This window comes from Oncorhynchus keta, unplaced genomic scaffold (genome assembly GCF_023373465.1).
Source record: "Oncorhynchus keta strain PuntledgeMale-10-30-2019 unplaced genomic scaffold, Oket_V2 Un_contig_3602_pilon_pilon, whole genome shotgun sequence".
NCBI classification, from domain to species: Eukaryota; Metazoa; Chordata; class Actinopteri; order Salmoniformes; family Salmonidae; genus Oncorhynchus; species Oncorhynchus keta.
The window spans coordinates 1-67,500 of NW_026287331.1; the positions used below are offsets into that span (position 1 = coordinate 1).

Genomic DNA, 67,500 nt, shown 5'->3' on the forward strand with positions numbered 1-67,500 from the left:
TTCTCTCTCTTAGTAGAGACTGAACATTTAACCCTAGTTACTGTCTGGGTAGTAGAGACTGAGCTAACCCAGTCCAGTCCTTGGGCTGTCCCTGCTCTGAGCTAACCCAGTCCAGTCCTTGGACTGTCCCTGAGCTAACCCAGTCCAGTCCTTGGACTGTCCCTGCTCTGAGCTAACCCAGTCCAGTCCTTGGACTGTCCCTGCTCTGAGCTAACCCAGTCCAGTCCTTGGGCTGTCCCTGCTCTGAGCTAACCCAGTCCAGTCCTTGGACTGTCCCTGCTCTGAGCTAACCCAGTCCAGTCCTTGGACTGTCCCTGAGCTAACCCAGTCCAGTCCTTGGACTGTCCCTGAGCTAACCCAGTCCAGTCCTTGGACTGTCCCTGCTCTGAGCTAACCCAGTCCAGTCCTTGGACTGTCCCTGCTCTGAGCTAACCCAGTCCAGTCCTTGGACTGTCCCTGCTCTGAGCTAACCCAGTCCAGTCCTTGGGCTGTCCCTGCTCTGAGCTAACCCAGTCCAGTCCTTGGACTGTCCCTGCCCTGAGCTAACCCAGTCCAGTCCTTGGACTGTCCCTGCTCTGAGCTAACCCAGTCCAGTCCTTGGACTGTCCCTGCCCTGAGCTAACCCAGTCCAGTCCTTGGACTGTCCCTGCTCTGAGCTAACCCAGTCCAGTCCTTGGGCTGTCCCTGAACTAACCCAGTCCAGTCCTTGGACTGTCCCTGCCCTGAGCTAACCCAGTCCAGTCCTTCCTCCCTGCTCTGAGCTAACCCAGTCCAGTCCTTGGACTGTCCCTGCCCTGAGCTAACCCAGTCCAGTCATTGGACTGTCCCTGCTCTGAGCTAACCCAGTCCAGTCATTGGACTGTCCCTGCTCTGAGCTAACCCAGTCCAGTCCTTGGGCTGTCCCTGCTCTAAGCTAACCCATTAAACAACCGCTGTGTATTATTAACATGGACAAGTTACTTATTACACTGTCTAATAACTCTCTCTGCTTATTCTTCTGTACTCCCCACACCTTCCCTCCTCCTCCACCTCACCCCTTCCCTTCTCCTCCACCCCTTCCCTCCCTCCTCCACCCCTTCCCTCCTCCCCTCCCTCCTCCACACCTTCCCTCCTCCTCCACACCTTCCCTCCTCCCTCCTCCTTCCTTCTCCCTTCCCTCCCTTCCTCCCTCCCTCCTCCCTCCCTCCTCCCACCTTCCCTCCTCCTCCACACCTTCCCCCTCCCTCCCTCCCTCCCCTCCCTCCCTCCCTCCCTCCCTCCCTCCTCCTCCCCCCTTCCCTCCTCCCTCCTTCCCCCTCCTCCCTCATTTTCTCCCTTCCCTCCCTCCCTCCTCCACACCTCCCATCTCTCCTCCTCCATCCCTCCCATCTCCCCTGCTCCATCCTTCCCTCCCCCTCCTCCCTCTCTACCCCTCCTTCACTCCTTCACCCCCCTCCTTCACCCCTCTCCCCCTCCATCCTCCCCCCTCCCCTCCTCCCTATACAGTCAGTCTGTACTCCTCTATCTTCGGCATGCTGCAGCTACTGTGTCTGATGACGACTCCTGTGATTGGTCAGATTATGGACTGGAAGTTGAAGGACTGTGAAGATGGAGAGGAGGAGAAGGGACCAGCCAGCAAGTAAGACACTATGTCATCTATACCCTACACCCCTACACACTAGTCCATAGCCCCGAGCCCCTACCTCCCTACGGCTAGCCCCTAGCAAATAAACCATAACTCCTGGCCCCTCTACTCAAGCCTCTACACCCTTGCCAAGTCAAGTCACTAGCAAGTAGCCCTTACCTTCTATGGTTATGGGTTAGTTCCTAGGGGCTAGGGGTTAGGGGTTAGTTCCTTGGCATTAGGGGTTAGTTCCTAGGGGTTAGTTCCTAGGGGCTAGGGGCTAGTTCCTAGGGGCTAGTTCCTAGAGGATAGTTCCTAGGGGCTAGGGGTTAGTGGAGTTTGTTCCTAGGGGCTAGGGGTTAGGGGTTGCTCCTAGAGGCTTGGTTAGTTCCTAGGGGTTCGTTCCTAGAGAGGGGGTTAGTTCCTAGGGGTTCGTTCTAGGGGCTAGGGGTTCGTTCCTAGGGGTTAGTTCCTAGAGGCTAGGGGTCAGGGTTCCTAGAGGCTGGGGAGTTCCTAGTTGTTCATTAGAGGCTAGGGGTTAGTGCCTAGGGGTTAGTTCCTAGAGGCTAGGGGTTAGTTCTAGAGGCTAGGGGTTAGTTCCTAGAGGCTAGGGGTTAGTTCCTAGCTAGGGGTTAGTTCTAGGGGCTAGGGGCTAGGGTTAGTTCTAGGGGGTTCTAGTGGTTAGTTCCTAGAGGCTAGGGGTTAGTTCCTAGGGGTTAGTTCCTAGAGGCTAGGGGTTAGTTCCTAGAGGCTAGGGGTTAGTTCCTAGAGGCTAGGGGTTAGTTCCTAGGGGCTAGGGGTTAGTTCCTAGGCTAGGGGGGCTAGAGGGTTAGTTCCTAGGGGTTAGTTCCTGGAGGCTAGGGGTTAGTTCCTGGAGGCTAGGGGTTAGTTCCTGGAGGCTAGGGGTTAGTTCCTAGGGGCTAGGGGTTAGTTCCTAGGGGCTAGGGGTTAGTTCCTAGGGGTTAGTTGCTAGGGGTTAGTTCCTAGGGGTTAGTTCCTAGGGGCTAGGGGTTAGTTCCTAGTGGTTAGTTCCTAGGGGCTAGGGGTTAGTTCCTAGGGGTTAGTTCTAGAGGCTAGGGGTTAGTTCCTAGTGGTTAGTTCCTAGAGGCTAGGGGTTAGTTCCTAGAGGCTAGGGGTTAGTTCCTAGAGGCTAGGGGTTAGTTCCTAGAGGCTAGGGGTTAGTTCCTAGAGGCTAGGGGTTAGTTCCTAGAGGCTAGGGGTTAGTTCCTAGAGGCTAGGGGTTAGTTCCTAGGGGCTAGGGGTTAGTTCCTAGAGGCTAGGGGTTAGTTCCTAGAGGCTAGGGGTTAGTTCCTAGAGGCTGGGGTTAGTTCCTAGGGGCTAGGGGTTAGTTCCTAGGGGCTAGGGGTTAGTTCCTAGAGGCTAGGGGTTAGTTCCTAGAGGCTAGGGGTTAGTTCCTAGAGGGGTTAGTTCCTAGGGGCTAGGGGTTAGTTCCTAGGGGTTAGTTCCTAGAGGCTAGGGTTAGTTCCTAGGGGTTAGTTCCTAGAGGCTAGGGGTTAGTTCCTAGAGGCTAGGGGTTAGTTCCTAGGGGTTAGTTCCTAGAGGCTAGGGGTTAGTTCCTAGTGGTTAGTTCCTAGGGGCTAGGGGTTAGTTCCTAGAGGTTAGTTCCTAGAGGCTAGGGGTTAGTTGCTAGAGGCTAGGGGTTAGTTCCTAGAGGCTAGGGGTTAGTTCCTAGAGGGGTTAGTTCCTAGGGGCTAGGGGGGGCTAGAGGCTGGGGTTAGTGGCTAGGGGTTAGTTGCTAGAGGCTAGGGGTTAGTTGCTAGAGGCTAGGGGTTAGTTGCTAGAGGCTAGGGGTTAGTTGCTAGGGGCTAGGTTGCTAGGGGTTAGTTGCTAGAGGCTAGGGGTTAGTTGCTAGAGGCTAGGGGTTAGTTGCTAGAGGCTAGGGGTTAGTTGCTAGAGGCTAGGGGTTAGTTGCTAGAGGCTAGGGGTTAGTTGCTAGAGGCTAGGGGTTAGTTGCTAGAGGCTAGGGGTTAGTTCCTAGAGGCTAGAGGCTAGGGGTTAGTTCCTAGAGGCTAGGGTTAGTTCCTAGAGGCTAGGGGGCTAGGGGTTAGTTCCTAGAGGCTAGGGGTTAGTTCCTAGAGGCTAGGGAGAGGCTAGGGGTTAGTTCCTAGAGGATAGTTCCTAGAGGCTAGGGGTTAGTTCCTAGAGGATAGTTCCTAGAGGCTAGTGGTTAGTTCCTAGGGGATAGTTCCTAGAGGCTAGGGGTTAGTTCCTAGAGGCTAGGGGTTAGTTCCTAGAGGCTAGGGGTTAGTTCCTAGAGGCTAGGGGTTAGTTCCTAGAGGCTAGGGGTTAGTTCCTAGAGGCTAGGGGTTAGTTCCTAGAGGATAGTTCCTAGAGGCTAGGGGTTAGTTCCTAGAGGCTAGGGGTTAGTTCCTAGGGGCTAGGGGTTAGTTCCTAGAGGCTAGGGGTTAGTTCCTAGAGGCTAGGGGTTAGTTCCTAGGGGCTAGGGGTTAGTTCCTAGGGGCTAGGGGTTAGTTCCTAGAGGCTAGGGGTTAGTTCCTAGAGGCTAGGGGTTAGTTCCTAGAGGCTAGGGGTTAGTTCCTAGAGGCTAGGGGTTAGTTCCTAGGGGCTAGGGGTTTGTTCCTAGGGGTTAGTTCCTAGAGGCTAGGGGTTTGTTCCTAGGGGTTATGTGCTTCGGGGTTAAGGGTTGATTTGCAGACTTTGCTGATAACTACTTTGTTTAAGAAAAATGTACTGACTATGACTGTGTTATGTAGTTGTCCCACCTAGCTATCTGAAGATGAATGTCCTGACTATGACTGGTCCACCTAGCTATCTGAAGATGTCCTGACTATAACTGGTCCACCTAGCTATCTGTAGATGAATGTACTGACTATGACTGGTCCACCTAGCTATCTGGAGATGAATGTACTGACTATGACTGGTCCACCTAGCTATCTGTAGATGAATGTCCTGACTATGACTGGTCCACCTAGCTATCTGGAGATGAATGTACTGACTATGACTGGTCCACCTAGCTATCTGGAGATGAATGTCCTGACTATGACTGGTCCACCTAGCTATCTGGAGATGAATGTACTGACTATGACTGGTCCACCTAGCTATCTGGAGATGAATGTACTGACTATGACTGGTCCACCTAGCTATCTGGAGATGAATGTACTGACTATGACTGGTCCACCTAGCTATCTGGAGATGAATGTCCTGACTATGACTGGTCCACCTAGCTATCTGGAGATGAATGTACTGACTATGACTGGTCCACCTAGCTATCTGGAGATGAATGTACTGACTATGACTGGTCCACCTAGCTATCTGGAGATGAATGTACTGACTATGACTGGTCCACCTAGCTATCTGGAGATGAATGTCCTGACTATGACTGGTCCACCTAGCTATCTGGAGATGAATGTCCTGACTATGACTGGTCCACCTAGCTATCTGGAGATGAATGTCCTGACTATGACTGGTCCACCTAGCTATCTGAAGATGAATGTCCTGACTATGACTGGTCCACCTAGCTATCTGGAGATGAATGTCCTGACTATGACTGGTCCACCTAGCTATCTGAAGATGAAGGCGCTAATGGAAGTTGTTCTGGATAAGAGATCTGCTAAATGTTGGGAATAGGTTCTGACTTCCTCTAGTTTCCCCTCTCATCCCCTTCCACATCCACTCTTATGTCCCCTCTCATATCCCCTCCCTCTCCCCCCAGGGATCAGCCCAAGCGCAAAGACAGACAGATCCAGAAGGTGACCAATGCCATGCGAGCATTCATCCTGACCAACGTCCTATTGGTGGGATTTGGCATCACCTGTCTGGTGCCCAACCTCCCTCTGCAGGTGAGTGCTCCGTCCAACTGTCACTCAAACTACGCCCCGCCTCCTCACCACCTTTTGGCCAATGAGCAGCAGTTTTCCAGGACCAGTGTCAGTGACAGCTGATATGGGAATGAGAAGAGAGCAGTGCTCTGTCTCCTCCTATAAGCTTTACAGTGGAACTACAGCTAGACATGGCCTGTTCTCCCTGTAGTGGGCAGTATCAGCTTCAAGACAATACATCCCAGGGCTCTCCAACCCTGTTCCTGGAGATCTACTCTCCTGTAGGTTTTAACTCCAACCCTGTTCCTGGAGAGAGACCCTCCTGTAGGTTTTAATTCCAACCCTGTTCCTGGAGAGAGACCCTCCTGTATGTTTTAACTCCAACCCTGTTCCTGGAGAGATATCCTCCTGTAGGTTTTATTCCAACCCTGTTCCTGGAGAGATATCCTCCTGTAGGTTTTCATTCCAACCCTGTTCCTGGAGAGAGACCCTCCTGTAGGTTTTAACTCCAACCCTGTTCCTGGAGAGATATCCTCCTGTAGGTTTTCATTCCAACCCTAGCATACCTGATTATAATAACTAACTGGTTGATAAGCTGAAGGTTAGTTACATCTAGGGTTGGAGTGAAAACCTACAGGAGGCACAGGAGGTTGGTGACTCCTTAATTGGGGAGGACGGGCTTAGCGGTATTGGCTGGAGCAGAATAAGTGGATGGGTGTCAAATACATGATGGTTTCTATGGTTTCCATGTGTTTGATGCCATTCCATTCGCTCCTTTCCAGCCATTATTATGAGCCGTCCTCCCCTCAGCAGCCTCCACTGACAGGAGGGTAGCTCTCCAGGAACAGGGTGGGAGAGCCCTGTCCTACATCCTAGTCCCTATACCCTAGCCCCTATACCCTAGCCCCTATACCCTAGCCCCTACACCTTAGCCCCTACACCTTAGCCCCTACACCCTAGCCCCTACACCCTAGCCCCTACACCCTAGCCCCTACACCCTAGCCCCTACACCCTAGCCCCTACACCCTAGCCCCTAGCCCCTACACCCTAGCCCCTACACCCAGCCCCTACCCTAGCCCCTACACCCTAGCCCCTACACCCAGCCCCTACACCCTAGCCCCTACACCCTAGCCCCTAGCCCCACACCCTAGCCCCTACACCCTAGCCCCTACACCCCAGCCCCTACACCCTAGCCCCACCCTAGCCCCTACACCCTAGCCCCTACACCCCAGCCCCTACACCCTAGCCCCTACACCCTAGCCCCTACACCCTAGCCCCCACCCTAGCCCCTACACCCTAGCTAGCCCCTACACCCCTAGCCCCTACACCCCAGCCCCTACACCCTAGCCCCCCCTAGCCCCACACCCTAGCCCCTACACCCTAGCCCCTACACAGCCCCTACAGCCCCTACACCCTAGCCCCTACACCCTAGCCCCTACACCCTAGCCCCTACACCCTAGCCCCTACAGCCCCTACACCCCTAGCCCCTACAGTCCCCCCCTAGCCCCACACCCTAGCCCCTACACCCTAGCCCCTACACCCTAGCCCCTACACCCAGCCCCCACCCTAGCCCCTACACCCTAGCCCCTACACCCTAGCCCTAGCCCCTACACCCTAGCTTCTCCCACCCTACACCCCCCTACACCCCCTAGCCCCTACACCCTAGCCCCTACACCCTAGCCCCTACTCCCTGGACACCCCAAATCAAATCCAATTTTATTTGTCACATACACATGGTTAGCAGATGTTAATGCGAGTGTAGCGAAATGCTTGTGCTTCTAGTTCCGACAATGCAGTGATAACCAACAAGTAATCTAACTAACAATTCCAAAACTACTGTCTTCTACACAGTGTAAGGGGATAAGGAATATGTACATAAGGATATATGAATGAGTGATGGTACAGGGCAGCATACAGTAGATGGTATCGAGTACAGTATATACATATGAGATGAGTATGTAGACAAAGTAAACAAAGTGGCATAGTTAAAGTGGCTAGTGATACATGTGTTACATAAGGATGCAGTCGATGATGTAGAGTACAGTATATACGTATGCATATGAGATGAATAATGTAGGGTAAGTAACATTATATAAGGTAGCATTGTTTAAAGTGGCTAGTGATATATTTACATCATTTCCCATCAATTCCCATTATTAAAGTGGCTGGAGTTGGGTCAGTGTCAATGACAGTGTGTTGGCAGCAGCCACTCAATGTTAGTGGTGGCTGTTTAACAGTCTGATAGCCTTGAGATAGAAGCTGTTTTTCAGTCTCTCGGTCCCAGTTTTGATGCACCTGTACTGACCTCGCCTTCTGGATGATAGCGGGGTGAACAGGCAGTGGCTCGGGTGGTTGATGTCCTTGATGATCTTTATGGCCTTCCTGTAACATCGGGTGGTGTAGGTGTCCTGGAGGGCAGGTAGTTTGCCCCCGGTGATGCGTTGTGCAGACCTCACTACCCTCTGGAGAGCCTTACGGTTGAGGGCGGAGCAGTTGCCGTACCAGGCGGTGATACAGCCTGCCAGGATGCTCTCGATTGTGCATCTGTAGAAGTTTGTGAGTGCTTTTGGTAACAAGCCGAATTTCTTCAGCCTCCTGAGGTTGAAGAGGCGCTGCTGCGCCTTCTTCACGACGCTGTCAGTGTGAGTGGACCAATTCAGTTTGTCTGTGATGTGTATGCCGAGGAACTTAAAACTTGCTACCCTCTCCACTACTGTTCCATCGATGTGGATAGAGGGGTGTTCCCTCTGCTGTTTCCTGAAGTCCACAATCATCTCCTTAGTTTTGTTGACGTTGAGTGTGAGGTTATTTTCCTGACACCACACTCCGAGGGCCCTCACCTCCTCCCTGTAGACCGTCTCGTCGTTGTTGGTAATCAAGCCTACCACTGTTGTGTCGTCCGCAAACTTGATGATTGAGTTGGAGGCGTGCGTGGCCACGCGGTCGTGGGTGAACAGGGAGTACAGGAGAGGGCTCAGAACGCACCCTTGTGGGGCCCCCGTGTTGAGGATCAGCGGGGAGATGTTGTTGCCTACCCTCACCACCTGGGGGCGGCCCGTCAGGAAGTCCATTACCCAGTTGCACAGGGCGGGGTCGAGACCCAGAGTCTCGAGCTTGATGACGAGCTTGGAGGGTACTATGGTGTTGAATGCCGAGCTGTAGTCGATGAACAGCATTCTCACGTAGGTATTCCTCTTGTCCAGGTGGGTTAGGGCAGTGTGCAGTGTGGTTGAGATTGCGTCGTCTGTGGACCTATTTGGGCGGTAAGCAAATTGGAGTGGGTCTAGGGTGTCAGGTAGGGTGGAGGTGATATGGTCCTTGACTAGTCTCTCAAAGCACTTCATGATGACGGAAATGAGTGCTACGGGGCGGTAGTCGTTTAGCTCAGTTACCTTAGCTTTCTTGGGAACAGGAACAATGGTGGCCCTCTTGAAGCATGTGGGAACAGCAGACTGGTATAGGGATTGATTGAATATGTCCGTAAACACACCGGCCAGCTGGTCTGCGCATGCTCTGAGGGCGCGGCTGGGGATGCCGTCTGGGCCTGCAGCCTTGCGAGGGTTAACACGTTTAAATGTCTTACTCACCTCGGCTGCAGTGAAGGAGAGACCGCATGTTTTCGTTGCAGGCCGTGTCAGTGGCACTGTATTGTCCTCAAAGCGGGCAAAAAAGTTATTTAGTCTGCCTGGGAGCAAGACATCCTGGTCCGTGACTGGGCTGGGTTTCTTTTTGTAGTCCGTGATTGACTGTAGACCCTGCCACATGCCTCTTGTGTCTGAGCCGTTGAATTCAGATTCTACTTTGTCTCTGTACTGACGCTTAGCTTGTTTAATAGCCTTGCGGAGGGAATAGCTGCATTGTTTATATTCGGTCATGTTACCAGACACCTTGCCCTGATTAAAAGCAGTGGTTCGCGCTTTCAGTTTCACGCGACTGCTGCCATCAATCCACGGTTTCTGGTTTGGGAATGTTTTTATCGTTGCTATGAGAACGACATCTTCGACGCACGTTCTAATGAACTCGCACACCGAATCAGCGTATTCGTCAATATTTTTATCTGACGCAATACGAAACATGTCCCAGTCCACGTGATGGAAGCAGTCTTGGAGTGTGGAGTCAGCTTGGTCTGACCAGCGCTGGACAGACCTCAGCGTGGGAGCCTCTTGTTTAAGTTTCTGTCTGTAGGCAGGGATCAGCAAAATGGAGTCGTGGTAAGCTTTTCCAAAAGGGGGGCGGGGCAGGGCCTTATATGCGTCGCGGAAGTTAGAGTAACAATGATCCAAGGTTTTACCACCCCTGGTTGCGCAATCGATATGCTGATAAAATTTAGGGAGTCTTGTTTTCAGATTAGCTTTGTTAAAATCCCCAGCTACAATGAATGCAGCCTCTGGATAAATGGTTTCCAGTTTGCAAAGAGTTAAATAAAGTTTGTTCAGAGCCATCGATGTGTCTGCTTGGGGGGGGATATATACGGCTGTGATTATAATCGAAGAGAATTCTCTTGGTAGATAATGTGGTCTGGATTTGATTGTGAGGAATTCTAAATTAGGTGAACAGAAGGATTTGAGTTCCTGTATGTTTCTTTCATCACACCATGTCTCGTTAGTCATGAGGCATACGCCCCCGCCACTCTTCTTACCAGAAAGATGTTTGTTTCTGTCGGCGCGATGCGTGGAGAAACCCGTTGGCTGCACCGCCCCAGATAGCGTCTTCCCAGTGAGCCATGTTTCCGTGAAGCAGAGGACGTTACAGTCTCTGATGTCCCTCTGGAATGCTACCCTTGCTCGGATTTCATCAACCTTGTTGTCAAGAGACTGGACATTGGCAAGAAGAATGCTAGGGAGTGGTGCGCGATGTGCCCGTGTCCTGAGTCTGACCAGAAGACCGCTCCACGTTTCCTCTTTTACAAAGTCGTTTTTTTGGGGGTCGCTGCATGGATCCATTCCGTTGACCTGTTTGTAAGGCAGAACACAGGATGCCGCGTCGCTATGCTGCTGTGTGAGGAAAACATAGTACTTCTATAATCCACTCTCTTGGTCGTACTGATGGTGAGTTGACGCTGATCTTATATTCAGTAGTTCTTCTCGACTGTATGTAATGAAACCTAAGATGACCTGGGGTACTAATGTAAGAAATAACACGTAAAAAAACAAAAAACTGCATAGTTTCCTAGGAACGCGAAGCGAGGCGGCCATCTCTGTCGGCGCCGGAAGTACTGTATCCATTTTGGGTACCAGACTGACTGTCGTCTGATTTATTCCTTCTCTCCTCAGATCTTGTCATTTGTCCTCCACACTGTTGTGAGAGGGTTCATCCACTCTGCTACCGGAGGTCTCTATGCTGCTGTGTGAGTACTTCTATAATCCACTCTGCTACCGGAGGTCTCTATGCTGCTGTGTGAGTACTTCTATAATCCACTCTGCTACCGGAGGTCTCTATGCTGCTGTGTGAGTACTTCTATAATCCACTCTGCTAGCGGAGGTCTCTATGCTGCTGTGTGAGTACTTCTATAATCCACTCTGCTACCGGAGGTCTCTATGCTGCTGTGTGAGTACTTCTATAATCCACTCTGCTACCGGAGGTCTCTATGCTGCTGCGTGAGTACTCTTATAATCCACTCTGCTACCGGAGGTCTCTATGCTGCTGTGTGAGTACTTCTATAATCCACTCTGCTAGCGGAGGTCTCTATGCTGCTGTGTGAGTAGGTCTCTATGCCTGTGTGAGTCTATAATCCACTCTGCTACCGGAGGTCTCTATGCTGCTGTGTGAGTACTTCTATAATCCACTCTGTCTCTATGCTGCTGTGGGGTCGGAGGTCTCTATGCTGCTGTGTGAGTACTTCTATAATCCACTCTGCTATGCTGCTGTGGAGGTCTCTATGCTGCTGTGTGAGTACTGTGTGAGTCTATAATCCACTCTGCTACCGGAGGTCTCTATGCTGCTGTGTGAGTACTTCTATAATCCACTCTGCTACCGGAGGTCTCTATGCTGCTGTGTGAGTACTTCTATAATCCACTCTGCTAGCAGAGGTCTCTATGCTGCTGTGTGAGTACTTCTATAATCCACTCTGCTGTCTCTATGCTGCTGTGGAGTACTTCTATAATCCACTCTGCTAGCAGAGGTCTCTATGCTGCTGTGTGAGTACTTCTATAATCCACTCTGCTACCGGAGGTCTCTATGCTGCTGTGTGAGTACTTCTATAATGTCACATGCTGCTGTGTGAGTACTTCTATAATCCACTCTGCAGAGGTGCTGTGTATAATTGAGGTCTCTATGCTGCTGTGTGAGTACTTCTATAATCCATGTCTCTATGCTGCTGTGTGAGTACTTCTATAATCCACTCTGCTAGCGGAGGTCTCTAGTACTATTCTATAATGTCACACAGGGTGTGTGTGTATATTGATGTGTGAGTACTTCTATAATGTCACAGTGTGTGTGTGTGTGTGTGTGTGTGTGTGTGTGTGTGTTTGTTTTCTGTATCTCTCTAGGTACCCGTCGTCTCAGTTTGGCAGTCTGACGGGGATGCAGTCTCTGGTGTCTGCTCTGTTTGCTCTGTTCCAGCAGCCGCTCTTCATGGCCATGATGGGCCCTCTGAAGGGAGACCCACTCTGGGTGAATGTAGGCCTGTTGGGGGTCAGTATGCTGGGCTTCCTGCTGCCTCTGTACCTGGTGTGTTTCAGACGCACGCTGCACCGCCAGATACAGGACAGAGACCAGGACTCCAAGATATACCTCAAGATCCACGGGTCTGGCAAACCTGAAGGCCTCCTTTAGAGGGGAGAGGGGGAGGAGAGAGGGAAGAGAGAGAGGGAGGGGAGGGGAGAGAGGGGGAGGAGGGAGATGGGAGGGGAGAGAGGGGGAGGAGGGCACCGGGGAGGAGGGGAGGAGGGAGAGAGGGGGGGGAGAAGAGAGGGGGAGAGGGGAGGGGAGAGAGGGGAGGGGAGAGAGGGGAGGGGAGAGAGGGGGAGGAGAGGTAGGGGGAGGAGAGGGAGAGGGAGAGGGGGAGGAGAGGGGGGAGATGGGGGAGGAGAGGGAGAGAAGAGAGGAGAGGGGGAGAAACTCTATCTCCTTCCTCTCCTCCTCTTCCCTATCCTCTTGTAGCCAATCACAGCATTTCTCCTTTCAATACATTTCCTGGTTTTCCAGAAATCCTGGTTGGATGATTCCTCTCCTCTTCTGATTTATTGAAGGTTCCCGGCATGTAGTTTCTGTTGTTCAACATGATCTAAGTATTAGTTACAAGACCATTTAGAATGTAGTTTCTGTTGTTCAACATGATCTAAGTATTAGTTACAAGACCATTTAGAATGTAGTTTCTGTTCAACATGATCTAAGTATTAGTTACAAGACCATTTAGAATGTAGTTTCTGTTGTTCAACATGATCTAAGTATTAGTTACAAGACCATTTAGAATGTAGTTTCTGTTCAACATGATCTAAGTATTAGTTACAAGACCATTTAGAATGTAGTTTCTGTTCAACATGATCTAAGTATTAGTTACAAGACCATTTAGAATGTAATACGCTTGTAATAATGATAACAGAATCATGAAAACAGAACGTATCTTGGGTCAGCTGATCCTAGATCTGTATCTAGGGGAAACTGATCCTAGATCTGTATCTAGGGGAAACTGATCCTAGATCTGTATCTAGGGGAAACTGATCCTAGATCTGTATCTAGGGGAAACTGATCCTAGATCTGTATCTAGGGGAAACTGATCCTAGATCTGTACCTAGAGGAAACTGACCCTAGATCTGTACCTAGAGGAAACTGATCCTAGATCTGTATCTTGGGTCAGCTGATCCTAGATCTGTATCTTGGGTCAGCTGATCCTAGATCTGTATCTAGGGGAAACTGATGCTAGATCTGTACCTAGAGGAAACTGATCCTAGATCTGTACCTAGAGGAAACTGATCCTAGATCTGTATCTAGAGGAAACTGATCCTAGATCTGTATCTAGAGGAAACTGATCCTAGATCTGTATCTAGAGGAAACTGATCCTAGATCTGTATCTAGAGGAAACTGATCCTAGATCTGTATCTAGAGGAAACTGATCCTAGATCTGTATCTAGAGGAAACTGATCCTAGATCTGTATCTAGAGGAAACTGATCCTAGATCTGTACCTAGAGGAAACTGATCCTAGATCTGTACCTAGAGGAAACGGATCCTAGATCTGTACCTAGAGGAAACTGATCCTAGATCTGTATCTAGAGGAAACTGATCCTAGATCTGTACCTAGAGGAAACTGATCCTAGATCTGTACCTAGAGGAAACGGATCCTAGATCTGTACCTAGAGGAAACTGATCCTAGATCTGTACCTAGAGGAAACTGACCCTAGATCTGTATCTTGGGTCAGCTGATCCTAGATCTGTACCTTGGGGAAACTGATGCCAGATCTGTATCTAGGGGAAACTGTACATATAGATATATATTGATGTATGGGTGTTGTAGTAAACATATAGATATATATTTATGTGTGGGTGTTGTAGTAAACATATAGATATATATTTATGTGTGGGTGTTGTAGTAAACATATATATATATATTTATGTGTGGGTGTTGTAAACATATAGATATATATATATATGTGTGGGTGTTGTAAACATATAGATATATATTTATGTGTGGGTGTTGTAGTAAACATATATATATATATTTATGTGTGGGTGTTGTAGTAAACATATATATATATATTTATGTGTGGGTGTTGTAAACATATAGATATATATTTATGTGTGGGTGTTGTAGTAAACATATATATATATATATTTATGTGTGGGTGTTGTAAACATATAGATATATATTTATGTGTGGGTGTTGTAAACATATAGATATATATTTATGTGTGGGTGTTGTAGTAAACATATATATATATATTTATGTGTGGGTGTTGTAGTAAACATATATATATATATTTATGTGTGGGTGTTGTAAACATATAGATATATATATATGTGTGGGTGTTGTAAACATATAGATATATATTTATGTGTGGGTGTTGTAGTAAACATATATATATATATTTATGTGTGGGTGTTGTAGTAAACATATATATATATATTTATGTGTGGGTGTTGTAGTAAACATATATATATATATTTATGTGTGGGTGTTGTAGTAAACATATATATATATATTTATGTGTGGGTGTTGTAGTAAACATATATATATATATTTATGTGTGGGTGTTGTAGTAAACATATATATATATATATATTTATGTGTGGGTGTTGTAGTAAACATATATATATATATATATTTATGTGTGGGTGTTGTAGTAAACATATAGATATATATATTTATGTGTGGGTGTTGTAGTAAACATATAGATATATATATTTATGTGTGGGTGTTGTAGTAAACATATAGATATATATTTATGTGTGGGTGTTGTAGTAAACATATAGATATATATTTATGTGTGGGTGTTGTAGTAAACATATAGATATATATTTATGTGTGGGTGTTGTAGTAAACATATAGATATATATTTATGTGTGGGTGTTGTAGTAAACATATAGATATATATTTATGTGTGGGTGTTGTAGTAAACATATAGATATATATTTATGTGTGGGTGTTGTAAACATATAGATATATATTTATGTGTGGGTGTTGTAGTAAACATATAGATATATATTTATGTGTGGGTGTTGTAGTAAACATATAGATATATATTTATGTGTGGGTGTTGTAGTAAACATATAGATATATATTTATGTGTGGGTGTTGTAGTAAACATATAGATATATATTTATGTGTGGGTGTTGTAAACATATATATATATATTTATGTGTGGGTGTTGTTGTAAACATATATATATATATATATATATATATATATATATATATTTATGTGTGGGTGTTGTAGTAAACATATATATTTATGTGTGGGTGTTGTTGTAAACATATATATATATTGATGTGTGGGTGTTGTAAACATAGATATATATTGATGTGTGGGTGTTGTTGTAAACATAGATATATATTGATGTGTGGGTGTTGTAAACATAGATGGATATTTATCTGTGGGTGTTGTTGTAAATGATAGTCACACAGTTGTTGACAGACATAAAGGTGGTGGAACTGATAGTTGTATTGATACATGTTAAATAATTGATGACTAGTGATTTATAATTGTTTAGAATGATGGTATCAGTCTGGCGTACAGGGAGAGGAATTCAGCACTTTAAATCCCTGGCCCCTGACCTCTTAGCCCCTGACCTCTTAGCCCCTGACCTCTTAGCCCCCGACCTCTGGCCCCCGACCTCTGGCCCCTGACCTCTAGCCTCTGAACTTTATCCCCTGACCTCTAGTCCCTGACCTCTAACCTCTTGATCTCTAGGCCCTGACCTCTAGCCCCTGAACTCTAGCCCTTGACCTCTAGCACTTGACCTTTAACCCCTTGACCTCTAGTCCTTGATCTCTAGGCCCTGACCTCTAGCCCCTGACCTCTAGCTCCTGACCTTTAGTCCCTGTAAAGCTGTCTACTGAATATCTCCTCAGGCGTTTGTGATTTTATTTGGATGACTAGTGATTTATAATTGTATAGAATTATGGTATCGGTCTGGAGTACAGGGAGAGGAATTCAGCACTTTAAACCCCTGACCTCTGGCCCCTGACCTCTTAGCCCCTGACCTCTGGTCCCGGACCTCTGGTCCCGGACCTCTAACCCCCGATCTTTATCCCCTGACCTCTTTCCCCTGACCTCTTTCCCCTGACCTCTTTCCCCTGACCTCTTTCCCCTGACCTCTTTCCCCTGACCTCTTTCCCCTGACCTCTTTCCCCTGACCTCTTTCCCCTGACCTCTTTCCCCTGACCTCTTTCCCCTGACCTCTTTCCCCTGACCTCTTTCCCCTGACCTCTTTCCCCTGACCTCTTTCCCCTGACCTCTTTCCCCTGACCTCTTGCCCCTGACCTCTAGTCCCTGACCTCTAGTCCCTGACCTCTAGTCCCTGACCTCCAACCCCTTGACCTCTAGTCCTTGATCTCTATCCCCTGATCTCTATCCCCTGACCTCTAGCCTCTGACCTCTAGTCCCTGATCTCTAGCCTCCGACCTCTAACCCCTTGACCTCTAGTCCTTGATCTCCATCCCCTGATCTCCATCCCCTGACCTCTAGCCTCTGACTTCTAGTCCCTGACCTCTAACCCCTGACCTCTAACCCCTTGACCTCTAGTCCTTGATCTCTAGGCCCTGACCTCTAGCCCCTGATCTCTAGCCTCTGACCTCTAGTCCCTGATCTCTAGCCTCCGACCTCTAACCCCTTGACCTCTAGTCCTTGATCTCTAGGCCCTGACCTCTAGTCCTTGATCTCTAGGCCCTGACCTCTAGCCCCTGACCTCTAACCCCTTGACCTCTAGTCCTTGATCTCTAGCCCCTGACCTCTAGCCCCTGACCTCTAACCCCTTGACCTCTAGTCCTTGACCTCTAGCCCCTGACCTCTAGCCCTTGACCTCTAGCCCCTGACCTTTAGTCCCTGTTAAGCTGTCTACTGAATATCTCCTCAGGCGTTTGTGATTTTATTTTGATGACTAGTGATTTATAATTGTTTAGAATTATGGTATCGGTCTGGAGTACAGGGAGAGGAATTCAGCACTTTAAACCCCTGACCTCTGGCCCCCGACCTCTGGCCCCCGACCTCTGGCCCCCGACCTCTGGCCCCCGACCTCTGGCCCCCGACCTCTGGCCCCCGACCTCTGGCCCCCGACCTCTAACCCCCGATCTTTATCCCCTGACCTCTTTCCCCTGACCTCTTTCCCCTGACCTCTTTCCCCTGACCTCTTTCCCCTGACCTCTTGCCCCTGACCTCTTTCCCCTGACCTCTTTCCCCTGACCTCTTGCCCCTGACCTCTTTCCCCTGACCTCTTGCCCCTGACCTCTTGCCCCTGACCTCTGCCCCTGACCTCTGCCCCTGACCTCTTGCCCCTGACCTCTTGCCCCTGACCTCCAACCCCTTGACCTCTAGTCCTTGATCTCTATCCCCTGATCTCTATCCCCTGACCTCTAGCCTCTGACGTCTAGTCCCTGATCTCTAGCCTCCGACCTCTAACCCCTTGACCTCTAGTCCTTGATCTCTAGGCCCTGACCTCTAGTCCTTGATCTCTAGGCCCTGACCTCTAACCCCTTGACCTCTAACCCCTGACCTCTAGCCCCTGACCTCTAGCCCCTGACCTCTAGCCCCTGACCTCTAGCCCCTGACCTCTAGTCCTTGACCTCTAGCCCTTGACCTCTAGCCCCTGACCTCTAGCCCTTGACCTCTAGCCCCTGACCTTTAGTCCCTGTTAAGCTGTCTACTGAATATCTCCTCAGGCATTTGTGATTTTATTTTGATGACTAGTGATTTATAATTGTTTAGAATTATGGTATCGGTCTGGAGTACAGGGAGAGGAATTCAGCACTTTAAACCCCTGACCTCTGGCCCCTGATCTCTGGCCCCCGACCTCTGGCCCCTGAACTCTAGCCTCTGACCTCTAGTCCCTGAACTCTAGCCTCTGACCTCTAGTACCTGACCTCTAGGCCCTGACCTCTAACCCCTTGACCTCTAGTCCTTGATTTCTAGGCCCTTGACCTCTTGTCCTTGATCTCTAGGCCTTGACCTCTCGCCTCTGAACTCTTGCCTCTAGCCTCTGACCTCTAGCCCCTGACCTCTAACCCCTTGACCTCTAGTCCTTGATCTCTAGCCTCTGACCTCTAGCCCCTGACCTCTAGCCCCTGACCTTTAGTCCCTGTTAAGCTGTCTACTGAATATCTCCTCAGGCGTTTGTGATTTTATTTTGATGACTAGTGATTTATAATTGTTTAGAATTATGGTATCGGTCTGGAGTACAGGGAGAGGAATTCAGCACTTTAAACCCCTGACCTCTGGCCCCTGATCTCTGGCCCCCGACCTCTGGCCCCAGAACTCTAGCCTCTGACCTCTAGTCCCTGATCTCTGACCTCTAGCCCCTGACCTCTAACCCCTTGATCTCTAGCCCCTGACCTCTAGCCCCTGACCTTTAGTCCCTGTTAAGCTGTCTACTGAATATCTCCTCAGGTGTTTGTGATTTTATGTTTCTATATCATGTTATGGTGATTCAATGTGACCTGATCCTGGTTACGCGTTAGACTTTCCTAAGAAAACACATTAACACTACCGTTCAAAAGTTTGGAGTCACGTAGAAATGTCCTTGTTTTTTTTTTGTCTATTAAAATAACAAAATTGATCAAATACAGTGTAGATATTGTTAATGTCGTAAATGACTATTGTAGCTGGAAACTTTTTAATGGAATATCTATATAGGCCCATTATCAGCAACCATCACTCCTGTGTTCCAGTTGTGGTTGCCAATCCAAGTTTATCATTTTAAAAGGCTAATTGATCATTAGAAAACTCTTTTGCAATTATGTTGGCACAGCTGAAAACTGTTGTCATGATTAAATAAGCAATAAAACTGGGCCTTTCTTTAGACTAGTTGAGTATCTGGAGCATCGGCATTTGTGGGTTCGATTCCAGGATGCTGGCCTTCTAGGCAGAGTTGCAAAGAAAAGCCTCATCTCAGAATGACCAATAAAAATAAAATATTAAGATGTGCAAAAGAACAGACACTGGACAGAGGAACTCTATTTAATTAACCTGTCAGTTGTGGACTTGTGAGGCGTCTGTTTCTCAAACTAGACACACTAATGTACTTGTCTTGCTCAGTTATGCACCGGTGTTAAGCTGAGCGACACGGTGGAACCTAAGACCAAGCTCAGAGAAGGAAACAGGGATGAATTAACCAACATATTTATTGTTACATGGGGAGATATGGAGTGCAGATCCGGGGAAGCTCAGATGAGTTGCAGAAAAACTTGATGTGGAGACTGAGGTTGGAGTTGGCTGAGTAGAACAGGGTAAACAGGTCCTCAGGGGAACCCAATGTAGTGGTGATGAGATGTGGAGACTGAGATTGGAGTTGGCTGAGTAGAACAGGGTAAACAGGTCCTGAGGGGAATCCAATGTAGTGGTGATGAGATGTGGAGACTGAGGTTGGAGTTGGCTGAGTAGAACAGGATAAACAGGTCCTGAGAGGAACCCAATGTAGTGGTGGATGAGATGTGGAGACTGAGGTTGGAGTTGGCTGAGTAGAACAGGGTAAACAGGTCCTGAGAGGAATCCAATGTAGTGGTGATGAGATGTGGAGACTGAGGTTGGAGTTGGCTGAGTAGAACAGGGTAAACAGGTCCTGAGAGGAATCCAATGTAGTGGTGATGAGATGTGGAACAGGAGACAGGAGCCAGAGACAGACTACAATGAGAGGATAAACGGTGTCAGGCAGGGGAACAGGCACAGCAGAGTAACAGGATCTTGAAAAATCATAAATGGCTAAAATCATGAACTGGCTGAGCAGAGATGGAAGTGGCAGGACTGAGTATTTGTAGAGGTCTTGATTATGGAACAAGTTGCAGCTGGTAGGGATCTGCTCTGACTCCAGCACACCTGTCTCCAACCACACAATCACACAGAGAGGGAGTAACTGATGAGTTTCAGAAGAAAAGTATTTGTTTCTGGCCTTTTTGAGCCTGTACTCGAACCTACAAATGCTGATGCTCCAGATACTCAACTAGTCTAAAGGAGGCCAGTTGTATTGCTTCTTTAATCATGACAACAGTTAAGCTGTGATAACTTAATTGCAAAAGGATTGCAAAAGGATTTTCTAATGATAAATTAGCCTTTTAAAGTTATAAACTTGGATTAGCTAACACAACGTGCCACTGGAACACAGGAGTGATGGTTGCTGATAATGGGCCTCTGGACGCCTATGTAGATATTCCATTAAAAAAATAATCCTTTTCCAGCTACAATAGTCATTTACAACATCAACAATGTCTACACTGTATTTCTGATCAATTCTATGTTATTTTAATGGACAAAAAAATGTGCTTTTCGTTCAAAAAACAAGGACATTTCTACGTGACCACAAACTTTTGAATGGTCGTGTATGTTCTCCCTGTCTAGATTTTAAAGTAGCCATTTCCTGCAGTCAAATGAGCCAGTAGCCTCATGGGTGGAATGTTAGTTGTTTGTCCTAATTGCATAATTAATAAACATAAAAAAATGAAAATAATTGAATGCTGAAAATCTGGTGTTTCTATGTCAAACCGTTTTGTTATATTTCAGTCTTCTGTGATATATTGGGATTCTGGGATATATAAGTGTAATATTGGGATGCAAACTCGAAATTGAAAACATTTCAACTCTATATCTGACATGGTACAGGTGTCTTCTTGTTGTTTCAGCCCATACCCATGTATGTGAGGTGTATACTTTGGTTTCAATGTCGATTTTGTTAAAGAATATCTGATTTTGACCCTGATTTTAGCCCACTGTATGTGGCATCATAGATTTGGTTAATGATGATGATTTAAGTCACCCTACGACCAATGTTGTTATTCTGTTGAGGCAGAGAGAGAGAGAGACGCTGCTGGAATAAAGTCATTGGTTTAAATGTTTGTAAATGTCTTCAAGTTTTTGTCACGTGCACAAGTACAATGAAAACACTCTTCTTGCTCTTTCCCAACAATGCAGTAATCAATATCAGTAGCACTATACAAATCTGATAAAAATAGACATATTTTATAATACTAGTGATAATATATCAATATATAATAGTACTATAAAATGTATCTGAGTCGATGAGTCGACGTGCAGGGGGTGCTGGGTAATACCTGGGTACCAGTACTGAGTCAATGTGCAGGGGTTGCTGGGTAATAACATGGCTATATACACAGGGTATCAGTACTGAGTCGATGTGCAGGGGGTGCTGGGATAATGACATGGCTATATACACAGGGTACCAGTACTGAGTCGATGTGCAGGGGGTGCTGGGTAATGACATGGCTATATACACAGGGTACCAGTACTGAGTCGATGTGCAGGGGGTGCTGGGTAATGACATGGCTATATACACAGGGTACCAGTACTGAGTCGATGTGCAGGGGGTGCTGGGTAATGACATGGCTATATACACAGGGTACCAGTACTGAGTCGATGTGCAGGGGGTGCTGGGTAATAACATGGCTATATACACAGGGTACCAGTACTGAGTCGATGTGCAGGGGTACAAGGTAATAACATGGCTATACACTGGGTACCAGTACTGAGTCAATGTGCAGGGGTACAAGGTAATAACATGGCTATACACAGGGTACCAGTACTGAGTCGATGTGCAGGGGTACAAGGTAATAACATGGCTATACACTGGGTACCAGTACTGAGTCAATGTGCAGGGGTACAAGGTAATAACATGGCTATACACACAGGGTACCAGTACTGAGTCAATGTGCAGGGGTACAAGGTAATAACATGGCTATACACAGGGTACCAGTACTGAGTCGATGTGCAGGGGTACAAGGTAATAACATGGCTATACACAGGGTACCAGTACTGAGTCAATGTGCAGGGGTACAAGGTAATAAAATGGCTATACACAGGGTACCAGTACTGAGTCGATGTGCAGGGTACAAGGTAATAACATGGCTATATACACAGGGTACCAGTACTGAGTCGATGTGCAGGGGTACAAGGTAATAACATGGCTATACACAGGGTACCAGTACTGAGTCGATGTGCAGGGGTACAAGGTAATAACATGGCTATACACAGGGTACCAGTACTGAGTCAATGTGCAGGGGTGCTGGGGTAATAACATGGCTATACACAGGGTACCAGTACTGAGTCGATGTGCAGGGGTACAAGGTAATAACATGGCTATACACAGGGTACCAGTACTGAGTCAATGTCCAGGGGTACAAGGTAATAACATGGCTATACACAGGGTACCAGTACTGAGTCAATGTGCAGGGGTACAAGGTAATAAAATGGCTATACACAGGGTACCAGTACTGAGTCAATGTGCAGGGGTACAAGGTAATAACATGGCTATACACAGGGTACCAGTACTGAGTCATTGTGCAGGGGTACAAGGTAATAACATGGCTATACACAGGGTACCAGTACTGAGTCGATGTGCAGGGGTACAAGGTAATAACATGGCTATACACTGGGTACCAGTACTGAGTCAATGTGCAGGGGTACAAGGTAATAACATGGCTATACACAGGGTACCAGTACTGAGTCGATGTGCAGGGTACAAGGTAATAACATGGCTATACACAGGGTACCAGTACTGAGTCGATGTGCAGGGGTACAAGGTAATAACATGGCTATACACAGGGTACCAGTACTGAGTCAATGTGCAGGGGTACAAGGTAATAAAATGGCTATACACAGGGTACCAGTACTGAGTCAATGTGCAGGGGTACAAGGTAATAACATGGCTATACACAGGGTACCAGTACTGAGTCATTGTGCAGGGGTACAAGGTAATAACATGGCTATACACAGGGTACCAGTACTGAGTCAATGTGCAGGGGTACAAGGTAATAACATGGCTATACACAGGGTACCAGTACTGAGTCGATGTGCAGGGGTACAAGGTAATAACATGGCTATACACAGGGTACCAGTACTGAGTCGATGTGCAGGGGTACAAGGTAATAACATGGCTATACACAGGGTACCAGTACTGAGTCGATGTGCAGGGTACAAGGTAATAACATGGCTATACACAGGGTACCAGTACTGAGTCGATGTGCAGGGGTACAAGGTAATAACATGGCTATACACAGGGTACCAGTACTGAGTCAATGTGCAGGGGTGCTGGGGTAATAACATGGCTATACACAGGGTACCAGTACTGAGTCGATGTGCAGGGGTACAAGGTAATAACATGGCTATATACACAGGGTACCAGTACTGAGTCGATGTGCAGGGGTACAAGGTAATAACATGGCTATACACAGGGTACCAGTACTGAGTCGATGTGCAGGGGTACAAGGTAATAACATGGCTATATACACAGGGTACCAGTACTGAGTCGATGTGCAGGGGTACAAGGTAATAACATGGCTATACACACAGGGTACCAGTACTGAGTCGATGTGCAGGGGTACAAGGTAATAACATGGCTATATACACAGGGTACCAGTACTGAGTCGATGTGCAGGGGTACAAGGTAATAACATGGCTATACACAGGGTACCAGTACTGAGTCGATGTGCAGGGGTACAAGGTAATAACATGGCTATACACAGGGTACCAGTACTGAGTCAATGTGCAGGGGGTGCTGGGGTAATAACATGGCTATACACAGGGTACCAGTACTGAGTCGATGTGCAGGGGTACAAGGTAATAACATGGCTATACACAGGGTACCAGTACTGAGTCGATGTGCAGGGGTACAAGGTAATAACATGGCTATATACACAGGGTACCAGTACTGAGTCGATGTGCAGGGGTACAAGGTAATAACATGGCTATACACAGGGTACCAGTACTGAGTCAATGTCCAGGGGTACAAGGTAATAACATGGCTATATACACAGGGTACCAGTACTGAGTCGATGTGCAGGGGTACAAGGTAATAACATGGCTATACACAGGGTACCAGTACTGAGTCGATGTGCAGGGGTACAAGGTAATAACATGGCTATACACAGGGTACCAGTACTGAGTCAATGTGCAGGGGGTGCTGGGGTAATAACATGGCTATACACAGGGTACCAGTACTGAGTCGATGTGCAGGGGTACAAGGTAATAACATGGCTATACACAGGGTACCAGTACTGAGTCAATGTCCAGGGGTACAAGGTAATAACATGGCTATATACACAGGGTACCAGTACTGAGTCGATGTGCAGGGGTACAAGGTAATAACATGGCTATATACACAGGGTACCAGTACTGAGTCGATGTGCAGGGGTACAAGGTAATAACATGGCTATACACACAGGGTACCAGTACTGAGTCGATGTGCAGGGGTACAAGGTAATAACATGGCTATATACACAGGGTACCAGTACTGAGTCGATGTGCAGGGGTACAAGGTAATAACATGGCTATACACAGGGTACCAGTACTGAGTCGATGTGCAGGGGTACAAGGTAATAACATGGCTATACACAGGGTACCAGTACTGAGTCAATGTGCAGGGGTACAAGGTAATAACATGGCTATATACACTGGGTATCAGTACTGAGTCAATGTGCAGGGGTACAAGGTAATAACATGACTATACACAGGGTACCAGTACTGAGTCAATGTGCAGGGGTACAAGGTAATAACATGACTATACACAGGGTACCAGTACTGAGTCAATGTGCAGGGGTACAAGGTAATAACATGGCTATACACAGGGTACCAGTACTGAGTCAATGTGCAGGGGTACAAGGTAATAACATGGCTATACACAGGGTACCAGTACTGAGTCAATGTGCAGGGGTACAAGGTAATAACATGGCTATACACAGGGTACCAGTACTGAGTCGATGTGCAGGGGTACAAGGTAATTACATGGCTATATACACAGGGTACCAGTACTGAGTCAATGTGCAGGGGTATGAGGTAATAACATGGCTATACACTGGGTACCAGTACTGAGTCAATGTGCAGGGGTACAAGGTAATAACATGGCTATACACTGGGTACCAGTACTGAGTCAATGTGCAGGGGTACAAGGTAATAACATGGCTATACACAGGGTACCAGTACTGAGTCAATGTGCAGGGGTACAAGGTAATAACATGGCTATATACACAGGGTACCAGTACTGAGTCGATGTGCAGGGGTACAAGGTAATAACATGGCTATACACAGGGTACCAGTACTGAGTCAATGTGCAGGGGTACAAGGTAATAACATGGCTATATACACAGGGTACCCGTACTGAGTCAATGTGCAGGGGTACAAGGTAATAACATGGCTATATACACAGGGTACCAGTACTGAGTCGATGTGCAGGGGTACAAGGTAATAACATGGCTATACACAGGGTACCAGTACTGAGTCAAAGTGCAGGGGTACAAGGTAATAACATGGCTATACACAGGGTACCAGTACTGAGTCGATGTGCAGGGGTACAAGGTAATAACATGGCTATATACACAGGGTACCAGTACTGAGTCGATGTGCAGGGGTACAAGGTAATAACATGGCTATACACAGGGTACCAGTACTGAGTCAATGTGCAGGGGTACAAGGTAATAACATGGCTATATACACAGGGTACCAGTACTGAGTCAATGTGCAGGGGTACAAGGTAATAACATGGCTATACACAGGGTACCAGTACTGAGTCAATGTCCAGGGGTACAAGGTAATAACATGGCTATATACACAGGGTACCAGTACTGAGTCGATGTGCAGGGGTACAAGGTAATAACATGGCTATACACAGGGTACCAGTACTGAGTCGATGTGCAGGGGTACAAGGTAATAACATGGCTATATACACAGGGTACCAGTACTGAGTCGATGTGCAGGGGTACAAGGTAATAACATGGCTATACACAGGGTACCAGTACTGAGTCGATGTGCAGGGGTACAAGGTAATAACATGGCTATATACACAGGGTACCAGTACTGAGTCGATGTGCAGGGGTACAAGGTAATAACATGGCTATACACAGGGTACCAGTACTGAGTCGATGTGCAGGGGTACAAGGTAATAACATGGCTATACACAGGGTACCAGTACTGAGTCAATGTGCAGGGGTACAAGGTAATAACATGGCTATACACAGGGTACCAGTACTGAGTCGATGTGCAGGGGTGCTGGGTAATGACATGGCTATACACAGGGTACCAGTACTGAGTCAATGTGCAGGGGTACAAGGTAATAACATGGCTATATACACAGGGTACCAGTACTGAGTCGATGTGCAGGGGTACAAGGTAATAACATGGCTATACACACAGGGTACCAGTACTGAGTCGATGTGCAGGGGTACAAGGTAATAACATGGCTATATACACAGGGTACCAGTACTGAGTCGATGTGCAGGGGTACAAGGTAATAACATGGCTATACACAGGGTACCAGTACTGAGTCGATGTGCAGGGGTACAAGGTAATAACATGGCTATACACAGGGTACCAGTACTGAGTCAATGTGCAGGGGTACAAGGTAATAACATGGCTATATACACTGGGTATCAGTACTGAGTCAATGTGCAGGGGTACAAGGTAATAACATGACTATACACAGGGTACCAGTACTGAGTCAATGTGCAGGGGTACAAGGTAATAACATGACTATACACAGGGTACCAGTACTGAGTCAATGTGCAGGGGTACAAGGTAATAACATGGCTATACACAGGGTACCAGTACTGAGTCAATGTGCAGGGGTACAAGGTAATAACATGGCTATACACAGGGTACCAGTACTGAGTCAATGTGCAGGGGTACAAGGTAATAACATGGCTATACACAGGGTACCAGTACTGAGTCGATGTGCAGGGGTAAAGGTAATTACATGGCTATATACACAGGGTACCAGTACTGAGTCAATGTGCAGGGGTATGAGGTAATAACATGGCTATACACTGGGTACCAGTACTGAGTCAATGTGCAGGGGTACAAGGTAATAACATGGCTATACACTGGGTACCAGTACTGAGTCAATGTGCAGGGGTACAAGGTAATAACATGGCTATACACAGGGTACCAGTACTGAGTCAATGTGCAGGGGTACAAGGTAATAACATGGCTATATACACAGGGTACCAGTACTGAGTCGATGTGCAGGGGTACAAGGTAATAACATGGCTATACACAGGGTACCAGTACTGAGTCAATGTGCAGGGGTACAAGGTAATAACATGGCTATATACACAGGGTACCCGTACTGAGTCAATGTGCAGGGGTACAAGGTAATAACATGGCTATATACACAGGGTACCAGTACTGAGTCGATGTGCAGGGGTACAAGGTAATAACATGGCTATACACAGGGTACCAGTACTGAGTCAAAGTGCAGGGGTACAAGGTAATAACATGGCTATACACAGGGTACCAGTACTGAGTCGATGTGCAGGGGTACAAGGTAATAACATGGCTATATACACAGGGTACCAGTACTGAGTCGATGTGCAGGGGTACAAGGTAATAACATGGCTATACACAGGGTACCAGTACTGAGTCAATGTGCAGGGGTACAAGGTAATAACATGGCTATATACACAGGGTACCAGTACTGAGTCAATGTGCAGGGGTACAAGGTAATAACATGGCTATACACAGGGTACCAGTACTGAGTCAATGTCCAGGGGTACAAGGTAATAACATGGCTATATACACAGGGTACCAGTACTGAGTCGATGTGCAGGGGTACAAGGTAATAACATGGCTATACACAGGGTACCAGTACTGAGTCGATGTGCAGGGGTACAAGGTAATAACATGGCTATATACACAGGGTACCAGTACTGAGTCGATGTGCAGGGGTACAAGGTAATAACATGGCTATACACACAGGGTACCAGTACTGAGTCGATGTGCAGGGGTACAAGGTAATAACATGGCTATATACACAGGGTACCAGTACTGAGTCGATGTGCAGGGGTACAAGGTAATAACATGGCTATACACAGGGTACCAGTACTGAGTCGATGTGCAGGGGTACAAGGTAATAACATGGCTATACACAGGGTACCAGTACTGAGTCAATGTGCAGGGGTACAAGGTAATAACATGGCTATACACAGGGTACCAGTACTGAGTCGATGTGCAGGGGGTGCTGGGTAATGACATGGCTATACACAGGGTACCAGTACTGAGTCAATGTGCAGGGGTACAAGGTAATAACATGGCTATATACACTGGGTATCAGTACTGAGTCAATGTGCAGGGGTACAAGGTAATAACATGACTATACACAGGGTACCAGTACTGAGTCGATGTGCAGGGGTACAAGGTAATTACATGGCTATATACACAGGGTACCAGTACTGAGTCAATGTGCAGGGGTATGAGGTAATAACATGGCTATACACTGGGTACCAGTACTGAGTCAATGTGCAGGGGTACAAGGTAATAACATGGCTATACACTGGGTACCAGTACTGAGTCAATGTGCAGGGGTACAAGGTAATAACATGGCTATACACAGGGTACCAGTACTGAGTCAATGTGCAGGGGTACAAGGTAATAACATGGCTATATACACAGGGTACCAGTACTGAGTCGATGTGCAGGGGTACAAGGTAATAACATGGCTATACACAGGGTACCAGTACTGAGTCAATGTGCAGGGGTACAAGGTAATAACATGGCTATATACACAGGGTACCCGTACTGAGTCAATGTGCAGGGGTACAAGGTAATAACATGGCTATATACACAGGGTACCAGTACTGAGTCGATGTGCAGGGGTACAAGGTAATAACATGGCTATACACAGGGTACCAGTACTGAGTCAATGTGCAGGGGTACAAGGTAATAACATGGCTATACACAGGGTACCAGTACTGAGTCAATGTGCAGGGGTACAAGGTAATAACATGGCTATATACACAGGGTACCCGTACTGAGTCAATGTGCAGGCGTACAAGGTAATAACATGGCTATATACACAGGGTACCAGTACTGAGTCGATGTGCAGGGGTACAAGGTAATAACATGGCTATACACAGGGTACCAGTACTGAGTCAATGTGCAGGGGTACAAGGTAATAACATGGCTATACACAGGGTACCAGTACTGAGTCAATGTGCAGGGGTACAAGGTAATTACATGGCTATACACAGGGTACCAGTACTGAGTCGATGTGCAGGGGTACAAGGTAATAACATGGCTATACACAGGGTACCAGTACTGAGTCAATGTGCAGGGGTACAAGGTAATAACATGGCTATACACAGGGTACCAGTACTGAGTCGATGTGCAGGGGGTGCTGGGTAATGACATGGCTATACACAGGGTACCAGTACTGAGTCAATGTGCAGGGGTACAAGGTAATAACATGGCTATATACACTGGGTATCAGTACTGAGTCAATGTGCAGGGGTACAAGGTAATAACATGACTATACACAGGGTACCAGTACTGAGTCGATGTGCAGGGGTACAAGGTAATTACATGGCTATATACACAGGGTACCAGTACTGAGTCAATGTGCAGGGGTATGAGGTAATAACATGGCTATACACTGGGTACCAGTACTGAGTCAATGTGCAGGGGTACAAGGTAATAACATGGCTATACACTGGGTACCAGTACTGAGTCAATGTGCAGGGGTACAAGGTAATAACATGGCTATACACAGGGTACCAGTACTGAGTCAATGTGCAGGGGTACAAGGTAATAACATGGCTATATACACAGGGTACCAGTACTGAGTCGATGTGCAGGGGTACAAGGTAATAACATGGCTATACACAGGGTACCAGTACTGAGTCAATGTGCAGGGGTACAAGGTAATAACATGGCTATATACACAGGGTACCCGTACTGAGTCAATGTGCAGGGGTACAAGGTAATAACATGGCTATATACACAGGGTACCAGTACTGAGTCGATGTGCAGGGGTACAAGGTAATAACATGGCTATACACAGGGTACCAGTACTGAGTCAATGTGCAGGGGTACAAGGTAATAACATGGCTATACACAGGGTACCAGTACTGAGTCAATGTGCAGGGGTACAAGGTAATTACATGGCTATACACAGGGTACCAGTACTGAGTCGATGTGCAGGGGTACAAGGTAATTACATGGCTATATACACTGTGTACCAGTACTGAGTCAATGTGCAGGGGGTGCTGGGGTAATGACATGGCTATACACAGGGTACCAGTACTGAGTCAATGTGCAGGGGTACAAGGTAATTACATGGCTATATACACTGTGTACCAGTACTGAGTCGATGTGCAGGGGGTGCTGGGGTAATAACATGGCTATACACAGGGTACCAGTACTGAGTCGATGTGCAGGGGTACAAGGTAATTACATGGCTATACACTGGGTACCAGTACTGAGTCAATGTGCAGGGGTACAAGGTAATAACATGGCTATATACACTGGGTACCAGTACTGAGTCAATGTGCAGGGGTACAAGGTAATAACATGGCTATATACACTGGGTACCAGTACTGAGTCAATGTGCAGGGGTACAAGGTAATAACATGGCTATACACAGGGTACAGAGTCGATGTGCAGGGGGTACGAGGTAATTGAGGTAGATAACTAGGAATAAATTAACAAATAGTAAATAGTAGCAGCAGTATTTGATGAGTCAAAAAGGGTCAATGCAGATAGTCTGAGTAGCGATTGGTTAACTATTTCACTCATTCATATCTCTTTATATCATATGAAGTGTTTAATAACATTGTAAATTAGAATGTGTTCTTAACTGACTTATTTTATTGCTTAAATCAAATAAAATAGTTCATCCATCTCTCTTTAATCCATATCTCTTTATTTCATATCTCTTTAATCCATATCTCTTATTTCATATCTCTTTAATCCATATCTCTTTATTTCATATCTCTTTAATCCATATCTCTTTATTTCATATCTCTTTAATCCATATCTCTTTATTTCATATCTCTTTAATCCATATCTCTTTATTTCATATCTCTTTAATCCATATCTCTTTATTTCATATCTCTTTAATCCATATCTCTTTATTTCATATCTCTTCAATCCATATATCTTTATTTCACATCTCTTTAATCCATATCTCTTTATTTCATATCTCTTTATTTCATATCTCTTTAATCCATATCTCTTTATTTCATATCTCTTTAATCCATATCTCTTTATTTCATATCTCTTTATTTCATATCTCTTTAATCCATATCTCTTTATTTCATATCTCTTTAATCCATATCTCTTTATTTCATATCTCTTTAATCCATATCTCTTATTTCATATCTCTTTATTTCATATCTCTTTAATCCATATCTCTTTAATCCATATCTCTTTAATCCATATCTCTTTATTTCATATATCTTTAATCCATATCTCTTTATTTCATATCTCTTTCATTTATATCTCTTTAATCCATATCTCTTTATTTCATATTTCTTTAATCCATATCTCTTTATTTCATATCTCTTTAATCCATATCTCTTTATTTCATATCTCTTTAATCCATATCTCTTATTTCATATCTCTTTAATCCATATCTCTTTAATCCATATCTCTTTATTTCATATCTCTTTAATCCATATCTCTTTATTTCATATCTCTTTCATTCATATCTCTTTATTTTATATCTCTTTATTTCATATCTCTTTAATCCATATCTCTTATTTCATATCTCTTTAATCCATATCTCCTTATTTCATATATCTTTAATCCATATCTCTTTATTTCATATCTCTTTAATCCATATCTCTTTATTTCATATTTCTTTAATCCATATCTCTTTATTTCATATCTCTTTAATCCATATCTCTTTATTTCATATCTCTTTAATCCATATCTCTTATTTCATATCTCTTTAATCCATATCTCTTTATTTCATATCTCTTTATTTCATATCTCTTTAATCCATATCTCTTTATTTCATATCTCTTTCATTCATATCTCTTTATTTCATATCTCTTTATTTCATATCTCTTTAATCCATATCTCTTATTTCATATCTCTTTAATCCATATCTCCTTATTTCATATATCTTTAATCCATATCTCTTTATTTCATATCTCTTTCATTCATATCTCTTTAATCCATATCTCTTTATTTCATATTTCTTTAATCCATATCTCTTTATTTCATATCTCTTTAATCCATATCTCTTTATTTCATATCTCTTTAATCCATATCTCTTATTTCATATCTCTTTAATCCATATCTCTTATTTCATATCTCTTTAATCCATATCTCTTTAATCCATATCTCTTATTTCATATCTCTTTAATCCATATCTCTTTATTTAATATCTCTTTAATCCATATCTCTTTATTTCATATCTCTTTATTTCATATCTCTTTAATCCATATCTCTTTTATCCATCTCTTTATTTCATATCTCTTTAATCCATATCTCTTTATTTCATATCTCTTTAATCCATATCTCTTTATTTCATATCTCTTTATTTCATATCTCTTTAATCCATATCTCTTTAATCCATATCTCTTTATTTCATCTCTCTTTAATCCATATCTCTTTATTTCATATCTCTTTATTTCACATCTCTTTATATCATCTCTTTATTTCACATCTATTTATTTCACATCTCTTTATTTCATATCTCTTTATTTCATATCTCTTTAATTCATATCTCTTTTATCCATATATCTTTATTTCATATAAAGAGTTCACAGGAAGTTGGTGGCACCATAGTTGGGGAGGACATGCTTGTGGTAATGGCTGGAGTGGTATCGGTAGAATGGTATCAAATTACATCAAACACGTGGTTTCCATGTATTTGATGGCATTCCATTTGCTCCATTCCAGCCACTATTATGAGCCGTCCTCCCTTCAGCAGCCCCCACTGGAAGAGTTCAGTGTCCATATCTCTATATATCATATGAAGAGTTCAGTGTCCATATCTCTTTATATCATATGAAGAGTACAGTGTCCATATCTCTTTATATCATATGAAGAGTTCAGTGTCCATATCTCTTTATATCATATGAAGAGTTCAGTGTCCATATCTCTTTATATCATATGAAGAGTTCAGTGTCCATATCTCTTTATATCATATGAAGAGTTCAGTGTCCATATCTCTTTATATCATATGAAGAGTTCAGTGTCCATATCTCTTTATATCATATGAAGAGTTCAGTGTCCATATCTCTTTATTTCATATGAAGAGTTTAGTGGGCTAAGGGCTCGATTCAGTCTGGGTCGCTAAAACAATACAGATTGTGTGATAGAAATGTAAAGGTTGTTTCCGATTGAGCCGACAGACACCGTTGTCCTAGGATTACACAGGTCTTCTGGGCCCGTTCTTTCAGAAGTTATGTGTCTGGATTTATATAACTATAATGTTATAGTGTGGACACTATGTAAATCATTCCTACTGAAGGTGGTGTACTTAAGAACACATTCTTATTTTCAATGACGGCCTAGGAACAGTGGGTTATGAACTGCCTTGTTCAGGGGCAGAACGACAGATTTGTACCTTGTCAGCTTGGGGATTCAATCTAGCAACCTTACAGTTAAGCCACTGCCTATTCACCCCGCTATCATCCAGAAGGCGAGGTCAGTACAGGTGCATCAAAGCTGGGACCGAGAGACTGAAAAACAGCTTCTATCTCAAGGCCATCTCTTCGGGATAGCGCTGTCTACTGCCCCCGCTGGAGTAATTGCGTGCCCATAGTAAACCATTTTTTTTGTCAAAAGTTGCTAATATATGCAAATAAAAAATATTATTGAATAGAAAACACTCTAAAGCTTCTAAAACCGTTTAAATTATGTCTGTATGTAAAGCAGAACTCTCAGGGCAGTCATTCTCCCAAACGCTCTCTTGTCATCATAAAAGTTGGCCCAACTTTGACGTCATCGCCCCCACCCTTCCCAAGCAGTTACAGGTCTGGGAACAGTCTCTCTGTCTTCAGCGCGATCTCAGCTTTCAATGGGACTTCTCATTGTGAGAATCGCAGGCTCACGAGAGTTTTGGTGGGCCGAAACCTTCGGTCACGTGAAAAAACAGGTCACTTTTATGCGCGCTCTGCTCAGGTCCTGTTTTTTCCAAGATCGATTATACAATGCATGCGTTTCTGTTCGTCCTCACGATTGCTGTACACCTTTATAACATGTTAAAGCTTGATTATGAAGTTAGTTTGACAAGTTTAATCGACATATAATATGTAAGTGCGACGTTTTGGTGCGCATCCACTTGACTTTTGGCTACATTTCAACCGAAATGTGTCGTGTTTGAGAACGGAAAGACACAGACTGCAAAACTAAACGCTGTTTTTGGTAAGTATAATTCCTTCCAGGTCTTCCGATGGAAGAACAGCAAAGGTAAGGGAATATTTATGTGGTAAATTTGGGTTTATGTGGACTCCAAGATAGAGGAGCCATAATGCTAGTTTTTGAGCGCCGACTCATAGTATAGCCTAGTGAACGAAACCTGTAACGTTAAAAATAAATGTAACACAGCGATTGCATTCAGAAGGAGTGTATCTAACTATATATATGTAAAACATGCATATTTAGTCAAAGTTTATGAAGTGTATTCCTTGTTAGCTGACGTTATCTGCCGGAGCTATCGTCATTTCTTTGACGAGCTTTGATGTCTGGATGCAGTAGGTCCAGGTGAGCTTTGATGTCTGGATGCAGTAGGTCCAGGTGAGCTTTGATGTCTGGATGCAGTAGGTCCAGGTGAGCTTTGATGTCTGGATGCAGTAGGTCCAGGTGAGCTTTGATGTCTGGATGCAGTAGGTCCAGGTGAGCTTTGATGTCTGGATGCAGTAGGTCCAGGTGAGCTTTGATGTCTGGATGCAGTAGGTCCAGGTGAGCTTTGATATCTGGATGCAGTAGGTCCAGGTGAGCTTTGATATCTGGATGCAGTAGGTCCAGGTGAGCTTTGATATCTGGATGCAGTAGGTCCAGGTGAGTGAGCTTTGATGTCTGGATGCAGTAGGTCCAGGTGAGCTTTGATGTCTGGATGCAGTAGGTCCAGGTGAGCTTTGATGTCTGGATGCAGTAGGTCCAGGTGAGCTTTGATATCTAGATGCAGTAGGTCCAGGTGAGCTTTGATATCTAGATGCAGTAGGTCCAGGTGAGCTTTGATGTCTGGATGCAGTAGGTCCAGGTGAGCTTTGATGTCTGGATGCAGTAGGTCCAGGTGAGCTTTGATGTCTGGATGCAGTAGGTCCAGGTGAGCTTTGATATCTAGATGCAGTAGGTCCAGGTGAGCTTTGATATCTAGATGCAGTAGGTCCAGGTGAGCTTTGATGTCTGGATGCAGTAGGTCCAGGTGAGCTTTGATGTCTGGATGCAGTAGGTCCAGGTGAGCTTTGATGTCTGGATGCAGTAGGTCCAGGTGAGCTTTGATGTCTGGATGCAGTAGGTCCAGGTGAGCTTTGATGTCTGGATGCAGTAGGTCCAGGTGAGCTTTGATGTCCGGATGCAACAGGTCCAGGTGCCCATCAGCATCTCAGCTGGAGTCTGTCCTGCTGTTGTTTGTGTCTTGATGTGGTACTGGAACAAGAACTGAGAGAATTTGGTTGCAATGGTTCCCCGATTCATCGTTTTGAGCCCTTCTTTCGGTATCTGCACATCCCACTCCGCTAAGCCGTTCGAGGCTGGGTGAAATGGAACGCTGCGGACAAATCCAGTTTCTCTGCATGAATTCTTGAAACAATTCACAGGTGAATGTTGTCAGGCAGACCGTGGGTTGCAAACAACTGGTGGAGCTTTTCAATGGTTGTTGTTGCTCATAATGTGAACATCCAGCCACTTGGAGTGATGCTATGACAAGGAACATCTGACTCATTAAAGGCCCTGTCTACATGCAGCCTGGATCATGGAGCCATCTTCTGGTTGATCTGGCACTCAGAACACTTGATCTGACACTTGATATTCATGTTTGGCCACCCGATAAAAGATCTGGCTAAACCTTTCATCCGGGAGGCACCCGGGTGAGCCTCATTAACCTCGTCCATGACTTGAGAATGGCCAGACGGCGTGACGACCACTCTGGTCCAGCCCAGAGTGGGGCAGCCATCTTGCACACTCAGCTCAGTTTTGAGTGCACACTGACACAATTGCCAGGTGTACAGTGTTTCCTCAGACACATTGGGTTAAGCAGGCATTTTGTCAAGAAGCAGTTGTGTTTCGGAGGACGCACGGCTCTTGACCTTCGCCTCTCTCTCGAGTCCACTCGGGAGTTGCAGCGATAGGACAAGGCTGTAACTACAAATTGGATACAACAAAATTGGGGAGAAAAAGGTTATTTAAAAAAACAAAAGGGGTACGGCCACGTACAAACGGTAGAAAACAGCGATACACCCAACTCAACATGAGGTTGAGGTCCTGTTAACACTTTGCAGACTCTGGGTGATGACATCACCTGAGGGTAAAGGTCAACGGTCAACACCAATGTCCATAATAACCATGTTTCCATGAATAGCAATAATACTATCCTGCAGTTAACTCTTGTAAATACCCATCCCGGATCCGGGAGAATTGTCATCAACTGACACTAAGTAGCATAACGCAACGGACAAAAAAAATCTTACTAGAAAATATTCATATTCATGAAATCACAAGTGAAATATTTTTAAAAAACGGCTTAGACTTTTGTTAATCACCCTGTCATCTCAGATTTTGAAAATATGCTTTACAGCCAAAGCAAGACAAGCATATGTGTAAGTTTATCGATAGCCTAGCATAGCATTATGCCTAGCTAGCAGCAGGCAATCTGGTCACGAAAATTAGAAATGCAATCAAATTAAATCGTTCACATTTGATGAGCTTCGGATGTTTTCACTCACGAGACTCTCAGTTTGATAACAAATGTTCCTTCTTTCCAGAAAAATGATTTTTGTAGCCATTAGTTCTTCACGTTTGGCTGAGAAAACGACCGGAAATTGCGGTCACGACAAAATATTCCAAATTAACTCCATAATATTGACAGAAACATGGCAAACGTTGTTTATAATCAATCCTCAAGGTGTTTTTCAAATATCTATTCGATAATATATCAACCGGGACAACGCTTTTTTCAGTAAGACCGGATGGAAAAATGGCTACCTCTGTCTTTTGCGCGAGAAATAAACAAAGAGCCATCATGTGGACACTGACGCAATGTTGTCGCCCAGGCTCATTTTTCAAAATAAAAGCCTGAAACTATGTCTTGTGATACTAGACACATTAAGGAGGCCATAGAAAAAGGAATCTGGTTGATATCCCATTCACTGCTCAATAGGGAAGCATAGGAAGGGACTCTTATTTAGAAACCGCTGCGTTCCTGATTGGATTGTTCTCATTCTTTTGCCTGCAATATCAGTTCTGTTACACTCACAGACAATATCTTTACAGTTTTGGAAACTTTAGAGTGTTTTCTATCCTAAGCTGTCAATTATATGCATATTCTAGCATCTGGTCCTGAGAAACAGGCCGTTTAATTATATGAATATTCCATTTTATGGTCCTGAAAAATAGCCTTTTACTATGGGAACGTTATTTTGTATATATTTCAATATATTTCAATCTCTTTTTCCATTTTTTAAATTAAATATACCTTCCGACAACCCACCTCAGCCAATGTAATACGGATGTGCTATTTTTAGACCTTATAGCCAGAACCACCATTAGAAGCAAGCCATCAGCAGCTAGCCATCAGAACCTCTATCAGCAGCTAGCCATCAGAAGCTAGCCATCAGAACCTCTATCAGCAGCTAGCCATCAGAAGCTAGCCATCAGAACCTCTATCAGCAGCTAGCCATCAGAAGCTAGCCATCAGAACCTCTATCAGCAGCTAGCCATCAGAAGCTATCCAGCTAATTAGCTACTAGCTATTTAGTCATTGTTAGCCACTGCTAGCGTCCTTTACCTTTAGCACAGACACCAGCCGCTTTTAGCCTGGATAATACTTGCCAGCCTGCCAGTCTGCATATCGGAATGTTTTTCTCCATTTTCCAATCCGGATTCCTGCCCAGGACCATTACTCCAGATCATCACAGCTAGCTAGCTGCCACTGAGTGGCCTAGCCCCGAATCACTCGGCTACACAGCTGACCGGACTCTTCACTAACACAACTAGAATCCACTACCCCGCCAGATTCCGTAAGCCAAATCATGAGAAACAAAAAGATAATTACTTTACACATTGGAAAGAATTAACAAAAAAAAACAGAACAAACTAGAATGCTAATTGGCCCTAAACAGAAAGTACACTGTTTCAGAATACCTGACCACTGTGACTGACCCAAATTTAAGGACATTTTGACTATTCATAATATGACATTTGTAATGTCTTTATTCTTTTGGAACTTCTGTGAGTGTAATGTTTACTGTTCATTTTTATTCTTTATTTCACTTTTTTTTTATATTATCTACTTCACTTGCTTTGGCCATTTTAACATATGTTTCCCATGCCAATAAAGCCCATTGAATTGAATTGAAAGAGAGCGACAGAGAGAGAGAGAAACAGAGAGTGGCAGAATATCTGACCACTGTGACTGACCCAAACTTAAGGAAAGCTTTGACTAATTTTGATAAATGATCATATCTACTGGGTGAAATTCCACAGTGTGCCATCACAGCAGCAAGAATTGTGACCTGTTGCCACAAGAAAAGGCTAACCAGTGAAGAACAAACACCAGGGTAAATACAACCCATATTTATGTTTATTTATTTTCCCTTTTGTACTTCAACTATTTGCACATCATTACAACACTGTATACAGACATAATATGACATTTGAAATATCTTTATTCTTTTGGAACTTCTGTGTGTAACGTTTACTGTATATTGTTGTTGTTTATTTCAATTTTGTTTATTAACTACATCACTTACTTTGGCAATGTAAACATTTGTTTCCCATGCCAATAAAGTCCCTTAAATTGAAATTTGAAAAAGAGAGTGACAGAGACACAGAGAGAGAGAGAGAGAGAGAGAGAGAGAGAGAGAGAGAGAGAGAGAGAGAGAGAGAGAGAGAGAGAGAGAGAGAGAGAGAGATGAGATTCAAGAGAGAGAGAGAGGGAGAGAGAGAGAGAGAGGGTATGACAATGATGAAGATGATGATGATGAGTGAAGACTCAGAGGGTTACAGCCAGTCAACACCGCACACTTATGACACACACACACACACACACACACACACACACACACACACACACACACACACACACACACACACACACACACACACACACACACACACACACACACACACACACACACACACACACTGAGCCAGCCCGTGATCTCCATCTGGTCAGAGGATTATCTCCCCAGCTGTTGTGACATCACCACAGGATCGACCACTCCGGTTCCGCTTCCCTGACGATCCTCCTTGCATCCACTCAGACCCTCAGCAGCAAAACCGATTCGGTGTTACGGCGATCTCCCTTGACGTCATCTTGCCCGGTGTGACGACACGAACACGGTTGTAGCCTAGTTACCGCGCGAGGCCTCGATCAGGAAGTGCATTTGAGGAAAACAGAGAAACGGGAGGTAGAGAATGACATAGAGGGGGAGAGGTGGGAGAGAGAGTCTGACGGAGGGAAAGACACTGTTCTGGATCTTAACGGAGCACTAACCTTCCCTCGTGAGAAGAAGACATCACCACCGCAATGATCATTAAGGAATTGTAAGTATGCCTACCGACGCCGTGTGTCCGTGACTGTTTTCTCTGTGAGCTTGCTGACATTGTGTCCAGCGGGTACACACAGAGAGAGAGAGAGAGAGAGGCGGAGAGACCGGGAGAAAGAGAGAGTTTGGGGGAGGGGAGGGGGAAATTACAGGCGCACGGTCAGCCCTGACACACACACTTGACTTTGACGTATCCGTTTGGATTTGATTCAGACAACAAAAAAATATATATGATTTGTATTTTTAAGCCCATTCAGAAATTATGTTCTATATGCCAGTTAGAGGGTTCTATGATGTTCTATATGCCAGTTAGAGGGTTCTATGATGTTCTATATGCTAGTTAGAGGGTTCTATGATGTTCTATATGCCAGTCAGAGGGTTCTATGATGTTCTATATGCCAGTTAGAGGGTTCTATGATGTTCTATATGCCAGTTAGAGGGTTCTATGATGTTTTATATGCCAGCGAGAGGGTTCTATGATGTTCTATATGCCAGCTAGAGGGTTCTATGATGTTCTATGCCAGCTAGAGGGTTCTATGATGTTCTATATGCCAGCTAGAGGGTGCTATTATTATAACCGAGCCATCAGCGGCCGGCTCCGCGCCACGGTGCCCTTCATAGAGGCTGCAGTAACGGCCTGCATCCGGTAACGGTATAACTCAACGAGAATAGGCTACATCACCGAATAGGGACAGATCAGAAAAAAATAATATTGTAACGAAAGGGAGAAAATAACAATACATTAAACGTTAACGTTATAGGGACAGAAGCAGGCCGTGCGTGCCAGCATCCTCTCCTCGTTCCACCACCGTGGTGTTATTGATGCCTGCGCTGAAGGTGAAACGACAGAAATAGCATTCCGTTAGCTACAGGGCTGGAGTCAGCGTAGAGGTGGAGAGATGGAGGAATGTAATAGATAGATGGAGGGAGGAGGAAATTAAACCGTGGTACCAGCGTCCGTGTTTTCCCGGGGAATTCTAGCATCAGTCATGTTTTTTTCCGGGGAGCTGACGCCTGGTGCAACTAGATATGAGCATGAATAGAGGCCACATCACGAAGAGACATTTAAACCTTACTATTGATGTTATGCTTGTATTAGTCTCGATCACCCTTTATTAGGACAGTTTCTAGAAGGTTATACGCAGGTATAGGCTTTTATTATGAGGTTATTATAAGGTTACTGTGTGTCTCAGTCAGACCAGTACACCGTGTCTGTCATGAATGATGCTATCAACTAGTTCATAAGGCTGTTGAACACATCTAGAGCCATAACACGTCTAATGTACACACACACAGCTAGGTGTAGGATACACACACACACACACACACACACACACACACACACACACACACACACACACACACACACACACACACACACACACACACACACACACACACACCTAGGTGTAGGATAGACACACACACACACACACACACACACACACACACACACACACACACACACACACACACACACACACCTAGGTGTAGGATAGACACACACACACACACACACACACACACACACACACACACACACACACACACACACTGCTAGCTGAAGTTGCTCTCCCCCTGCCCCAAGGCTAACTGTTGAACACATCTTGATCCGTAATACGTCTAATGTATTTGTACCTTTAGGCTTCAGTCTCTTTGGTTGTAGTTTATAAGTGGAGAGGAGAGAGGAGTAGAGGGAGAGTAGAGGAGAGGTGTGGGAGAGGAGAGGAGGAGGAGTGGAGAGGGAGAGATCTAGCCAGCTAGCTAACATAGCATCCCTCTGTTTGAGCCGGGAGTAGGCTAAACAAGCTAGCGGCAATTAATGAAATCTCTCTCTATCTCTCACTTGCTTCTCCTTCATTTTGGAAGAAATTAATTTGTTCAAAACTGTTCAACTATTGTCTTTCTCTATCTTTGAGTCAACTACTCACCACATTTTATGCACTGCAGTGCTAGCTAGCTGTAGCTTATGCTTTCGGTACTAGATTCATACTCTGATCCTTTGATTGGGTGGAAAACATGTCAATTCATGCTGCAAGAGCTCTGATAGGTTGGTGGATGTCCTCTGAAATTACTGTGTAAGTCTATGGAAGTGGGTGAGAACCATGAGCCTCCTGGGTTTTGTATTGGAGTCAATGTACTCAGAGGAGGATGGAAGCTATCTGTCCTCCTGCTACACTGTGGTGCTACCCTACAGAGTGCTGTTGAGGCTACTGTAGATCTTCTTTACAAAACTGTGTGTTTTCATCAATTATTTGAGGACACATGCATATATTTAGTATAGTTTTATCTAAAGATTACAACTTTTACAATGTTTTATTTATATGTAATTCACTGAAGAGGATGGTCCTCCCCTTCCTCCTCTGAGGAGCCTCCTCTGCAGTGCAGGCATAGCCTACATAATGAGATTATCATGGATAAAAGAGTGAGAATATTTGTATTTGTCAAACAGCAGCCAAGCATCGATCATCATGGTGTCAGAATAAGGCCCTCGATGTGTATTGGACAGGGGCATCACCGTGCATTTTCACCACCCTGCCAAGTTCGTCATCATTTATTTAATCTGTAGTTTTAATAAACTGCAAGCTTCAAGCTTTCCCGTGTCGTGGTGGGAGGACCACACAACTTGTCATTGCGTGATTCCAAGTTTACATTGATACGATGGTTATAATATCAATATTTGCACATAAAAAGTGTTAACCCCCATTTCTTGCATAATTCATTTTGCAGACACAAAATTATCCCACCTTGCCCAGCGTATTTGTCAGCATTTGGAACATTTATCAAGAAATGTTTCAGACCACAATGTTGAGGATATTTAGGACATATGGAAATTAAGGTCTAATGTTTGGTTGTAAGGGTTTACAACCATATCTCTGTCACTAACAACAAACACAGTCATGGGTTGGTAATCTCTCACATTCCATCCAAAAGGCATGCTGGGAAATATGAAAATATATCTTTACATCCTATAGTGTTAAAACAACACCCCCATTGTTTAGTATTTAAAACCTAAACGCCTTGTGCTGAATAAATAGCGTGTTCATGTGTTTAAAAAGTGTTACAGCAAATTATCATATTCTGTTGTTTACAATCTAAACACATTTTAATTTAAATTATAAATGCTTTGACGCATTTAAAAAGTGATCCAGAAAAGTGTTTAGTGTCTGTAATCACACTTGGTTTTACAGGGTGTCTGTAATCACACTTGGTTTTACAGGGTGTCTGTAATCACACTTGGTTTTACAGGGTGTCTGTAATCACACTTGGTTTTACAGGGTGTCTGTAATCACACTTGGTTTTACAGGGTGTCTGTAATCACACTTGGTTTTACAGGGTGTCTGTAATCACACTTGGTTTTACAGGGTGTCTGTAATCACACTTGGTTTTACAGGGTGTCTGTAATCACACTTGGTTTTACAGGGTGTCTGTAATCACACTTGGTTTTACAGGGTGTCTGTAATCACACTTGGTTTTACAGGGTGTCTGTAATCACACTTGGTTTTACAGTGTGTCTGTAATCACACTTGGTTTTACAGTGTGTCTGTTTAGTGTCTGTAATCACACTTGGTTTTACAGGGTGTCTGTAATCACACTTGGTTTTACAGTGTTCAGTGTCTGTAATCACACTTGGTTTTACAGTGTGTCTGTAATCACACTTGGTTTTACAGTGTGTCTGTTTAGTGTCTGTAATCACACTTGGTTTTACAGGGTGTCTGTAATCACACTTGGTTTTACAGTGTGTCTGTTTAGTGTCTGTAATCACACTTGGTTTTACAGGGTGTCTGTAATCACACTTGGTTTTACAGGGTGTCTGTAATCACACTTTGTTTTACAGGGTGTCTGTAATCACACTTGGTTTTACAGTGTGTCTGTTTAGTGTCTGTAATCACACTTGGTTTTACAGGGTGTCTGTAATCACACTTGGTTTTACAGGGTGTCTGTAATCACACTTGGTTTTACAGTGTGTCTGTAATCACACTTGGTTTTACAGTGTGTCTGTTTAGTGTCTGTAATCACACTTGGTTTTACAGTGTGTCTGTTTAGTGTCTGTAATCACACTTGGTTTTACAGGGTGTCTGTAATCACACTTGGTTTTACAGTGTGTCTGTTTAGTGTCTGTAATCACACTTGGTTTTACAGTGTGTCTGTTTAGTGTCTGTAATCACACTTGGTTTTACAGGGTGTCTGTAATCACACTTGGTTTTACAGGGTGTCTGTAATCACACTTGGTTTTACAGTGTGTCTGTTTAGTGTCTGTAATCACACTTGGTTTTACAGGGTGTCTGTAATCACACTTGGTTTTACAGGGTGTCTGTAATCACACTTGGTTTTACAGGGTGTCTGTAATCACACTTGGTTTTACAGGGTGTCTGTAATCACACTTGGTTTTACAGGGTGTCTGTAATCACACTTGGTTTTACAGGGTGTCTGTAATCACACTTGGTTTTACAGGGTGTCTGTAATCACACTTTGTTTTACAGGGTGTCTGTAATCACACTTGGTTTTACAGGGTGTCTGTAATCACACTTGGTTTTACAGGGTGTCTGTAATCACACTTGGTTTTACAGGGTGTCTGTTCAGTGTCTGTAATCACACTTGGTTTTACAGTGTGTCTGTAATCACACTTGGTTTTACAGGGTGTCTGTAATCACACTTGGTTTTACAGTGTGTCTGTTTAGTGTCTGCAATCACACTTGGTTTTACAGTGTGTCTGTTTAGTGTCTGTAATCACACTTGGTTTTACAGGGTGTCTGTTCAGTGTCTGTAATCACACTTGGTTTTACAGTGTGTCTGTAATCACACTTGGTTTTACAGTGTGTCTGTAATCACACTTGGTTTTACAGTGTGTCTGTTTAGTGTCTGTAATCACACTTGGTTTTACAGGGTGTCTGTAATCACACTTGGTTTTACAGGGTGCCTGTTTAGTGTCTGTAATCACACTTGGTTTTACAGGGTGTCTGTTTAGTGTCTGTAATCACACTTGGTTTTACAGGGTGTCTGTAATCACACTTGGTTTTACAGGGTGTCTGTAATCACACTTTGTTTTACAGGGTGTCTGTAATCACACTTGGTTTTACAGGGTGTCTGTAATCACACTTTGTTCAACAGGGTGTCTGTAATCACACTTTGTTTTACAGGGTGTCTGTAATCACACTTGGTTTTACAGGGTGTCTGTAATCACACTTGGTTTTACAGGGTGTCTGTAATCACACTTTGTTTTACAGGGTGTCTGTAATCACACTTGGTTTTACAGTGTGTCTGTAATCACACTTGGTTTTACAGTGTGTCTGTTTAGTGTCTGTAATCACACTTGGTTTTACAGGGTGTCTGTAATCACACTTGGTTTTACAGTGTTCAGTGTCTGTAATCACACTTGGTTTTACAGTGTGTCTGTAATCACACTTGGTTTTACAGTGTGTCTGTTTAGTGTCTGTAATCACACTTGGTTTTACAGGGTGTCTGTAATCACACTTGGTTTTACAGTGTGTCTGTTTAGTGTCTGTAATCACACTTGGTTTTACAGGGTGTCTGTAATCACACTTGGTTTTACAGGGTGTCTGTAATCACACTTTGTTTTACAGGGTGTCTGTAATCACACTTGGTTTTACAGTGTGTCTGTTTAGTGTCTGTAATCACACTTGGTTTTACAGGGTGCCTGTTTAGTGTCTGTAATCACACTTGGTTTTACAGGGTGTCTGTTTAGTGTCTGTAATCACACTTGGTTTTACAGGGTGTCTGTAATCACACTTGGTTTTACAGGGTGTCTGTAATCACACTTTGTTTTACAGGGTGTCTGTAATCACACTTGGTTTTACAGGGTGTCTGTAATCACACTTTGTTCAACAGGGTGTCTGTAATCACACTTTGTTTTACAGGGTGTCTGTAATCACACTTGGTTTTACAGGGTGTCTGTAATCACACTTGGTTTTACAGGGTGTCTGTAATCACACTTGGTTTTACAGGGTGTCTGTAATCACACTTGGTTTTACAGTGTGTCTGTAATCACACTTGGTTTTACAGTGTGTCTGTTTAGTGTCTGTAATCACACTTGGTTTTACAGGGTGTCTGTAATCACACTTGGTTTTACAGTGTTCAGTGTCTGTAATCACACTTGGTTTTACAGTGTGTCTGTAATCACACTTGGTTTTACAGTGTGTCTGTTTAGTGTCTGTAATCACACTTGGTTTTACAGGGTGTCTGTAATCACACTTGGTTTTACAGTGTGTCTGTTTAGTGTCTGTAATCACACTTGGTTTTACAGGGTGTCTGTAATCACACTTGGTTTTACAGGGTGTCTGTAATCACACTTTGTTTTACAGGGTGTCTGTAATCACACTTGGTTTTACAGTGTGTCTGTTTAGTGTCTGTAATCACACTTGGTTTTACAGGGTGTCTGTAATCACACTTGGTTTTACAGGGTGTCTGTAATCACACTTGGTTTTACAGTGTGTCTGTAATCACACTTGGTTTTACAGTGTGTCTGTTTAGTGTCTGTAATCACACTTGGTTTTACAGTGTGTCTGTTTAGTGTCTGTAATCACACTTGGTTTTACAGGGTGTCTGTAATCACACTTGGTTTTACAGTGTGTCTGTTTAGTGTCTGTAATCACACTTGGTTTTACAGTGTGTCTGTTTAGTGTCTGTAATCACACTTGGTTTTACAGGGTGTCTGTAATCACACTTGGTTTTACAGGGTGTCTGTAATCACACTTGGTTTTACAGTGTGTCTGTTTAGTGTCTGTAATCACACTTGGTTTTACAGGGTGTCTGTAATCACACTTGGTTTTACAGGGTGTCTGTAATCACACTTGGTTTTACAGGGTGTCTGTAATCACACTTGGTTTTACAGGGTGTCTGTAATCACACTTGGTTTTACAGGGTGTCTGTAATCACACTTGGTTTTACAGGGTGTCTGTAATCACACTTGGTTTTACAGGGTGTCTGTAATCACACTTTGTTTTACAGGGTGTCTGTAATCACACTTGGTTTTACAGGGTGTCTGTAATCACACTTGGTTTTACAGGGTGTCTGTAATCACACTTGGTTTTACAGGGTGTCTGTTCAGTGTCTGTAATCACACTTGGTTTTACAGTGTGTCTGTAATCACACTTGGTTTTACAGGGTGTCTGTAATCACACTTGGTTTTACAGTGTGTCTGTTTAGTGTCTGCAATCACACTTGGTTTTACAGTGTGTCTGTTTAGTGTCTGTAATCACACTTGGTTTTACAGGGTGTCTGTTCAGTGTCTGTAATCACACTTGGTTTTACAGTGTGTCTGTAATCACACTTGGTTTTACAGTGTGTCTGTAATCACACTTGGTTTTACAGTGTGTCTGTTTAGTGTCTGTAATCACACTTGGTTTTACAGGGTGTCTGTAATCACACTTGGTTTTACAGGGTGCCTGTTTAGTGTCTGTAATCACACTTGGTTTTACAGGGTGTCTGTTTAGTGTCTGTAATCACACTTGGTTTTACAGGGTGTCTGTAATCACACTTGGTTTTACAGGGTGTCTGTAATCACACTTTGTTTTACAGGGTGTCTGTAATCACACTTGGTTTTACAGGGTGTCTGTAATCACACTTGGTTTTAAAGGGTGTCTGTAATCACACTTTGTTTCACAGGGTGTCTGTTCAGTGTCTGTAATCACATTGGGATACAGCAGCAGAGGCCTCAGGCCATTTGAGGCCATTTTATTGCCATTCATCAGACACACACACACACACACACACACACACACACACACACACACACACACACACACACACACACACACACACACACACACACACACACACACACACACACACACACACACGTGAGTCGGTCCATGCTTGCCCCGAGTTACTGTCACACTCTCTTCCCAAAGGGACAGGGCAGGTCCGGCTCCAAGCATAAGCGACATAAGTGGTCGCTTGGGGCCCCGGAATAAGGAATATTTTTTTGGGGTGTGAGGGAACTCAGTCAGGGCCATCAATACTATGGAGAGTTAGAATAAGAGAATAGACCAGGGCAAGTTTGACATTTGGTTCAGCAGTTTCTCTCTTGTTTTGTCAGCCACTGACAGCGGGGGGCACACTAACATTCTCTAACATCCTCTCGCGGGGACAGGGACACGCTCTCCTCTCGCGGGGACAGGGACACGCTCTCCTCTCGAGGGGACAGGGACACGCTCTCCTCTCGCGTGGACAGGGACACGCTCTCCTCTCACGTGGACAGGGACACGCTCTCCTCCTGCGGGGACAGGGACACGCTCTCCTCTCGCGTGGACAGGGACACGCTCTCCTCTCACGGGGACAGGGACACGCTCTCCTCTCGCGGGGACAGGGACACGCTCTCCTCTCACGGGGACAGGGACACGCTCTCCTCTCGCGGGGACAGGGACACGCTCTCCTCTCACGGGGACAGGGACACGCTCTCCTCTCGCGGGGACAGGGACACGCTCTCCTCTCACGTGGACAGGGACACGCTCTCCTCTCACGGGGACAGGGACACGCTCTCCTCTCGCGTGGACAGGGACACGCTCTCCTCTCGCGTGGACAGGGACAGCCAACACACGCTCTCCTCTCGCGTGGACAGGGACACGCTCTCCTCTCACGGGGACAGGGACACGCTCTCCTCTCGCGGGGACAGGGACACGCTCTCCTCTCACGGGGACAGGGACACGCTCTCCTCTCGCGGGGACAGGGACACGCTCTCCTCTCACGGGGACAGGGACACGCTCTCCTCTCGCGGGGACAGGGACACGCTCTCCTCTCGCGGGGACAGGGACACGCTCTCCTCTCACGGGGACAGGGACACGCTCTCCTCTCGCGGGGACAGGGACACGCTCTCCTCTCACGGGGACAGGGACACGCTCTCCTCTCGCGGGGACAGGAACAGCTAGAATATCTGTAACGGCTTTTGGTGGTTCTCGGATGTGTCATTTTGGTGATGCCCGCCTTGACCGACGTAGCTAGTTTGTTAGCTAAGCTAGTGTAACAGATGTTAATCCTTCTCTCCTTGCGTTGTGTTTTGTCCAAATAAATCACCACAGCCAGTGATGTACAGCAAACTTGTACACATTGTAAAATAGAAAATAGAAAACAGTATTCAGAACGTGACCTACCCCTTGCATCACATTTTCATACTGGGAAGACCTGACGTTCACGATCTCCCCCTATCTGCAAGCGGGGCCAATCACAACACACCTTATTGTCATCAGAGTTGAACCAACCAATAAGGATGCTTAAACATTAAATACACCGTTCTTTAGAGGCAAGTGGAAACATAACCAACCCTGTTACACTAGCCACTGTAGCTGGCCAGTAACTCCTCCAGTATGTGTTGATGTGACGTAGATAGTTCATTAGTTAAATTAGCCACTGTAGCAAGCCAGTAGCTCATACACTATGTGCTAATGTGATGTAGCTAGTTCGTTAGCTAACCTAGCCTCTCTACCTGGCCAGTAGCTCATACACTATGTGCTAATGTGATGTAGCTAGTTCGTTAGCTAACCTAGCCTCTCTACCTGGCCAGTAGCTCATACACTATGTGCTAATGTGATGTAGCTAGTTCGTTAGCTAACCTAGCCTCTCTACCTGGCCAGTAGCTCATACACTATGTGCTAATGTGATGTAGCTAGTTCGTTAGCTAACCTAGCCTCTCTACCTGGCCAGTAGCTCATACACTATGTGCTAATGTGATGTAGCTAGTTCGTTAGCTAACCTAGCCTCTCTACCTGGCCAGTAGCTCATACACTATGTGCTAATGTGATGTAGCTAGTTCGTTAGCTAACCTAGCCTCTCTACCTGGCCAGTAGCTCATACACTATGTGCTAATGTGATGTAGCTAGTTCGTTAGCTAACCTAGCCTCTCTACCTGGCCAGTAGCTCATACACTATGTGCTAATGTGATGTAGCTAGTTCGTTAGCTAACCTAGCCTCTCTACCTGGCCAGTAGCTCATACACTATGTGCTAATGTGATGTAGCTAGTTCGTTAGCTAACCTAGCCTCTCTACCTGGCCAGTAGCTCATACACTATGTGCTAATGTGATGTAGCTAGTTCGTTAGCTAACCTAGCCTCTCTACCTGGCCAGTAGCTCATACACTATGTGCTAATGTGATGTAGCTAGTTCGTTAGTTAACCTCTCCTCATACCTCTCCTCATACATAACACATACCTCTCCTCATACCTCTACTCATACCTCTACTCAAACATAACACATACCTCTCCTCATACCTCTACTCATACCTCTCCTCATACATTAACACATACCTCTCCTCATACCTCTACTCATACCTCTACTCAAACATAACACATACCTCTACTCATACCTCTACTCAAACATAACACATACCTCTCCTCATACCTCTCCTCATACATTAACACATACCTCTCCTCATACATAACACATACCTCTCCTCATACCTCTCCTCATACATAACACATACCTCTCCTCATACATAACACATACCTCTACTCATACCTCTCCTCATACATTAACACATACCTCTCCTCATACATTAACACATACCTCTCCTCATACCTCTCCTCATACATTAACACATACCTCTCCTCATACCTCTCCTCATACATAACACATACCTCTCCTCATACCTCTCCACATACCTCTCCTTATACATAACACATACCTCTCCTCATACCTCTCCTCATACCTCTCCTCATATATTAACACATACCTCTCCTTATACATAACACATACCTCTCCTCATACCTCTCCTTATACATAACACATACCTCTCCTCATACCTCTCCTCATACCTCTCCTCATACCTCTCCTCATACATTAACACATACCTCTCCTTATACATAACACATACCTCTCCTCATACCTCTCCTTATACATAACACATACCTCTCCTCATACCTCTCCTTATACATAACACATACCTCTCCTCATACCTCTCCTCATACCTCTCCTTATACATAACACATACCTCTCCTCATACCTCTCCTCATACCTCTCCTCATACATTAACACATACCTCTCCTCATACATTAACACATACCTCTCCTCATACCTCTCCTTATACATAACACATACCTCTCCTCATACCTCTCCACATACCTCTCCTTATACATAACACATACCTCTCCTCATACCTCTCCTCATACCTCTCCTCATACATTAACACATACCTCTCCTCATACCTCTCCTCATACATTAACACATACCTCTCCTCATACCTCTCCTCATACATTAACACACACCTCTCCTCATATATTAACACATACCTCTCCTCATACCTCTCCTCATACCTCTCCTCATACCTCTCCACATACATTAACACATACCTCTCCTCATACCTCTCCTCATACATTAACACATACCTCTCCTCATACCTCTCCTCATATATTAACACATACCTCTCCTCATACATTAACACATACCTCTCCTCATACCTCTCCTCATACATTAACACATACCTCTCCTCATACCTCTCCTCATATATTAACACATACCTCTCCTCATACCTCTCCTCATACATTAACACATACATTAACACGTACCTCTCCTCATACCTCTCCTCATACATTAACACATACCTCTCCTCATACCTCTCCTCATACCTCTCCTCATACCTCTCCTCATACCTCTCCTCATACATTAACACATACCTCTCCTCATACCTCTCCTCATATATTAACACATACCTCTCCTCATATATTAACACATACCTCTCCTCATATATTAACACACACCTCTCCTCATACATTAACACATACCTCTCCTCATACATTAACACATACCTCTCCTCATACCTCTCCTCATACATTAACACATACCTCTCCTCATACCTCTCCTCATATATTAACACATACCTCTCCTCATACCTCTCCTCATACATTAACACATACCTCTCCTCATATATTAACACATACCTCTCCTCATACATTAACACATACATTAACACGTACCTCTCCTCATACCTCTCCTCATACATTAACACATACCTCTCCTCATACATTAACACATACCTCTCCTCATACCTCTCCTCATACATTAACACATACCTCTCCTCATACCTCTCCTCATACATTAACACATACCTCTCCTCATACCTCTCCTCATACCTCTCCTCATACATTAACACATACCTCTCCTCATACCTCTCCTCATACCTCTCCTTATACCTCTCCTCATACCTCTCCTCATACATTAACACATACCTCTCCTCATACCTCTCCTCATACATTAACACATACCTCTCCTCATACCTCTCCTCATACATTAACACATACCTCTCCTCATACCTCTCCTCATACCTCTCCTCATACATTAACACATACCTCTCCTCATACCTCTCCTCATACCTCTCCTCATACATTAACACATACCTCTCCTCATACCTCTCCTCATACATTAACACATACCTCTCCTCATACCTCTCCTCATACATTAACACGTACCTCTCCTCATACCTCTCCTCATACATTAACACATACCTCTCCTCATACATTAACACATACCTCTCCTCATACCTCTCCTCATACCTCTCCTCATACATTGACACATACCTCTCCTCATACATTGACACATACCTCTCCTCATACCTCTCCTCATACATTAACACATACCTCTCCTCATATATTAACACATACCTCTCCTCATACATTAACACATACATTAACACGTACCTCTCCTCATACCTCTCCTCATACATTAACACATACCTCTCCTCATACCTCTCCTCATACATTAACACATACCTCTCCTCATACCTCTCCTCATACCTTTCCTCATACATTAACACATACCTCTCCTCATACCTCTCCTCATACATTAACACATACCTCTCCTCATACCTCTCCTCATACATTAACACGTACCTCTCCTCATACCTCTCCTCATACATTAACACATACCTCTCCTCATACATTAACACATACCTCTCCTCATACCTCTCCTCATACCTCTCCTCATACCTCTCCTCATACATTGACACATACCTCTCCTCATACATTAACACATACCTCTCCTCATACCTCTCCTCATACATTGACACATACCTCTCCTCATACCTCTCCTCATACATTGACACATACCTCTCCTCATACATTAACACATACCTCTCCTCATACCTCTCCTCATACATTGACACGTACCTCTCCTCATACCTCTCCTCATACATTGACACATACCTCTCCTCATACCTCTACTCATACATTGACACATACCTCTCCTCATACCTCTCCTCATACATTGACACATACCTCTCCTCATACATTGACACATACCTCTCCTCATACCTCTCCTCATACATTGACACATACCTCTCCTCATACCTCTACTCATACATTGACACATACCTCTCCTCATACCTCTCCTCATACCTCTCCTCATACCTCTCCTCATACATTGACACATACCTCTCCTCATACCTCTCCTCATACATTGACACATACCTCTCCTCATACCTCTCCTCATACCTCTCCTCATACATTGACACATACCTCTCCTCATACCTCTCCTCATACCTCTCCTCATACCTCTACTCATACATTGACACATACCTCTCCTCATACCTCTCCTCATACATTGACACATACCTCTCCTCATACATTAACACATACCTCTCCTCATACCTCTCCTCATACATTGACACATACCTCTCCTCATACCTCTCCTCATACCTCTACTCATACATTGACACATACCTCTCCTCATACCTCTACTCATACATTAACACATACCTCTCCTCATACATAAATTACCCCAGTGATTTACCCCAGTGATTTACCCCAGTGATTTACCCCAGTGTTTTACCCCAGTAATTTACCCCAGTGTTTTACCCCAGTGTTTTTACCCCAGTGATTTACCCCAGTGTTTTACCCCAGTGTTTTACCCCAGTGTTTTACCCCAGTGTTTTACCCCAGTGTTTTACCCCAGTGATTTACCCCAGTGATTTACCCCAGTAATTTACCCCAGTGTTTTACGCCAGTAATTTACCCCAGTGTTTTACCCCAGTGTTTTACCCCAGTGTTTTACCCCAGTGTTTTACCCCAGTAATTTACCCCAGTGTTTTACCCCAGTAATTTACCCCAGTGTTTTACCCCAGTGTTTTACCCCAGTGTTTTACCCCAGTAATTTACCCCAGTAATTTACCCCAGTGTTTTACCCCAGTGTTTTACCCCAGTGATTTACCCCAGTGTTTTACCCCAGTAATTTACCCCAGTGTTTTACCCCAGTGTTTTTACCCCAGTGATTTACCCCAGTGTTTTACCCCAGTGTTTTACCCCAGTGTTTTACCCCAGTGATTTACCCCAGTGTTATACCCCAGTGATTTACCCAAGTGATTTACCCGTGTTTTACCCCAGTGTTTTACCCCAGTAATTTACCCCAGTGATTTACCCCAGTGATTTACCCCAGTGATTTACCCCAGTAATTTACCCCAGTGTTTTACCCCAGTGTTTTACCCCAGTGTTTTACCCCAGTGATTTACCCCAGTAATTTACCCCAGTGATTTACCCCAGTGTTTTACCCCAGTGATTTACCCCAGTGATTTACCCCAGTGTTTTACCCCAGTGTTTTACCCCAGTGTTTTACCCCAGTGTTTTACCCCAGTAATTTACCCCAGTGTTTTACCCCAGTAATTTACCCCAGTGTTTTACCCCAGTAATTTACCCCAGTGATTTACCCCAGTGTTTTACCCCAGTAATTTACCCCAGTGTTTTACCCCAGTGTTTTACCCCAGTAATTTACCCCAGTGTTTTACCCCAGTGATTTACCCCAGTGTTTTACCCCAGTGATTTACCCCAGTGTTTTACCCCAGTGATTTACCCCAGTGATTTACCCCAGTGTTATACCCCAGTGATTTACCCCAGTGATTTACCCCAGTGTTTTACCCCAGTGTTTTACCCCAGTGATTTACCCCAGTGTTTTACCCCAGTGATTTACCCCAGTGATTTACCCAAACGGCTCAGACTTCTCTGTTTCCATCTACGCGGGCCGGTACCCGTGTCTCACTGGGCCATGGCTCCGGCGGACTTGGGTCCAAGCCCAGGCGTTGGTACTTTTTAACTGTCGTTTACATAAGAACTGTGAACTTTAACACCTTCTCACAAGGCAACAGTCTTTAGTGTCTCACTACTGATGGAAACACAAGAACACGAGAGCATTAAAACACATTGGAAAAGCATCTCCTGTTTCTATAACTCCTCCGGCCAGGGAGCCACTGGAAGACTCCTCTCTGTAAGTCAACCTGCTAGACGTCCACTTTTATTATGTGAACAGAAGTATTATATATTTTTAAACAGTGAGATTTTCCTCCCACCTTAAAAAGAAAATGAAAGCGAGAGAGAGAAAGGGAGAGAGAGAGAGGAGGGGAGGAGCCAACATTATTCATTATCCCATCAAGTAGTGCCCCCTACAGGACCTCCAACACCACCTCCAGCAGCATCTGGTTTCCCATCCAGGGATCAACCAGGACCGTTGTTGGTTATTCTGTCGGAACTAACAGTTTTTTCTCTTGTTTTTCTCTCTCTCCCTTTTTCTCTCTCTCTCCTTTTTCTCTCTCTCCTTTTCTCTCTCTCTCTCTCTCTCTCTCTCTCTCTCTCTCTCTCTCTCTCTCTCTCTCTCTCTCTCTCTCTCTCTCCTTTTCTCTCTCTCTCTCTCTCTCTCTCTCTCTCTCTCTCTCTCTCTCTGTCTCTGTCTCTGTCTCTGTCTCTCTCTCTCTCTCTCTCTCTCTCTCTCTCTCTCTCTCTCTCTCTCTGTCTCTGTCTCTGTCTCTGTCTCTGTCTCTGTCTCTCTCTCTCTCTCTCTCTCTCTCTCTCTCTCTCTCTCTCTCTCTCTCTCTCTCTCTCTCTCTCTCTGTCTCTCTCTCTCTGTCTCTCTCTCTCTCTCTCTCTGTCTCTCTCTCTCTGTCTCTCTCTCTCTCTCTCTCTCTCTCTCTCTCTCTCTCTCTCTCTCTCTCTCTCTCTCTCTCTCTCTGTCTCTCTCTCTCTCTCTCTCTCTCTCTCTCTCTCTCTCTGTCTCTCTCTCTCTCTCTCTCTCTCTCTCTCTCTCTCTCTCTCTCTCTCTCTCTCTCTCTCTCTCTCTCTCTCTCTCTCTCTCTCTCTCTCTCTCTCTCTCTCTCTCTCTCTCTCTCTCTCTCTCTCTCTCAGTCGAGTTATTCTGCCCATATCAGTGGAAGAGGTAAGTTCTGTTTTAGTACTTGTGTTTGTGTGTGTGTGCCTGCGTGTGTGTGTGTCTGTGTCAAGCTTACAAAGCATTGATCACATAATGATCGCTCTAACTTCTCTGATTAACTATTATACGAGACATAATCCCAGAGATGGATTTCTGTTACATGAACTCCAGTCCAATTAGTATTTTGTGTATTTAATTACATTTCGATGTATAAAATCAGCACCCCTACTTTCTGCTATGTGTATATGTAAAAATGAACAATTGTAAAGCATGCTGAGTGTTATTCTAATGAGCTCCGCCCCCAAAACAAGGCCAAGAATAATGCCCAGTGTGCTTTGCAGTTCATTTCGGTATGTTCATCTTCACATACACTGCTTTCGGGAAAGTATTCAGACCCCTTGACCTTTTCCACATTTTATTACGTTACAGCCTTATTCTAAAATGGATTAAATCGTTTTTTCCCCCTCATCAATCTATACACAATACTCCATAATGACAAAGGAAAAAACCTTTTGCTTTGAGACTCAAAATTGAACTTCGGTGGATCCTGTTTCCATGGATCATCCTTGAGATGTCTCTACAACTTGATTGGAGTCCACCTACGGTAAATTCAATTGATTGGACATGATTTGGAAAGGCACACACCTGTCTATATAAGATCCCACAGTTGACAGTGCATGTCAGAGCAAAAACCAAGCCACGAGGTCGAGGGAATTGTCTATAGAGCTCCGAGACAGGATTGTGTCGAGGCATAGATCTGGGGAAGGGTACCAAAACATTTCTGCAGCATTGAAGGTACCCAAGAACACAGTGACCTCCATCATTATTAAATGGAAGAAGTTTGGAAACATCAAGACTCCTCCAAGAGCTGGCAATCTGGCCAAACTGAGAAATTAGGGGAGAAGGGACTTGGTCACTCTGATGGTCACTCTGAGCTACAGAGTTCCTCTGTGGAGATGGGAGACCCTTCTAGAAGGACCAAGAACCTGATGGTCACTCTGACAGAGCTACAGAGTTCCTCTGTGGAGATGGGAGACCCTTCTAGAAGGACCAAGAACCTGATGGTCACTCTGACAGAGCTACAGAGTTCCTCTGTGGAGATGGGAGACCCTTCTAGAAGGACCAAGAACCTGATGGTCACTCTGATAGAGCTACAGAGTTCCTCTGTGGAGATGGGAGACCCTTCTAGAAGGACCAAGAACCTGATGGTCACTCTGATAGAGCTACAGAGTTCCTCTGTGGTGATGGGAGACCCTTCTAGAAGGACCAAGAACCTGATGGTCACTCTGACAGAGCTACAGAGTTCCTCTGTGGAGATGGGAGACCCTTCTAGAAGGACCAAGAACCTGATGGTCACTCTGATAGAGCTACAGAGTTCCTCTGTGGAGATGGGAGACCCTTCTAGAAGGACCAAGAACCTGATGGTCACTCTGACAGAGCTACATAGTTCCTCTGTGGAGATGGGAGAACCTTCTAGAAGGACCAATAACCTGATGGTCACTCTGATAGAGCTCTGTCACATCTGGAGGAAACCTGGTAGCATCCCTACGATGAAGGTCACAGCATTGGGGATGTTTTTCAGCGACAGGGACTGGGAGACTCGTCATGATTGAGGCAAAGATGAACAGAGCAAAGTACAGAGAGATCCTTGATGAAAACAAGTCTCTGAATGTCCTCGAGTGGCCCAGCCAGAACCCGGACTTGAACCCGATCGAACATCTCTGGAGAGACCTGAAAATAGCTGTGCAGCGACACCTCCCCCCATCCAACCTGACAGAGTTTGCGAGGATCTGCAGAGAAGAATAGGAGAAACTCCCCAAATACAGGTGTGCCAAGCTTGTAGCACTATACCCAAGAAGACTTAATGCTCTAATCGCTGCCAAAGGTGCTTCAACGAAGTACTGAGTAAAGGGTCTGAAAACTTATGTAAATGTGATCTTAAATTTTTTTTTTTTTTTGTAAATGAGCAAAAATGTCTAAAACCCTGTTTTTGCTTTGTCATTGTGGGGTATTGTTATAATGGGGCATTATGGGGTATTTGTATATTATATAGTTATTGTGTGTTTTTGCTTTGTCATTGTGGGGTATTGTTATAATGGGGCATTATGGGGTATTTGTATATTATATAGTTATTGTGTGTTTTTGCTTTGTCATTGTGGGGTATTGTTATAATGGGGCATTATGGGGTATTTGTATATTATATAGTTATTGTGTGTTTTTGCTTTGTCATTGTGGGGTATTGTTATAATGGGGCATTATGGGGTATTTGTATATTATATAGTTATTGTGTGTTTTTGCTTTGTCATTGTGGGGTATTGTTATAATGGGGCATTATGGGGTATTGTTATAATGGGGCATTATGGGGTATTGTTATAATGGGGCATTATGGGGTATTGTTATAATGGGGCATTATGGGGTATTTGTATAATGGGGCATTATGGGGTATTGTTATAATGGGGCATTATGGGTTATTTGTATATTATATAGTTATTGTGTGTTGATGGATGATGGAAAGAAACACTTATCAATTTTAGAATATTGTAACAAAATGTGGAAAAAGTCAAAGGGTCTGAATACTTTCCGAATGCGCTGTATGGATATATATATAGATATATATATACAGAACCAGTCAAAAGTTTGGACACACCTACTCATTCAAGGGTTTTTCTTTAACTATTTTCTACATCTAGAATAATGGTGGACATCATCAACACTATGAAATGGAACCATGTAGGAACCAAAGAGGTGTTAAACATATTTGATATTAGAGATTTTTCAAAGTAGCCAATATTTACTTTGAGGACAGCTTTTAACACTCTTGGCATTCTCTCAACCAGCTTCATGAGGTAGTCACCTGGAATGCATTTCAATTAACAGGTGTGCCTTGTTAAAAGTGAGTTTGGTAAAATATTTGGTAAAATACCAAGACCATATTATGGCAAGAACAGCTGAAATAAGCAAAAAAAAAATGACAGTCCATCATTACCTTAAGACATGAAGGTCAGTCAATCTGGAAAGTTTCTTCAAGTGCAGTCGCAAAAACCATAAAGCGCTATGATGAAACTGGCTCTCATGAGGACCTCCACAGGAAAGGAAGACCCAGGCATTACACAGACACACTACATTACCCAGAAACACATCATTACCCCGAAACACTACATTACCCCGAAACACTACATTACCCCGAAACACATCATTACCCCGAAACACTACATTACCCTGAAACACTACATTACCCAGAACCACTACATTACCCAGAAACACTACATTACCCAGAAACCCTACATTACCCAGACACACTACATTATCCAGAAACACTACATTACCCAGACACACTACATTACCCAGAAACCCTACGTTACCCAGACACACTACATTATCCAGAAACACTACATTACCCCGACACACTACATTACCCAGACACACTACATTACCCCGAAACACTACATTACCCCGAAACACTACATGACCCAGAAACACTACATTACCCAGAAATACTACATTACCCAGAAACACACTTGTCTAAATGCAATAAGAAATGCAATAACCCCCAGTCACATCTTGCTGAGTGAATGGGTCTCTACAGAAGGTGGAAACTGTACAGCCAAATGGTTGCTTTCGTAGTATATATATATTATATATATATATAATATCAGAAATAGACAGTGTCAATATAAATTAAAATAGTGTGAGTCATGTGAATAGAGGCACTGCAGATAGTAGCAGCAACGTACTAGGAGTCATGTGACTAGAGGCACTGCAGATAGTAGCAGCAACGTACTAGGAGTCATGTGACTAGAGGCACTGCAGATAGTAGCAGCAACGTATTAGGAGTCATGTGAATAGAGGCACTGCAGATAGTAGCAGCAACATATTAGGAGTCATGTGACTAGAGGCACTGCAGATAGTAGCAGCAACGTATTAGGAGTCATGTGACTAGAGGCACTGCAGATAGTAGCAGCAACGTACTAGGAGTCATGTGACTAGAGGCACTGCAGATAGTAGCAGCAACGTATTAGGAGTCATGTGAATAGAGGCACTGCAGATAGTAGCAGCAACGTATTAGGAGAGAGTCATGTGACTAGAGGCACTGCAGATAGTAGCAGCAACGTACTAGGAGTCATGTGACTAGAGGCACTGCAGATAGTAGCAGCAACGTATTAGGAGTCATGTGAATAGAGGCACTGCAGATAGTAGCAGCAACGTACTAGGAGTCATGTGAATAGAGGCACTGCAGATAGTAGCAGCAACGTATTAGGAGTCATGTGAATAGAGGCACTGCAGATAGTAGCAGCAACGTACTAGGAGTCATGTGAATAGAGGCACTGCAGATAGTAGCAGCAACGTATTAGGAGTCATGTGAATAGAGGCACTGCAGATAGTAGCAGCAACGTATTAGGAGAGAGTCATGTGACTAGAGGCACTGCAGATAGTAGCAGCAACGTACTAGGAGTCATGTGACTCGAGGCACTGCAGATAGTAGCAGCAACGTACTAGGAGTCATGTGACTCGAGGCACTGCAGATAGTAGCAGCAACGTACTAGGAGTCATGTGACTAGAGGCACTGCAGATAGTAGCAGCAACGTATTAGGAGTCATGTGACTAGAGGCACTGCAGATAGTAGCAGCAACGTATTAGGAGTCATGTGACTAGAGGCACTGCAGATAGTAGCAGCAACGTATTAGGAGAGAGACATGTGACTCGAGGCACTGCAGATAGTAGCAGCAACGTATTAGGAGAGAGACATGTGACTAGAGGCACTGCAGATAGTAGCAGCAACGTATTAGGAGTCATGTGACTAGAGGCACTGCAGATAGTAGCAGCAACGTATTAGGAGAGAGTCATGTGACTAGAGGCACTGCAGATAGTAGCAGCAACGTATTAGGAGAGAGTCATGTGACTAGAGGCACTGCAGATAGTAGCAGCAACGTATTAGGAGTCATGTGACTAGAGGCACTGCAGATAGTAGCAGCAACGTATTAGGAGAGAGACATGTGACTCGAGGCACTGCAGATAGTGGCAGCAACGTATTAGGAGTCATGTGAATAGAGGCACTGCAGATAGTAGCAGCAACGTATTAGGAGAGAGTCATGTGACTAGAGGCACTGCAGATAGTAGCAGCAACGTATTAGGAGTCATGTGACTAGAGGCACTGCAGATAGTAGCAGCAACGTATTAGGAGTCATGTGACTAGAGGCACTGCAGATAGTAGCAGCAACGTATTAGGAGTCATGTGACTAGAGGCACTGCAGATAGTAGCAGCAACGTATTAGGAGTCATGTGACTAGAGGCACTGCAGATAGTAGCAGCAACGTATTAGGAGTCATGTGACTAGAGGCACTGCAGATAGTAGCAGCAACGTATTAGGAGTCATGTGAATAGAGGCACTGCAGATAGTAGCAGCAACGTACTAGGAGTCATGTGAATAGAGGCACTGCAGATAGTAGCAGCAACGTATTAGGAGTCATGTGACTAGAGGCACTGCAGATAGTAGCAGCAACGTATTAGGAGTCATGTGACTAGAGGCACTGCAGATAGTAGCAGCAACGTACTAGGAGTCATGTGATTAGAGGCACTGCAGATAGTAGCAGCAACGTATTAGGAGAGAGACATGTGATTAGAGGCACTGCAGATAGTAGCAGCAACGTATTAGGAGAGAGACATGTGATTAGAGGCACTGCAGATAGTAGCAGCAACGTATTAGGAGAGAGACATGTGACTAGAGGCACTGCAGATAGTAGCAGCAACGTATTAGGAGAGAGACATGTGACTAGAGGCACTGCAGATAGTAGCAGCAACGTATTAGGAGAGAGACATGTGATTAGAGGCACTGCAGATAGTAGCAGCAACGTATTAGGAGAGAGACATGTGACTAGAGGCACTGCAGATAGTAGCAGCAACGTATTAGGAGAGAGACATGTGACTCGAGGCACTGCAGATAGTGGCAGCAACGTATTAGGAGTCATGTGAATAGAGGCACTGCAGATAGTAGCAGCAACGTATTAGGAGAGAGACATGTGACTAGAGGCACTGCAGATAGTGGCAGCAACGTATTAGGAGAGAGACATGTGACTAGAGGCACTGCAGATAGTAGCAGCAACGTATTAGGAGTCATGTGACTAGAGGCACTGCAGATAGTAGCAGCAACGTACTAGGAGAGAGTCATGTGACTAGAGGCACTGCAGATAGTAGCAGCAACGTACTAGGAGTCATGTGAATAGAGGCACTGCAGATAGTAGCAGCAACGTATTAGGAGTCATGTGACTAGAGGCACTGCAGATAGTAGCAGCAACGTACTAGGAGAGAGTCATGTGACTAGAGGCACTGCAGATAGTAGCAGCAACGTACTAGGAGTCATGTGACTAGAGGCACTGCAGATAGTAGCAGCAACGTATTAGGAGAGAGTCATGTGACTAGAGGCACTGCAGATAGTAGCAGCAACGTACTAGGAGAGAGTCATGTGAATAGAGGCACTGCAGATAGTAGCAGCAACGTACTAGGAGTCATGTGAATAGAGGCACTGCAGATAGTAGCAGCAACGTATTAGGAGAGAGTCATGTGACTAGAGGCACTGCAGATAGTAGCAGCAACGTATTAGGAGAGAGTCATGTGACTAGAGGCACTGCAGATAGTAGCAGCAACGTATTAGGAGAGAGTCATGTGACTAGAGGCACTGCAGATAGTAGCAGCAACGTATTAGGAGAGAGTCATGTGAATAGAGGCACTGCAGATAGTAGCAGCAACGTACTAGGAGTCATGTGAATAGAGGCACTGCAGATAGTAGCAGCAACGTATTAGGAGAGAGTCATGTGAATAGAGGCACTGCAGATAGTAGCAGCAACGTATTAGGAGTCATGTGAATAGAGGCACTGCAGATAGTAGAAGCAACGTACTAGGAGTCATGTGACTAGAGGCACTGCAGATAGTAGCAGCAACGTATTAGGAGTCATGTGACTAGAGGCACTGCAGATAGTAGCAGCAACGTACTAGGAGTCATGTGACTAGAGGCACTGCAGATAGTAGCAGCAACGTACTAGGAGTCATGTGACTAGAGGCACTGCAGATAGTAGCAGCAACGTACTAGGAGTCATGTGACTCGAGGCACTGCAGATAGTAGCAGCAACGTACTAGGAGTCATGTGATTAGAGGCACTGCAGATAGTAGCAGCAACGTACTAGGAGTCATGTGACTCGAGGCACTGCAGATAGTAGCAGCAACGTACTAGGAGTCATGTGATTAGAGGCACTGCAGATAGTAGCAGCAACGTACTAGGAGAGAGTCATGTGATTAGAGGCACTGCAGATAGTGGCAGCAACATATTAGGAGTCATGTGACTAGAGGCACTGCAGATAGTAGCAGCAACGTACTAGGAGTCATGTGACTAGAGGCACTGCAGATAGTAGCAGCAACGTACTAGGAGTCATGTGATTAGAGGCACTGCAGATAGTAGCAGCAACGTATTAGGAGTCATGTGACTAGAGGCACTGCAGATAGTAGCAGCAACGTACTAGGAGTCATGTGACTAGAGGCACTGCAGATAGTAGCAGCAACGTACTAGGAGTCATGTGAATAGAGGCACTGCAGATAGTAGCAGCAACGTATTAGGAGTCATGTGACTAGAGGCACTGCAGATAGTAGCAGCAACGTACTAGGAGTCATGTGACTAGAGGCACTGCAGATAGTAGCAGCAACGTACTAGGAGTCATGTGAATAGAGGCACTGCAGATAGTAGCAGCAACGTATTAGGAGTCATGTGACTAGAGGCACTGCAGATAGTAGCAGCAACGTATTAGGAGTCATGTGAATAGAGGCACTGCAGATAGTAGAAGCAACGTATTAGGAGTCATGTGACTAGAGGCACTGCAGATAGTAGCAGCAACGTATTAGGAGTCATGTGACTAGAGGCACTGCAGATAGTAGCAGCAACGTACTAGGAGTCATGTGAATAGAGGCACTGCAGATAGTAGCAGCAACGTATTAGGAGTCATGTGACTAGAGGCACTGCAGATAGTAGCAGCAACGTACTAGGAGTCATGTGACTAGAGGCACTGCAGATAGTAGCAGCAACGTACTAGGAGTCATGTGACTAGAGGCACTGCAGATAGTAGCAGCAACGTACTAGGAGTCATGTGAATAGAGGCACTGCAGATAGTAGCAGCAACGTATTAGGAGTCATGTGACTAGAGGCACTGCAGATAGTAGCAGCAACGTACTAGGAGTCATGTGACTAGAGGCACTGCAGATAGTAGCAGCAACGTACTAGGAGTCATGTGAATAGAGGCACTGCAGATAGTAGCAGCAACGTATTAGGAGTCATGTGACTAGAGGCACTGCAGATAGTAGCAGCAACGTATTAGGAGAGAGTCATGTGAATAGAGGCACTGCAGATAGTAGCAGCAACGTACTAGGAGTCATGTGACTAGAGGCACTGCAGATAGTAGCAGCAACGTATTAGGAGTCATGTGACTAGAGGCACTGCAGATAGTAGCAGCAACGTACTAGGAGTCATGTGAATAGAGGCACTGCAGATAGTAGCAGCAACGTATTAGGAGAGAGTCATGTGATTAGAGGCACTGCAGATAGTAGCAGCAACGTACTAGGAGTCATGTGACTAGAGGCACTGCAGATAGTAGCAGCAACGTACTAGGAGTCATGTGAATAGAGGCACTGCAGATAGTAGCAGCAACGTATTAGGAGAGAGTCATGTGACTAGAGGCACTGCAGATAGTAGCAGCAACGTATTAGGAGTCATGTGAATAGAGGCACTGCAGATAGTAGCAGCAACGTACTAGGAGTCATGTGAATAGAGGCACTGCAGATAGTAGCAGCAACGTATTAGGAGTCATGTGACTAGAGGCACTGCAGATAGTAGCAGCAACGTATTAGGAGTCATGTGACTAGAGGCACTGCAGATAGTAGCAGCAACGTACTAGGAGTCATGTGACTCGAGGCAGATAGTGCTGATGGTCCGTCCGAACCCTGCATGGACAAGGTATATTCAGAGAGCCTGTTTCTGTCCTGCCCTTGACTTTGGTGCATGTGATGTGATGTCCACCTGAAGTGTTGGTACTGCTTAAAACTGTGGCCTGAAGTAAGGAGTCAGGTGTTGTTTCCAGCCATAGCTGGACCATCCTCCATACTAACCAATCAGCACATAGTTTCATCCATATTAACCAATCACCACACAGCATCCTCCATACCAGTGGTTCCCAAACCTTTTATAGTCCCAACAACAACAAGGTGGGAACCATCCTCCATACTAACCAATCACCACACAGCATTCTCCTAACTAGCCAATCACCACACAGCATTCTCCTAACTAACCAATCACCACACAGCATTCTCCATACCAGTGGTTCCCAAACCTTTTAGAGTCCTGTACTCCTTCAAACATTCAACTTCCAGCTGTACCCCCTTTATCACCAGGGTCAGAGCACTCTCAAATGTTGTTGTTTGCCATCGTTGTAAGCCTGCCACACACACACACACACACACACACACACACACACACACACACACACACACACACACACACACACACACACACACACACACACACACACACACACACACACACACACACACACTATACGATACATTTATTGAACATAAGAATGTGTGTGAGTTTTTGTCATAACCTTAAGCTCGTGGGAAGTGACAATGAGCTCTTATAGGACCAGGGCACAAATAATAATATTATAATAATCAATCATTTAGCTCTTTATTTAGCCATCTTACATTTAAAACCGTATTTGTTCATTTAAAATGGTGAATAACTCACCACAGGTTAATGAGAAGGGTGCGCTTGAAAAGATGCAAATAACTCTGCAATGTTGGGTGGTATTGGAGAGAGTCTCAGTCTTAAATCATTTTCCACACACAGTCTATGTCTGTATTTAGTGTTCATGCTTGTTGATGGCTGAGAATCAAATCTCTTTTAATGTTTAATTTTATTTATTTATTATTTTTTTTTTTTAACCCCTTTTTCTCCCCATTTTCAGTGGTATCCAATTGTTTTAGTAGCTACTATCTTGTCCCATTCAACTAGCAACTCCCGTACAGGCTCGGGAGAGACAGGTTGAAAGTCATGCGTCCTCCGATACACAACCCAACCAAGCCGCACTGCTTCTTAACACAGCGCGCATCCAACCCGGAAGCCAGCCGCACCAATGTGTCGGAGGAAACACCGCGCACCTGGCAACCTTGGTTAGCGCACACTGCGCCCGGCCCGCCACAGGAGTCGCTGGTGCGTAATGAGACAAGGACATCCCTACCGGCCAAACCCTCCCTAAGCCAGACGATTTATGCCTTTATGCGGCCATCCCACGGACCTCCCTTATTTGTTCATTTACGACAGAGCCTGGGCGCGAACCCAGAGTCTCTGGTGGCACAGCTACAGCGTTAACCACTGTTTCACCCTTTAAAAAAAAAGAGAATCAACTCTCACATGTGGTTGCAAAGGTCATCAGTGTCTTAACAGTGTGATTTGACAAGGCAGGATACTCTGAGCGCAGCCCTATACATCTGGCGGTGGGTTCTGATTAAATTAAATTTTCACAGAACCGTTTGTTTAATTTTGATGAGTTTTCTTGTTCAGATATCGGTAAGTGGACTGGAGGCGGGGCATGAAAGGGATAACGAATCCAGTTGTTTGTGTCGTCCGTTTCAGGAAAGTACCTGCGTTATTACGCACCCAACTCACTCAGGTGCTTCACTATATCACATTTGACATTGTCCGTAAGCTGGAGTTCATTTGCACACAAAGAATTATACAATGCCGGAAAGACCTGTGTGTTGTCTTTGTTAATGCAGACAGAGAAGAGCTCCAACTTCTTAATCATAGCCTTCATTTTGTCCTACACATTGAATATAGTTGTGGAGAGTCCCTGTAATCATAGATTCAGATCATTCAGGAGAGAAAAAACATCACCCAGAGAGGCCAGTCGTGTGAGAAACTCGTCATCATCAAGCGGTCAGACACGTGAACATTACGGTCAGTAAAGAAAACTTTAAGCTCGTCTCTCAATTCAAACAACATGTCAATACTTTGACAACCAGCGCACTTCTCTCTGTATGTTGTAAAGGCTTTACATGGTCGCAAGCCAGTTAAGAAAACATTCTTATTTACAATGACGGCCTAGGAACAGTCTAACCCTATTATTATTATTATTATTATATTATTAACAGTGGGTTAACTGCCTTGTTCAGGGGCAGAACGACAGATTTGTACCTTGTCAACTCGGGGATTCAATCTAGAAACCTTTCGGTTACTAGTCCAACGCTCTAACCACTAGGCTACCTGCCGCCCCATATTGTTGCATATTGCAGAAAATACATATTGCAGAAGATTTTAGGGGCCTTAGAAGGTTAGTAGATGGGACCTGGGTCAGAAGTTAAGTAGATGGGACCTGGCTACATAGGGTCAGAAGTTAAGTAGATGGGACCTGGCTACATAGGGTCAGAAGGTTAGTAGATGGGACCTGGCTACATAGGGTCAGAAGGTTAGTAGATGGGACCTGGCTACATAGGGTCAGAAGGTTAGTAGATGAGACCTGGCTACATAGGGTCAGAAGGTTAGTAGATGGGACCTGGCTACATAGGGTCAGAAGGTTAGTAGATGAGACCTGGCTACATAGGGTCAGAAGGTTAGTAGAAGGGACCTGGCTACATAGGGTCAGAAGGATAGTGTAAACAATAAAATAACATTATTAAGATAAGTGAATGAAAAGAAAATGTAAAACGTAATATCATGTTTTAATCATTATTATCAGGTAAGTTTCACTTACAGGTAGCTGGGTCCAGGGGCAGGTAGCTGGGTCCAGGGGCAGGCAGAAGGTCATACACAGGAGGAGGCAGGTAGCTGGGTCCAGGGGCAGACA

General features: G+C 44.8%; 1 protein-coding gene and 3 long non-coding RNA genes across 10 annotated transcripts; 2 read left to right on the forward strand and 2 right to left on the reverse strand.

Moving 5' to 3' along the window:
- Positions 1-1,485: 1,485 nt before the first annotated feature.
- Positions 1,486-12,178, forward strand: LOC127924058 (large neutral amino acids transporter small subunit 4-like; the record flags this gene model as incomplete). Its single annotated transcript, XM_052508437.1, has 4 exons — positions 1,486-1,618; positions 5,298-5,424; positions 10,677-10,750; positions 11,892-12,178. Coding segments are annotated over 4 exons (620 nt in total), but the record flags the coding sequence as incomplete, so codon positions are not given.
- A 268-nt stretch (positions 12,179-12,446) lies between these two features.
- On the reverse strand, positions 12,447-13,961 carry LOC127924056 (uncharacterized). The gene is made up of 3 exons (XR_008116641.1): positions 13,584-13,961; positions 13,276-13,499; positions 12,447-13,219 (listed from the first exon to the last, which is right to left on the reverse strand). It is a non-coding gene; the product is annotated as an uncharacterized LOC127924056 (long non-coding RNA).
- Positions 13,962-15,286: 1,325 nt separating this feature from the next.
- Positions 15,287-18,566, reverse strand: LOC127924054 (uncharacterized). Of its 7 annotated transcripts, none has more exons than XR_008116638.1 (3): positions 18,344-18,566; positions 17,593-18,031; positions 15,287-16,775 (listed from the first exon to the last, which is right to left on the reverse strand). It is a non-coding gene; the product is annotated as an uncharacterized LOC127924054 (long non-coding RNA). The 7 variants fall into 7 exon arrangements; XR_008116633.1 differs by having other exon boundaries at positions 17,593-17,868; positions 18,323-18,566; XR_008116637.1 differs by having other exon boundaries at positions 18,096-18,566.
- A 3-nt stretch (positions 18,567-18,569) lies between these two features.
- On the forward strand, positions 18,570-20,878 carry LOC127924055 (uncharacterized). The gene is made up of 2 exons (XR_008116639.1): positions 18,570-19,414; positions 19,496-20,878. It is a non-coding gene; the product is annotated as an uncharacterized LOC127924055 (long non-coding RNA).
- Positions 20,879-67,500: the final 46,622 nt, after the last annotated feature.